This window comes from Trichomycterus rosablanca, chromosome 14 (genome assembly GCF_030014385.1).
Source record: "Trichomycterus rosablanca isolate fTriRos1 chromosome 14, fTriRos1.hap1, whole genome shotgun sequence".
NCBI classification, from domain to species: domain Eukaryota; kingdom Metazoa; phylum Chordata; class Actinopteri; order Siluriformes; family Trichomycteridae; genus Trichomycterus; species Trichomycterus rosablanca.
In genome coordinates, this window is record NC_086001.1 from 18982631 (window position 1) to 19044400 (window position 61770).

The window sequence follows — 61770 nt, forward strand, 5'->3', positions numbered from 1 at the left end:
AATACATTTATAACATTATAAATAATCAAATACATTTATAACATTATAAATAATAAATACATTTATAACATTATAAATAATCAAATACATTTATAACATTATAAATAATAACACACATTTATAACATTATAAATAATCAAATACATTTATAACATTATAAATAACCAAATACATTTATAACATTATAAATATTCAAATACATTTATAACATTATAAATAATCAAATACATTTATAACATTATAAATAATAAATACATTTAGAACATTATAAATAATCAAATACATTTATAACATTAAAAATAATCAAATACATTTATAACATTATAAATAATAAATACATTTATAACATTATAAATAATCAAATACATTTATAACATTATAAATAATCAAATACATTTATAACATTATAAATAATCAAATACATTTATAACATTATAAATAATCAAATACATTTATAACATTATAAATAATCAAATACATTTATAACATTATAAATAATCAAATACATTTATAACATTATAAATAATAAATACATTTAGAACATTATAAATAATCAAATACATTTAGAACATTATAAATAATAACACACATTTATAACATTATAAATAATCAAATACATTTATAACGTTATAAATAATCAAATACATTTATAACATTATAAATAATAAATACATTTATAACATTATAAATAACCAAATACATTTATAACATTATAAATAACCAAATACATTTATAACATTATAAATAATCAAATACATTTATAACATTATAAATAATCAAATACATTTATAACATTATAAATAATCAAATACATTTATAACATTACAAATAACCAAATACATTTATAACATTATAAATAATCAAATACATTTATAACATTATAAATAATCAAATACATTTATAACATTATAAATAATAAATACATTTATAACATTATAAATAATCAAATACATTTATAACATTATAAATAATAACACACATTTATAACATTATAAATAATCAAATACATTTATAACATTATAAATAACCAAATACATTTATAACATTATAAATATTCAAATACATTTATAACATTATAAATAATCAAATACATTTATAACATTATAAATAATAAATACATTTAGAACATTATAAATAATCAAATACATTTATAACATTATAAATAATAACACACATTTATAACATTATAAATAATCAAATACATTTATAACATTATAAATAATCAAATACATTTATAACATTATAAATAATAAATACATTTATAACATTATAAATAATCAAATACATTTATAACATAAATAATAAAATACATTTATAACAATATAAATAATCAAATACATTTATAACATAAATAATAAAATACATTTAGAACATTATAAATAACCAAATACATTTATAACATTATAAATAATCAAATACATTTATAACATTATAAATAATCAAATACATTTATAACATTATAAATAATAAATACATTTAGAACATTATAAATAATCAAATACATTTATAACATTATAAATAATAACACACATTTATAACATTATAAATAATCAAATACATTTATAACATTATAAATAATCAAATACATTTATAACATTATAAATAATAAATACATTTATAACATTATAAATAATCAAATACATTTATAACATAAATAATAAAATACATTTATAACAATATAAATAATCAAATACATTTATAACATAAATAATAAAATACATTTAGAACTTTATAAATAACCAAATACATTTATAACATTATAAATAATCAAATACATTTATAACATTATAAATAATCAAATACATTTATAACATAAATAATAAAATACATTTATAAGATTATAAATAATCAAATACATTTATAACATTATAAATAATCAAATACATTTATATCATTATAAATAATCAAATACATTTATAAAATTATAAATAATCATATACATTTATAATATTATAAATAATAAAATATATTTATAACATTATAAATAATCAAATACATTTATAACATTATAAATAATCAAATACATTCATAACATTATAAATAATAAATACATTTATAACATTATAAATAATAAATACATTTATAACATTATAAATAACCAAATACATTTATAACATTATAAATAACCAAATACATTTATAACATTATAAATAACCAAATACATTTATAACATTATAAATAATCAAATACATTTATAACATTATAAATAATCAAATACATTTATAACATTATAAATAATCAAATACATTTATAACATTATAAATAATCAAATACATTTATAACATTATAAATAACCAAATACATTTATAACATTATAAATAATCAAATACATTTATAACATTATAAATAATCAAATACATTTATAACATTATAAATAATAAATACATTTAGAACATTATAAATAATAAAATACATTTAGAACATTATAAATAATAACACACATTTATAACATTATAAATAATCAAATACATTTATAACATTATAAATAATAAATACATTTATAACATTATAAATAATCAAATACATTTATAACATAAATAATAAATACATTTATAACATTATAAATAATCAAATACATTTATAACATAAATAACCAAATATATTTATAACATTATAAATAATCAAATACATTTATAACATTATAAATAATCAAATACATTTATAACATAAATAATAAAATACATTTAGAACATTATAAATAACCAAATACATTTATAATAATATAAATAATAAAATACATTTATAACATTATAAATAATCATATACATTTATAATATTATAAATAATAAAATACATTTATAACATTATAAATAATCAAATACATTTATAATATTATAAATAATAAAATACATTTATAACATTATAAATAATCAAATACATTCATAACATTATAAATAATCATATACATTTATAATATTATAAATAATAAAATACATTCATAACATTATAAATAATCATATACATTTATAACATTATAAATAATCAAATATATTTATAACAATATAAATAATCAAATACATTTATAACATTATAAATAATCAAATACATTTATAACATTATAAATAATCAAATACATTTATAACATTATAAATAATAAATACATTTATAACATTATAAATAATCAAATACATTTATAACATTATAAATAATCAAAAACATTTATAACATTATAAATAATCAAATACATTTATAACATTATAAATAATCAAATACATTTATAACATTATAAATAATCAAATACATTTATAACATTATAAATAATCAAATACATTTATAACATTATAAATAATAAATACATTTAGAACATTATAAATAATCAAAAACATTTAGAACATTATAAATAATAACACACATTTATAACATTATAAATAATCAAATACATTTATAACGTTATAAATAATCAAATACATTTATAACATTATAAATAATAAATACATTTATAACATTATAAATAACCAAATACATTTATAACATTATAAAAACCCAAATACATTTATAACATTATAAATAATCAAATACATTTATAACATTATAAATAATCAAATACATTTATAACATTATAAATAATCAAATACATTTATAACATTATAAATAACCAAATACATTTATAACATTATAAATAATCAAATACATTTATAACATTATAAATAATCAAATACATTTATAACATTATAAATAATAAATACATTTATAACATTATAAATAATCAAATACATTTATAACATAAATAATAAAATACATTTATAACAATATAAATAATCAAATACATTTATAACATAAATAATAAAATACATTTAGAACATTATAAATAACCAAATACATTTATAACATTATAAATAATCAAATACATTTATAACATTATAAATAATCAAATACATTTATAACAAAAATAATAAAATACATTTATAACATTATAAATAATCAAATACATTTATAACATTATAAATAATCAAATACATTTATATCATTATAAATAATCAAATACATTTATAACATTATAAATAATCAAATACATTTATAACATAATAAATAATCAAATACATTTATATCATTATAAATAATCAAATACATTTATAACATTATAAATAATCAAATACATTTAGAACATTATAAATAACCAAATACATTTATATCATTATAAATAATCAAATACATTTATAACATTATAAATAATCAAATACATTTAGAACATTATAAATAACCAAATACATTTATATCATTATAAATAATCAAATACATTTATAACATAATAAATAATCAAATACATTTATATTATTATAAATAATCAAATACATTTATAACATTATAAATAATCAAATACATTTATAACATTATAAATAATCAAATACATTTATATCATTATAAATAATCAAATACATTTATAACATTATAAATAATCAAATACATTTATAACATTATAAATAATCAAATACATTTATAACATTATAAATAATCAAATACATTTATAACATTATAAATAACCAAATACATTTATAACATTATAAATAATCAAATACATTTATAACATTATAAATAATCAAATACATTTATAACATTATAAATAATAAATACATTTATAACATTATAAATAATCAAATACATTTATAACATTATAAATAATAACACACATTTATAACATTATAAATAATCAAATACATTTATAACATTATAAATAATCAAATACATTTATAACATTATAAATAATAAATACATTTATAACATTATAAATAATCAAATACATTTATAACATAAATAATAAAATACATTTATAACAATATAAATAATCAAATACATTTATAACATAAATAATAAAATACATTTAGAACATTATAAATAACCAAATACATTTATAACATTATAAATAATCAAATACATTTATAACATTATAAATAATCAAATACATTTATAACATAAATAATAAAATACATTTATAACATTATAAATAATCAAATACATTTATAACATTATAAATAATCAAATACATTTATATCATTATAAATAATCAAATACATTTATAACATTATAAATAATCATATACATTTATAATATTATAAATAATAAAATATATTTATAACATTATAAATAATCAAATACATTCATAACATTATAAATAATAAATACATTTATAACATTATAAATAATAAATACATTTATAACATTATAAATAACCAAATACATTTATAACATTATAAATAACCAAATACATTTATAACATTATAAATAACCAAATACATTTATAACATTATAAATAATCAAATACATTTATAACATTATAAATAATCAAATACATTTATAACATTATAAATAATAAATACATTTAGAACATTATAAATAATAAAATACATTTAGAACATTATAAATAATAACACACATTTATAACATTATAAATAATCAAATACATTTATAACATTATAAATAATCAAATACATTTATAACATTATAAATAATCAAATACATTTATAACATTATAAATAATAAATACATTTATAACATTATAAATAATCAAATACATTTATAACATAAATAATAAATACATTTATAACATTATAAATAATCAAATACATTTATAACATAAATAACCAAATATATTTATAACATTATAAATAATCAAATACATTTATAACATTATAAATAATCAAATACATTTATAACATAAATAATAAAATACATTTAGAACATTATAAATAACCAAATACATTTATAACATCATAAATAATCAAATACATTTATAACATTATAAATAATCAAATACATTTATAATAATATAAATAATAAAATACATTTATAACATTATAAATAATCATATACATTTATAATATTATAAATAATAAAATACATTTATAACATTATAAATAATCAAATACATTTATAATAATATAAATAATAAAATACATTTATAACATTATAAATAATCATATACATTTATAATATTATAAATAATAAAATACATTTATAACATTATAAATAATCAAATACATTTATAATATTATAAATAATAAAATACATTTATAACATTATAAATAATCAAATACATTCATAACATTATAAATAATCATATACATTTATAATATTATAAATAATAAAATACATTCATAATATTATAAATAATCATATACATTTATAACATTATAAATAATCAAATATATTTATAACATTATAAATAATCAAATACATTTATAACATTATAAATAATCAAATACATTTATAACATTATAAATAATCAAATACATTTATAACATTATAAATAATAAATACATTTATAACATTATAAATAATCAAATACATTTATAACATTATAAATAATCAAATACATTTATAACATTATAAATAATCAAATACATTTATAACATTATAAATAATCAAATACATTTATAACATTATAAATAATCAAATACATTTAGAACATTATAAATAATCAAATACATTTAGAACATTATAAATAATAACACACATTTATAACATTACAAATAATCAAATACATTTATAACGTTATAAATAATCAAATACATTTATAACATTATAAATAATAAATACATTTATAACATTATAAATAACCAAATACATTTATAACATTATAAAAACCCAAATACATTTATAACATTATAAATAATCAAATACATTTATAACATTATAAATAATCAAATACATTTATAACATTATAAATAATCAAATACATTTATAACATTATAAATAACCAAATACATTTATAACATTATAAATAATCAAATACATTTATAACATTATAAATAATCAAATACATTTATAACATTATAAATAATAAATACATTTAGAACATTATAAATAATCAAATACATTTATAACATTATAAATAATAACACACATTTATAACATTATAAATAATCAAATACATTTATAACATTATAAATAATCAAATACATTTATAACATTATAAATAATAAATACATTTATAACATTAAAAATAATCAAATACATTTATAACATAAATAATAAAATACATTTATAACAATATAAATAATCAAATACATTTATAACATAAATAATAAAATACATTTAGAACTTTATAAATAACCAAATACATTTATAACATTATAAATAATCAAATACATTTATAACATTATAAATAATAAAATACATTTATAACATAAATAATAAAATACATTTATAACATTATAAATAATCAAATACATTTATAACATTATAAATAATCAAATACATTTATATCATTATAAATAATCAAATACATTTATAACATTATAAATAACCAAATACATTTATAACATTATAAATAATCAAATACATTTATAACATTACAAATATTCAAATACATTTATAACATTATAAATAATCAAATACATTTATAACATTATAAATAATAAATACATTTATAACATTATAAATAACCAAATACATTTATAACATTATAAATAATCTTTCACTGTATGATGCTTCATCCCAGGTTCCTCTGATTCTATTCAATCCAAATCTTATTTTACTCAAGATAAAAAATATCTTACTGAGTTCATCTTTATCTTCAGGTTCTTCCTTCTTCACAGGCTTCATCTGGAAACCTCCACACTGTTGGTCCTCTGGGGTGAGGTGTTCCTCAGAGGTGACGTGTTCCACAGGGATTAAAGATCCTTCACCTGAAATTCATCAATATGTGAAGAAGAAACTCAACAACTGGAGGAAACTGAAGGTTGTGGGTTTAGTTCCCACAAATAAATACTACTTAGATTTAATCCAGACTGGAAGTATCAGCACTTCTACACAGGACAGTACGGTACAGTACAGGTTCTAATCCCACTATCCACATTATCTTATTATTTCTACTATACTAACCACACTGTACTGTACTAACATGGCAAATTGCTCCACATTTACTTACAGAAGTAACTTCCATCTTCTTCCTCCTCCTTTTTTATTAGTTTCTCTTGGAATCCTTCATTTTGTAGATCTATGGGGGTGACGTGTCCCTCTTCTGCTGACTGCATTATTAAAAGATCTGACAGGCAGACGGACAGATAGACAAATGTACTTTATTCCCTATTAAAGAGAAATCCAGGAATACTCTTTCAGACTCTTTAACTGTTTATTTTTAACGCTGTGAGGCTGTAAACAGAGTGAAGATTGTAGATGAATAAGCGCTCTATTAAATGGTCTCGGATAGCTCTCATAAGCGTCTCTGAGATGTAGATGTGCTATCAGGGTAGTTGGTTTGTAAAGTTATTTTTAAGCTTCTACTGGTGTGAATGTGTGATTTAACATCATTAAACAATTTTAATGCTTAATTATTTGTCCTTATGCTAGAGGAGCGACTCGGTTCTTTTAGTTCATTTCAAAGAGTCGTTCAATAGAATCGGTTCGTTCGGGAACGACTCATCAATCATCACAGTAACTGTAATGTCATTACATAACGCGTTACATTACTTCGTTACAGATAAAAAGTAATCACGTGACTGTACCGCGTTCCCCCCAACACTGTAGCTGAGAGATACAGGGCTAATGGAGATATTTTACTGCTAAGCTGCTGTTCAATTCCAGTCCAGCTGGTGGCGCTGGTGCGTCTTAAGTTGTTCTGCCAACCGCCATTAAACATCATAAGAAGAACAAGAAGCTGCTGTGTTTGTACTGTAGAGCCTCATCTGTAAGTAAAATATGTATTTAATTATAACCCTTATATTTAATTATAACCACATTCTAATTCATAATAAAACTAGAGTTCATAATAAAACATCACTGTGAGGATTTGAGGAGCTTTAACTCCAGCTTTATTTAAACAAACAAACTATTAGCTGCTCCGCTAACTGTTAGCATCACACATGATTCAGTACTGATGAACCGATTCATGAATTGGTCGATTGTAACGGATTCAGAGTTTATTCATTATTAAATCTAACATTTTGATATAAACGCGTCACATTTTCAGCTTTGTTTACAGTTTTTAATGTTTTATACAAACAGCGAGTTCTTGTAGCTTTGTTTACAGGTTGTTTTACAGGTTTATAGTAAAAGTTAAAAGTATTAGTACAGCACTGTTATTGGGAGTGGATGATAAACTAGATGTAAAGAACATCAGACTTAGACGTGAAGTGAATTTTATGTTTTTATTACTAAGTGAAGAGTTTAATATTATTGTGGTATTAATGTACTAAAAGTATTTCTAAATAATTTACTTATTTCTTTGTTTCTTATCAAAGCATAAACATGAAGAACTTTCATCACTGCTCGGAGTGTGGGAAGAGTTTAATTAAGCAGAGTCATCTCAAACAACACCAGCATATTCACACAGGAGAGAAGCCATATCACTGCTCAGAGTGTGGAAAGAGTTTTACTTACAGTAATGCTCTTAAAGTACACCAGCGAATTCACACAGGAGAGAAACCGTATTACTGCTCAGAGTGTGGAAACAGTTTTATTAAGCAGAGTCATCTCAAACAACACCAGCGTATTCACACAGGAGAGAAGCCATATCACTGCTTAGAGTGTGGAAAGAATTTTACTGTGCAGAGTAATCTCAAACAACACCAGCGTATTCACACAGGACAGAAACCATATTACTGCTCAGAGTGTGGAAAGAGTTTTGCTCAACAGGTTAACCTCCAACAACACCAGCGTATTCACACAGGAGAGAAGCCGTATCACTGCTTAAAGTGTGGAAAGAGTTTTGCTTACAGTTATGGTCTTAAAGTACATCAGCGTATTCACACAGGAGAGAAGCCATATTACTGCTCAGAGTGTGGAAAGGGTTTTATTCAAAGTAGTGACCTTAAAGTACATCAGCGTGTTCACACTGGAGAGAAGCCGTATCACTGCTCAGAGTGTGGAAAGAGTTTTGCTCAACAAGTTAACCTCCAAAAACACCAGCGTATTCACACAGGAGAGAAGCCATATCACTGCTCAGAGTGTAAAAAGTATTTTGCTAATGAAAGTAATCTTAAACAACATCAACAAACTCACATAGAAAGACTCCATCACTGTTAAAAGTGTGGAAAGTATTTTTTGTGCATTATTCTCTCTAACAACACCAGCACATTCACACAGGATGTAAAGCTGTATGGTTTTCTTTTTCTAGAACTGTTCTACTTCAATTATCAAATGTATGGTCTGAATATGATTATTAATCATCAAAAGTAATGGGGTGTAATGTACCAACCTCAGATCTGAATCTGTTTTTGTTCATTATTCAAGTTTAATCTACTTTAATAAACACAGAACAACTTTTACTTTCAAGTGGAAGAATTTTACCCTGGTCTTTATGGTGTTTGCTAAGTTTTCATAAATGAATAGTCTCTTACTTTAACACTTCTAGGTCTACACTAAATTCTAGTCTTTAGATGATTTCCACTTATCAAATAATGAACCGTCCTCAACCAGAATGTACATGAGAAGGTGTGAATGGAGGGCTGTGGACTGAACAGTGTTGCATTGTTCTATCATCATGAGTCTTTGTTCTTTGTGTTTATCTATAGACCAGATTAGTGGTAGCTAAACTCCTTTGTTAAAAGAAATACTCATATTTACGTTTAATTATCCCACCATCTTCTAGTGCAGTGGTTTTGTGAAGAATCAATAACAAGTGCGACACAATTGTGAAGTGGAACGAAATTTATTGGATATTTTAAACTTTTTTTAGAAATAAAAACCTGAAAAGTGGGGCGTGCAATATTATTCAGCCCCTTTACTTTCAGTGCAGCAAACTCACTCCAGAAGTTCAGTGAGGATCTCTGAATGATCCAATGTTGACCTAAATGACTGATGGTGATAAATAGAATCCACCTGTGTGTAATCAAGTCTCCGTATAAATGCACCTGCTCTGTGATAGTCTCAGAGTTCTGTTTAAAGCGCAGAGAGCATCATGAAGACCAAGGAACACACCAGGCAGGTCCGAGATACTGTTGTGGAGAAGTTTAAAGCCGAATTTGGATACAAAAAGATTTCACAAGCTTTAAACATCTCAAGGAGCACTGTGCAAGCGATCATATTGAAATGAAGGGAGTATCAGACCACTGCAAATCTACCAAGACCCGGCCATCCCTCTAAACTTTCAGCTCAAACAAGGAGAAGACTGATCAGAGATGCAGCCAAGAGGCCCATGATCACTCTGAATGAACTGCAGAGATCTACAGCTGAGGTGGGAGACTCTGTCCATAGGACAACAATCAGTCGTACACTGCACAAATCTAGCCTTTATGGAAGAGTGGCAAGAAGAAAGCCATTTCTCAAAGATATCTATAAAAAGTCACCTGGGAGACACACCAAGCATGTGGAAGAAGGTGCTCTGGTCAGATGAAACCAAAATCGAACTTTTTGGCCACAACGCAAAACGTTATGTTTGGCATAAAAGCAACACAGCTCATCACCCTGAACACACCATCCCCACTGTCAAACATGGTGGTGGCAGCATCATGGTTTGGGCCTGCTTTTCTTCAGCAGGGACAGGGAAGATGGTTAAAATTGATGGGAATATGAATGGAGCCAAATACAGGACCATTCTGGAAGAAAACCTGTTGCAGTCTGCAAAAGACCTGAGACTGGGACGGTGATTTATCTTCCAACAAGACAATGATCCAAAACATAAAGCAAAATCTACAATGCAATGGTTCACAAATAAACGTATCCAGGTGTTAGAATGGCCAAGTCAAAGTCCAGACCTGAATCCCATCGAGAATCTGTGGAAAGAGCTGAAAACTGCTGTTCACAAACGCTCTCCATCCAACCTCACTGAGCTCGAGCTGTTTTGCAAGGAAGAATGGGCAAAAATTTCAGTATCTCGATGTGCAAAACTGATAGAGACATACCCCAAGCGACTTGCAGCTGTAATCGCAGCAAAAGGTGGCACTACAAAGTATTAACGCAAGGGGGCTGAATAATATTGCACGCCCCACTTTTCAGTTTTTTATTTCTAAAAAAAGTTTAAAATATCCAATAAATTTCGTTCCACTTCACGATTGTGTCCCGCTTGTTGTTGATTCTTCACAAAAAATTACAATTTCATATCTTTATGTTTAAAGCCTGAAATGTGGCAAAAGGTTGAAAAGTTCAAGGGGGCTGAATACTTTTTCAAGGCACTGTATGTTTCTCATCACAGAACCACATATGGCACACATTAATTAGGTGTGTGTGTATATATATTAGTGATGGGAATTATGGCTTCTTGAAGGGAGTCGGATCTTTTGGCTCGGTTCCTTTTAAAGAGCCGTTCAAAAAATGGCTCTTCGTTCTCCGGGAGACGCTACTAGGTAAACTATAAGACACCCCCGATATTAAAATAAAATGTTGCTAGCTTGCCTTAAATGTATTCCTAATTCAAACAACACTTAAATGAGAAAAAAAGATTTATTTCAAAAGGAGAAAAAACCACAGGGAAGAGACATACTGTGGTTGCATTTCATTAAGTTTCAGAAAAATCCTCTTTTGTGCAGAGATGCGACTGTTTGTTTCTGCTTTAAAACATAAGCACAATGAAATAACCAGATTTAACACAATTAAACAAGTTTATAGTTTATTTCTCAATTATTTGTCATTATACTACTAGCTCTGTGTGTGTGTGTGTGTGTGTGTGTGTGTGTGTGTATGTATGAGTGTGTATGAGTATGCATGCGTGCGAGTGTGTGTTTATGTGTGTGGTGTTAGTGTATGTGAATGTATGTGTGTGTGTATGAGTATGCATGCGTGCGAGTGTGTGTTTATGTGTGTGGTGTTAGTGTATGTGAATGTAAGTGTGTGTGTGTGTCTCACTCGCTCTCCGTGATACTGAAAGTGCAGCTCTTATTACGAGTTATGATTGATTCCCTCTACTGATGCGAAGCTGAATGGGTGGATTACAGTCGATAAGAACCGGAATCGGATCGTTCATAAACGACTCATCACTAGTATATACAGTGTATCACAAAAGTGAGTACACCCCTCACATTTCTGCAGATATTTAAGTATATCTTTTCATGGGACAACACTGACAAAATGACACTTTGACACAATGAAAAGTAGTCTGTGTGCAGCTTATATAACAGTGTAAATTTATTCTTCCCTCAAAATAACTCAATATACAGCCATTAATGTCTAAACCACCGGCAACAAAAGTGAGTACACCCCATAGTGAAAGTTCCTGAAGTGTCAATATTTTGTGTGGCCACCATTATTTCCCAGAACTGCCTTAACTCTCCTGGGCATGGAGTTTACCAGAGCTTCACAGGTTGCCACTGGAATGCTTTTCCACTCCTCCATGACGACATCACGGAGCTGGCGGATATTCGAGACTTTGCGCTCCTCCACCTTCCGCTTGAGGATGCCCCAAAGATGTTCTATTGGGTTTAGGTCTGGAGACATGCTTGGCCAGTCCATCACCTTTACCCTCAGCCTCTTCAATAAAGCAGTGGTCGTCTTAGAGGTGTGTTTGGGGTCATTATCATGCTGGAACACTGCCCTGCGACCCAGTTTCCGGAGGGAGGGGATCATGCTCTGCTTCAGTATTTCACAGTACATATTGGAGTTCATGTGTCCCTCAATGAAATGTAACTCCCCAACACCTGCTGCACTCATGCAGCCCCAGACCATGGCATTCCCACCACCATGCTTGACTGTAGGCATGACACACTTATCTTTGTACTCCTCACCTGATTGCCGCCACACATGCTTGAGACCATCTGAACCAAACAAATTAATCTTGGTCTCATCAGACCATAGGACATGGTTCCAGTAATCCATGTCCTTTGTTGACATGTCTTCAGCAAACTGTTTGCGGGCTTTCTTGTGTAGAGACTTCAGAAGAGGCTTCCTTCTGGGGTGACAGCCATGCAGACCAATTTGATGTAGTGTGCGGCGTATGGTCTGAGCACTGACAGGCTGACCCCCCACCTTTTCAATCTCTGCAGCAATGCTGACAGCACTCCTGCGCCTATCTTTCAAAGACAGCAGTTGGATGTGACGCTGAGCACATGCACTCAGCTTCTTTGGACGACCAACGCGAGGTCTGTTCTGAGTGGACCCTGCTCTTTTAAAACGCTGGATGATCTTGGCCACTGTGCTGCAGCTCAGTTTCAGGGTGTTGGCAATCTTCTTGTAGCCTTGGCCATCTTCATGTAGCGCAACAATTCGTCTTTTAAGATCCTCAGAGAGTTCTTTGCCATGAGGTGCCATGTTGGAACTTTCAGTGACCAGTATGAGAGAGTGTGAGAGCTGTACTAATAAATTGAACACACCTGCTCCCTATGCACACCTGAGACCTAGTAACACTAACAAATCACATGACATTTTGGAGGGAAAATGACAAGCAGTGCTCAATTTGGACATTTAGGGGTGTAGTCTCTTAGGGGTGTACTCACTTTTGTTGCCGGTGGTTTAGACATTAATGGCTGTATATTGAGTTATTTTGAGGGAAGAATAAATTTACACTGTTATATAAGCTGCACACAGACTACTTTTCATTGTGTCAAAGTGTCATTTTGTCAGTGTTGTCCCATGAAAAGATATACTTAAATATCTGCAGAAATGTGAGGGGTGTACTCACTTTTGTGATACACTGTATATGCAGTTACCACTGACCGTTACAGTGAGTGCGCCTGTTTAGCGGAGCAGCCTTGTGATGTCAGGAACGAGATCAGTGAGATTCAAACGCAGATCTGCTCTGACAAAAGCGTTTCGGAAATTTTGAGATGGAAACCGCGAACTTGAAGTATAAACGTAATGAAGTACGGTGTCTGCGTAGCCCCGAATATTTTTAAAAACACATTCGTTTTAATTAAACTGATTTTATTAAAACAGAATTATAAGAACTTCGAAACAGACTTTATTAGTAATTTACACATTTTGTTTCATATTTTTTTATTTATAATTATTAAATGATTTATTTTTTCGGTGCATGTAATTACTTTTCCGAGATTATCTGGCGTACCACCTCATGCTGCTTCACGTACCACCAGTGGTACGCGTACCACAGTTTGAGAACCACTGTTCTAGTGCATAAAACCCAGTTCATATAAATCCTAATACAGACTGAACTGAAATTACATTTAAAAATAAATAAATACTATTGTGGTAGTTAAGGTGTTTTCTTATCATGGAGGCGACCAACTGACCAAGACCAACTGAGGGGTCGGGAGACAGCAGGAGTGTTTCTTTATTGATGAATAAAGATGGCGGGTAGGATGGCGCTGCAGATGGCTGCCTCGGTGAGAGCTCTCTATGTTTTGTGTGGTTTTTTGTTTGTTAATGTTATTTATTGTGCATCAAACTCGGTCAGTTGGAGCAAAGAACAGTTACTGACCTTCAGAGACAATGTTTCACCAACTTTTATTCTGGAGTTTTCTCAAAATCCTTCAGAGTTTTTGGAAATCCTCACAACAGGTGCGCTGGCTCTACTCAACCTGGCAAGAAAGCGGCGGAGAGGCAGACGAGCCGGAGCGCTCGTAAAGATGAGGCGAAGTGGAGTCCGAACACCTTTACCTTCTTTTTTCCTCTCCAATCTGCGATCTCTGCACAACAAACTGGAAGAACTACTCCTGCTCAACCAAACTAACAGGGACTTTTCAAATACATCTGCGCTCTGCTTTATGGAGACCTGGCTTTCGGAGCTGACCCCGGATAGCGCGCTGCATCTCCCCGGCTTTCAGCTGCACCGAGCGGACAGAGACGCGGAGCTTAGCGGCAAAACTAGAGGAGGAGGACTGTGCTTTTACATCAGTGAACGCTGGTGTAAAGATGCAACGGTACTGTTAAAATCATGCACTCCCCATCTAGAATCACTTTTCATTAACTGTAGACCGTACTACTCTCCCAGAGAGTTTTCTTCATTCATTCTGGTCGCTGTTTACATTCCGCCGGATGCGCGGACGAGAGATGCGCAGAAACTGCTGGCCGATCAGATAATGAAAGTAGAACGGGAGAACCCAGACTCACTGCTCATCATCCTGGGAGACTTTAACAGTGCAAATCTTACAAAAGAAATGCCGAAATACAAGCAACATGTCACCTGTGCTACAGGAGAAGGGAAAATTTTGGATCATTGCTACACCTCTGTTAAAAATGCCTATCGCTCCGTCGCGCGTGCGGCTCTCGGACATTCCGACCACAATCTCGTTCACCTCATTCCCACATACAGGCAGAGACTCAAAACTAACAAGCCTGTCATTACAACAGTGAAGAAGTGGACCAGCGAAGACATTGAAATGCTACAGGACTGCTTTGAATCCACAAACTGGTCTGTCTTTGAGGAGGCGACAGACAGCTTGGATGAATATACAGACACTGTAGCATCATACATCAGTTTCTGTGAGGACAGCTGTATTTCTACTACAACACGGGTTAAATACAGCAACAATAAAGCATGGTTCTCGGCTGAACTCAGACAGCTTCGGAGGGAAAAAGAGTCAGCATTCAGGAGTGGAGATAGAGTTCTCTACAAAGAGGCCAAATACAAGCTGGAGAAAGGTATCCCATCAGCAAAAAAGGAATATTCAGAAAAGCTAAAAAGCCAGATTGCTGCCAACTTCAGTCTGGAGAGGCCTCGAAGAGATCACTAACTACAAGGTGCGAAAGACCCCCCTTCTCCTGAATGACCGTCAACTCAGCAACGACCTGAACGAGTTCTACTGCAGATTCTAATACAATAAGGACAATTCTCAGCCTTTCTCAGCTAATTCTTCATCCTCCTCCTCCACCCTGGCTCTCTCACCTCTGTCCCCGGCTCCTTTAACCATCAACGAGCGGGACGTGAACAGACTGTTTAAGAAACAAAAGGTGAGAAAAGCTCCTGGGCCAGACGGAATCTCTCCATCCACCCTTAAGCACTGCAGCAATCAACTGGCACCCACCTTCACTCACATTTTTAACAGATCATTAGAACTTTGCTCTGTTCCTTCATGCTTCAAAACATCGACCATCATACCAGTCCCCAAAAAAACGAACATTTCTGGACTGAATGATTACAGACCTGTAGCCCTGACATCTGTAGTCATGAAGGTCTTCGAACGCTTGATCCTAGCCTACCTGAAGACCATCACAAATTCTTTACTGGATCCCCTGCAGTTTGCATACAGAGCAAATAGATCTGTCGATGATGCAGTCAACGTGGCCCTGCACTTCATGCTACAGCATCTCGACAGTCCTGGAACCTACGTTCGAGTTCTGTTTGTGGACTTCAGCTCGGCTTTTAACACCATAGTGCCAGAGCTGCTGCAGGTCAAACTGTCCCAGCTGTCAGTGCCGGATGCCATCTGCCGGTGGATCATGGACTTTCTGACAAATAGGACACAGCAGGTACGGCTAGGAAAACACACTTCAGACCAGCGGAACCTAAGTACTGGTGTACCACAAGGCTGTGTGCTTTCACCCCTTCTCTTCAGTCTTTATACCAATGACTGTGTTTCTAAGGAACCAGCTGTAAAGATCCTTAAGTTTGCTGATGACACCACTGTGGTGGGCCTCATAACCGATGGTGACGAGTCTGCCTACAGAAAGGAAGTCGAGCAGTTGGTCTCCTGGTGCAGTGACAACCACCTGCTGATCAACACACAAAAGACTGTAGAGATGGTGGTGGATTTCAGGCGCAACGCACCCTCCTTACACCCCCTCACAATTAATGGCTCTATGGCCTTAGTGGTGGAGTCACTTAAGTTCCTGGGCACCACCTTATCCAGGGACCTAAAGTGGGAAAAGAACACACTCTCCATCGCCAAGAGGGCTCAGCAGAGAATGTTCTTCCTGAGACAGCTGAAGAAATTCAACCTGCCCCAGAGTCTGCTGATCCAGTTCTACACAGCAATAATAGAGTCCATCCTTACATCATCCATCACCATCTGGTTTGGTTCCTCAACATCACATGAACGAGCCAAACTCCAGCATATAATCAGGACAGCGGAGAGGATCATTGGATGTAGTCTGCCAACGCTTCAGGACATTTACGACAGCAGAGTGCTTAAGCGTGCCGGCAAAATTACAGCAGACCCCTCTCATCCTGGACATCACCTTTTTCAAACTCTTCCATCTGGCAGAAGACTCAGGACAATAAAAACAAACACATCAAGACATGCTAACAGCTTTTTCCCCAGAGCTGTAACACTTTTTAACCAAAGTTGTTCTCTTGGGCAAATGTTGGTAAATACTGGTTAACAGTCCGTGTGCTGTCGGGTCTGTTAAATATGTTCTATGTTACATGTCATACATGTGTAATTGTCTGTACCATTATGTGTATTGTTTGTACTACTATGTGGACTGTTGTGTGTATCACTGAGTGTATCACCAAAGCAAATTCCTCGTATGTGTAACATACCTGGCGAAATAAAGTGATTCTGATTCTGATTCTGAAAAGTTGCCGAAAATGTTTATACTCCAGTAAAGTACAAATACTCAAAAAAAAAAACTTACTATACACCACTGAGTGTAGAATTATGTTCAAAGATCTAAAGGGGATAGATGAACTGGCCAGTTAGCTCAGTTGTTTAGAGCGTGGTGCTAATAACGCCAAGGTCGTGGGTTCGATCCCTGTACTGGCCACACCCACTTTAATGATTAAGGGTAGCATGGCTGAGAGAGAGTCAGGTGAGCATGTGCTGCATATCAGGACTTTCAAATCTGAGTAATTTAATCAATGAAAGTAAGAATATCACCCTGTTTTTCTGCCATCTTTAATTCTGGCTTCATTTCACCTAATGAACGTGGCATGACCTTTATAAATGCTTACAATCAATTTCATCAATGGCAAAATAAATAAATAAATAAAGAGAACTGCTGTGTAATTTAGTGAATTCTTGTACTGCACATGGCAGAAGACTAAAAGAAATTGAGACCGTGTAGAATAAAAGTATTAGGAAAGTATGAAGTTAAATGCATCAGCTTTTATTTATTCTTAAAAGAAAAATATATGAACCTCAGTCATCTTACATGAAGATCTGTTCTGCCCTACCCTTGACCACTGGCTGGTTAGCTCAGTTGGTTAGAGCGTGGTGCTAACGCCAAGGTCTCGAGTTTGATCCCTGCACGGCCACTCACACAAACAAGTGAACCTTCTCTAACTAGCAGGTCCTATTGTCCTGGACTTCAAACGTTGTCTTTGACAAGTGTGAGATCTTTTTATTGCCCCTCTCATTCAAGTCAGAAACATGCCATTATTTCAATTTGCCAAACTTAATTACCCTTCTGTAAACCCACGTATACTGTCTAATGAAAAAGCTGTGTGTGTGTCTCTGTGGCGCAATCGGTTAGCGCGTTCGGCCGTTAACCGAACGGTTGGTGGTTTGAGCCCACCCAGGGATGAGTGCCTTTTATTGCCCAATCATGTTGATCAAATGGATATGAGACACAACAACGTGTAGTCCCACAGAATAGTGGAAATAAGTAACTGAAAACATCCAATAAACAACAGTCCTACAAGCACAAATATCCACCTGATAAGTCACCAGAGACAGGCTGTCCAAAGTGGAAGAACGTCCTTTTGGTTTCCGTAGATGTTAAATGAAGATACCCGCCCGACGTGGGACTCAAACCCACGACCCTGAGACTAAGAGTCTCATGCTCTACCGACTGAGCCAGCCAGGCTTAAGCAGCACCTTGATTCACTAACATTACGACCAGATTAAGAACTAATTCACAGTTTACAAATGAAAAAAATTCAGAATAAGCAACAGAAACAGACACAGACTTGCTGTCGCTTTTAAACTACTACACAATTACTGAACCCGCTCCATTATGCTTTAAACCTCAGAATCAGCTTTCCCAAAAGATCATTAAATACAGTTAATGTTATTTGGAGAAACATCGCTCTGTGCTTCATGTCTGTCATCCATCATTTGTAATTCATCATTGTCTTGAATTTTCAGTCTCTCTCGGCTCCTGCTGGATCTGCAGAATCAGCCGCCATCACAATCAGTCCTTTCCTCTCATTTGATGATGTTACAAAGTCTGTATCTCAGCTGAGAGAGAAAGTAGAAGAATTCTGGAAAGAGCAGTGTGAGAAGATACCAGATGAAGGTGAGTTCAAGCCCTCAGTGTTCCATTGTCTCCAAAATGCTTCGGTACTCAAACATCAAACAAAACAATCAAATCCACCAACATGAACATTTTACATCTAACAACAAGGACACACACACACACACACACACACTCTCTCTCTCTTCTAAGTTAATTGGTTTATTTTGTGTTTCCTCTCCAGATGTTTGTTGGTTCACACTGGATCCAAACACAGTAAATAAAAACCTCCGTCTGTCTGAGGAGAACAAAGTGGTGACCTGCAGTAGAACATTACAGTCGTATCCTGATCATCCAGATAGATTTGATTATCACTCTCAGGTTCTGTGTAGAGAGAGTGTGAGTGGACGCTGTTACTGGGAGGTTGAGTTAAGTGGGAATTATGGGGTTTGTATTGCAGTGTCATATAAAAGCATCAGCAGGAAGGGACGTGGTGATGAGTGTTTGTTTGGATGGAATGATCTGTCCTGGAGTTTGTTTTGTTCTTCATCCAGCTTTTCATTCTGGCACAATAACAAAGAGACTAAAATTCCCATAATGCCGAGTTCCTCTAGAATAGGAGTGTATGTGGATTATGAAGCAGGAACTCTGTCCTTCTACAGCGTCTCTGATACAATGAAGCTCCTCCACAGAGTTCAGACCACGTTCACTCAGCTCCTCTACCCGGGGTTTTGGGTTGATTCAGGATAAAAAATTAAATTGTCAGATTTAAATATTGAATGTAAAATTTACATGAAAGTGTAACATTAAACTGTTTGAGTGATTTTAGAATCTGTGAGGCAGTGATACATTTATTAAGATTTTCTTTTTCAATGTATTAACCACCATTTATTCAGAGCTGTGAAAAAGTATTTGCCCCCTTTCCTGATTTCTTCTTTTCTTGAATATTTATCTAAATCTCGTCAGATCTCGGAAGCTAAGCAGGGTCGGGCCTGGTTAGTACTTGGATGGGAGACCGCCTGGGAACACCAGGTGCTGGAAGCTTTTATCCACACACACCCACCTTCACTCCAAACCTCCTGTTACACACTGACCCAGCGGCTTTTTCTTCATCAAAGCTACACAATGAGACAAAGATCAGCTCATACTTTCATTCTTACTACAGTAAAACACTTTCAACTGACTTTTAAAGTGAAGTTCAACATGTTGTACAGACATCGTCTCCATTTAGTGGTGCTAGAAATAAATTACAGCTTGTTGCTTGGGTACAGATTTGTGACATTATTATTATTTCATTTGTATAATATATAAAAATTAGAAAGTGTTTCTGTCCCAAGTGTTTTTGTAATCCTGCAATGGCGACTATTTTTGGTATACAGGAGAGAAAAGGCTAAATGCAGCTGAAAAAGTGTTATTTGGCAATCCAGCACTGTGTAAGTATTGGACAGAACACATGATGGGCTATTTTAACTTGTTGGGTTGTGCAGTTTAACCATTGTGCTGAGTTATTACAACAACCCAACTGTGAGGGAGGTTCTTTTTTTTTTTTTTTTACCATGGATCAACTATGTAACTTTACTGCAGCTTGTATTTAAATGAAAGGTTTACATTGCTGTCTTCAGGATTTCCACTTTAGTGATATTTAATGTTAATAGCTGTTCTGATCTAAAAGATGCTGCTGCCTTTGACCTTTAAAACTGAGAAGTGATTTGTGAGATAATTAAAATAAGTGAAATGTTTATTTTGTACTTTGGTTTTATATTATTTGTACAAACATTTGTTTTATGCAACTTTAAACCTGTAATAAAAGATGAACATTTTAACATGAACATGTGTCTTTATTTGCTTTAACTAAGCTAAAGTTTTTAACAGGGACAAAAATGACAGTTTGTGTAGCAGGGCTGGACACGCCTCACTATTGAAGTGGAAGGTAAACCCACACTCCTGCAAGAATGGAAATAGTAAGTAAGTACAATGTTTTTATAAAGCTATAAAACTACTTCCACTGACCAAAGTACACAGATCTCACACTTGTCAGAGACAACGTTTGAAGCCCAGGTCAACAGGACCTGCTAGTTAGAGAAGGATCACTTGTTTGTTAGATTAAGTCCAAAAGTGGGCGTGGCTCGTACGGGGATCGAACCTGCGACTTTGGCACCACACTCTAACCAACTGGGCTAACTGGTCAGTTCATCTAGTCTCTTTATAGATATTTGTACATAATTCTACACTAATCCCATTCAACCAGCTGCATGGCAGCACAAAAACCATTAGAGAGTCTGCACACTTACAGTGAAGTGCGTCTCAATTTGTTCATGCTTTGTGAAAGCCTTTATGCAATGTTGATGTGAGTTATTTCTCCTTCTAAATTATTTAAATTTAATTAAGGTGGTGAAGTTTTTACTCAGCAATAAAAAATTATATTTAACGTAACTGTTCAGTACAATGTTTATTTTAAGTAGTGCCCTAAGTAGGGAGGGGGCGTCATTTGAGACGAGGCCGATAGTCTCTACTCAAAGCGGCAGACTGAACAAACTGGCAAAGGTAGCTAAAGAAAGAAATGCTCTGAACAAACCTTTTTTGCATTGTGGACATGCTGTTTCTCTCATGTATTCCTCACTCGCTTTTTTTTCCTCACACGCCTTTTTATCCCCTCATTTGTGTTTTTTAAAGCTTTCTTCATTTTGCACGTAATGCTAAACTAATGTTTTTATTTTATCGGTGGTTGTAATTAGCATTTATTTTAAGATAAACTATACGGCACTAGGACCCAGCAGCACTGTTATTAACAGAGCGATGGTCCTTTATATTTCTGAGCGGTACCGCATGTAAATTCTAGATGTCGCTGTTGCACCACATTCTAAAATACTTGGCACGAACATACCTGTACTGTAAGTCTCATGACTCTCCCAGGTGTAGTGAATCAACGATTTAAACAAAGTGCAACAGTTTAGGGAAGGCCCTTTCCTGTTTTACATGTAGAAAAGTTGATTGAAAGGAACTCATATTCCCACATATACACTCCAGAATCTTAATAGTTGTAGCCAAGTGGAGCTTAATGATCCAGTGACACTGACACACTGATATGCAGCCCCGGTTCTGGCTGTGTTGCTTAGGCGGGCAGTGAGAAAATCCAGGGGGAGCAATGCCCACCCCAGTTGCTTTAGTTTCGCCCTAAGCTGGACTCGAATCTAGGGCAGAAAAATACACGCTCTGCCCACTGCGCTACTCAAACAGCGGAGTAATAAACAGGTTGTTATGCTGATAAACCTGCGCACACGGCGTCACCAAGATTAAAAGTGAACACTACTTCAAATAATAACTAAACACTTTCTAATTCCCACAGTAGCATTTCCTTCTGTTTCATACAACCCCTGGCAAAAATTATGGAGTCACCACTCTTGGAAGATGTTCTGTCAATTGTTTAATTTTGTAGAAAAAAAATAAATCACAGACATGCCACAAAACTATCATTTTTCAAAATGTCAACCTTCTGGCATTAAGAAACAATAAAAAAAAGAAACAAATATAATAGTTGTGGTCAGTCACAATTGCTTTTTTTAGATCAAGTAGAGGAAAAAAATATGGAATCACTCAAATCTGAGGAAAAAATTATGGAATCACTCTGTAATTTGCAGTTTAAAAACAAAACATCTGCAGCAGATTAGATTTGCTAATTATTCTTCAGTTTAAAAAGAGTGCTTACACCTCGGAGAGCTGTTGCACAAAGCAGATTGTCATGAATCATGGTTCCAACACAAGATATGTCAGTTGAAACAAATGAGAGGATTATAAAACTCCTTCAAGAAGATAAATCATTGTGGAATGTCGCAAAAGATGTTGGTTGTTCCCAGTAAGCTGTGTTTAAAATCTGGACCAAGTATAAACAAAATGGGAAGGTTGTAAAAGGGAAGCATACTGGTAGACCAAGTAAGACATCAAAGCATCAAGATAGAAAACTTAAAGCAATATGTCTTGAAAACAGAAAATGCACAACAAAACAAATGAGAAACAAGTGGCCGGAAAGTGGAGTCAATGTCTGTGACTGAACTGTAAGAAATCACCTAAAAGAAATGGGATTTACATACAGAAAAGCCAAACAAAAGCCTTCATTAACACCTAAAAAGAAAAGAACAAGGTTAAAGTAGGCTAAAGAAAAGCAATCGTGGACTGTGGGTGACTGGATAAAAGTGATCTTCAGTGATGAATCGCGAATCTGCATTGGGCAAGGTGATGATGCTGGAACTTTTGTTTGGTGTCTGTCCAATGAAATTTATGAAGATAACTGCCTAAAGAAAACATGTTAATTTCCACAGTTGTTGATGATATGGGCCTGCATGTCAGGTAAAGGCACAGGGGAGATGGTCTTCAATAAATGCCAAAGTCCACATTGAAATTTTGGACGCTTTTCTTATTCCATCAGTTGAAAGGATGTTTGGTGATGATGACTTCATTTTTCAAGATGATAATGCATCTTGCCATAGGGCAAAGGACGTGAAAACTTTCCTTCAAGAAAACATATAATGTCAATGGCATGGCCTGCAAATAGTCCGGATCTCAATCCATTTGAAAATCTCTGGTGAAAATTGAAGAAAATGGTCAATGACAAGGTTCCAACCTGCAAAGCTGATCTGGCAACAGCAAGAGACAGTTGAAGGCAGATTGATGAAGAATACTCTTTGTCATTAGTTAACTCCATGCCTCAGAGAGTTTAAACCATTATAAAAGCCAGAGGTGGTGCAACAAAGTAATAATGGTGCAGTGTTTTCTAATGATTCCATAATTTTTTCCTCAGATTTGAGTGATTCCATATTTTTTTCCTCTACTTGATCTAAAAAAAAAGCAATTGTGACTGACCACAACTATTATATTTGTTTCTTTTTTTATTGTTTCTTAATGCCAGAGGGTTGACAGTTTGAGAAATGATAGTTTTGTGGCATGTCTGTGATTTCTTTTTTTTCTACAAAATTAAACATTTGAAAGAACATCTTCCAAGAGTGGTGATTCCATAATTTTTGCCAGGGGTTGTACACATCACCCTGTCTCAGTCTAATCTGCAGCATTTCTCTCTCACTGATAAAAATACGGAACAAAACATGTCCTGTAACAGTTAAATTGCGACTACGACTGCAACGTGGGTTTGATGTCGACTTTTTTATTTTATTGTATTTTTTAACTCAGTAATGAAAGTTATTTAAAATTTAGCGAATTACAATTCTTTACAATACAAAACATACTTAAATAAAAGTAAAATTACAGGTTATAAAATCTACTTTAAAAAGTACAAGTACACAAAAAACTACTCAATTACAGTAACACGACTAAATGTAATTCGTTATTTTCCACCTCTGTATAAGCCAAACTATGAAAATGTGTGAAAAACAAGTATAAGTAACATCTGTGCCAACATATAAAAAAAATAATACATTTTATTTATGGGCGCCATTCAAAACACTCAAGGACACCTTACAATACAAAACATCAGTACGTAATAAATTACACAGATTAAGGGTAGGCGAGGTTAAATAAATACGTCTTAAGACATGTTTTGAAACTAGGGAATGAATCAATGGTGCGAATGTCAGGAGAGAGAGAGTTCCAGAGATGTGGGGCAGAGTAGCTAAAAGCTCTAGCTCCCATATGAGGTAGACCAAAAAGGAGAGAGTTACAATAATCAATTCGAGATGTGACCAGGGCATGAACAAGAACATCAGCACTTCTAGGAGAAAAGAATGGACGTAGACGATTTATGTTACGTAAATGTAAATAAGCGGATCGTGTGATATTGTTAATATGTGCATGAAATGAAAGATTGTGAGTGGAAGGAGAGACGACTGAGTTCTTCATCATCACTGAGAATTTGTTAGATTTTGAGAGAGGAGATTTTCTACCTTTAAGAAGAATTTCAGTTTTATCAGCATTTAATGTGAGAAAATTGTAAGAGAACCATGTTCTTAATTCTATTAGACAATCAGAGAGAGATGGAGAAAGAACAGTAGTCGTGAGCACAGTGGACAGGTATAGCTCGGTGTCGTCTGCATAACAATAAAATTTAATGTTGTATTTCCTAAAGATACGTCCAATGGGAAGCAGGTAAATTATAAATAGTAGAGGCCCCAAGAGAGAGCCCTGAGGGACACCACTAGTAACAGGAGTTACTGTGAACATACTGTACACGTCTAGAAATGTATGAAGAAAACCAATCAAGCACAGTATCACTAAGACCAATACATGCTAGCCAATCCAATACATTTTATTTTCAATTCACTTCCACTATTAACTGATAGCATTCACTTACATCAGGCTCTAAACCTCTTGGTTCTACCCACCATTCACTCCACTATAGATAATCCCATTATTTCCCAGTAATAGTTTAACCTAAAGATTTATACTTTTATTATTACTATTTACTTATTATGACCTATTAATTACACAGTATAATTCATTCATTGCTAAACATTTCTCCCCAACACTGTGAGCATCATTTCTGTAAAATGTGAATGCGCTGGTGTTTTTTGAGATTACTCTGTATATTAAAACTCTTTCCACACTGTGAGCACTGATATGGTTTCTCTCCAGTGTGAATGCGCTGGTGTATTTTCAGATCACTCAGTCCATTAAAACTCTTTCCACACTGTGAGCACTGATATGGTTTCTCTCCAGTGTGAATGCGCTGGTGTATTTTGAGAGCACTCTGTCCATTAAAACTCTTCCCACACTGTGAGCACTGATATGGTTTTTCTCCAGTGTGAATGCGCTGGTGTTTTTTGAGATTACTCTGCCCATTAAAACTCTTTCCACACTGTGAGCACTGATACGGTTTCTCTCCAGTGTGAATGCGCTGGTGTATTTTGAGATCACTCTGTCCATTAAAACTCTTTCCACACTGTGAGCACTGATATGGTTTTTCTCCAGTGTGAATGCGCTGGTGATTTTTGAGATTACTCTGTCCATTAAAACTCTTTCCACACTGTGAGCACTGATACGGTTTCTCTCCAGTGTGAATGCGCTGGTGTATTTTGAGAGCACTCTGTTGATTAAAACTCTTTCCACAGTGTGAGCACTGATACGGTTTCTCTCCAGTGTGAATGCGCTGGTGTTTTTTGAGATTACTCTGTACATTAAAACTCTTTCCACACTGTGAGCACTGATACGGTTTCTCCCCAGTGTGAATGCGCTGGTGTATTTTGAGATCACTCTGTCCATTAAAACTCTTTCCACACTGTGAGCACTGATACGGTTTCTCTCCAGTGTGAATGTGCTGGTGTATTTTGAGATGGCTCTGTCCATTAAAACTCTTTCCACACTGTGAGCACTGATATGGTTTCTCTCCAGTGTGAATGCGCTGGTGTATTTTGAGAGCACTCTGGTACCTGAAGCTCTTCACACACTGTGAGCAGACGTTTCCTTCTTCCTGTGTGGGACTGAGAGAGGTGTTAATGCTGACAGTACCAGAGGACGTTTGCTGATTACTGGAGCTTCTGGTGGGCGTCAGATCCTCATGTTCAGTCTTAATCTTCACCAGAGTCTCATATTTATCATGGTTGCAGCTCTTGATGTGATTGTGGAGCTGATTTTGGGTTGTAGAGGAACGTGGACACGAGGAGCAGCAGAAATCCTTGTTCAGTTCTGAAGCAGAAAATAATCAAATACATTTATAACATTATAAATAATAAATACATTTATAACATTATAAATAATCAAATACATTTATAACATTATAAATAATCACATACATTTATAACATTATAAATAATAAATACATTTATAACATTATAAATAATCAAATACATTTATAACATTATAAATAATAAATACATTTATAACATTATAAATAATCAAATACATTTATAACATTATAAATAATCACATACATTTATAACATTATAAATAATAAATACATTTATAACATTATAAATAATCAAATACATTTATAACATTATAAATAATCACATACATTTATAACATTATAAATAATCAAATACATTGATAACATAAATAATAAATACATTTATAACATTATAAATAATCACATACATTTATAACATTATAAATAATAAATACATTTATAACATTATAAATAATCACATACATTTATAACATTATAAATAATAAATACATTTATAACATTATAAATAATCAAATACATTTATAACAATATAATCAAATACATTTATAATATTATAAATAATCAAATACATTTATAACATAAATAATAAATACATTTATAACATTATAAATAATCACATACATTTATAACATTATAAATAATAAATACATTTATAACATTATAAATAATCAAATACATTTATAACATTATAAATAATCAAATACATTTATAACATTATAAATAATCAAATACATTTATAACATTATAAATAATAAAGATTGTTAGTAAATGTTAAACTGAGATCTGATGATAAAGTCCTGTACCATGATGCATCATGAATGATTAATTTCTTTAGGTTGTCCACTATGGGAGGCACTCTAGAACTCTCTGCTCGACTCTTTGCTGGATCTCTTCTCTCTGTGAATTTCTCTATACACAATACTTTCATTTTTCTTCTTGAATTCTATGTGTAATCGATCCCTTCTGTTATGTTTGTTTTGTCATTGTACATCGACCTTGAGTTTGCTGAAAGACGCTATATAAGTTAAACTTATTGCTATTATTATTATTGTAGTTTGTGTGGTTCTTAACACCAGATCAGCTGCTGTCTCTATTTATCATGGCTGAACAGATTCTCACAAGTTGGGCTCGACGGTTTTCTTTATTTGTGTAAATAGAGATTAGAGTCGTTTGTGTGACTGTGAGGGTTTAGTGGTGCTGTTAGTGTTAGCAGGGCTCTAGACTAACGTTTTGCACTGGTTGCACTGGTGCACCTAACTTTTTTTCTTAGGTGCACCAGCACAAAAGTTAGGTGCACCCAAATTTTCGACCGCATCGCATTTAACACCGCAGTTTTACAGGTTCACTTTTTTTTTTTTTTTTTAAATCACTGTCCATACAGGCAATATTGACTTGGAAATAACTAACAATCTGGTCAACATGGCCTCGTCTGATGATCTGTTTTCTGCTGCCTGACAATGAAGGGCAGTGGGGAGAGGGGACACTTGAGCAGTGCATTTATCGCGGCATGTAATGTGTTTTATAGATGCATTGGGCTTTTTCAGCCTTTCAATTCGAAATGTATTAGAACCAGTCACAAATACACTATTGCCGGCCACTGTCTTCTTTACAGTTAATTATAGTATTACAGACTAATTATAGCACACTTTTAAAAATTATAAAAATAATAGAGTAAATGTGTATGTATGTGTGTATATCTATTTATATGTGTGTGTATATTTAAAATGATATGTATATGTTTGTGTGTGTGTTAGAGTGTAATCTTAAATGCAGTGCATTATATCATCGGCTTTACTGAATCTTTTACACAGATTCCCAAAATCGCTTGCGGTGCACTCACTGTGTATTTTGACTACATGTATTGTAATATATTTTGGTCTTTTAGTTATTTTTATATTTTACTTAACGAAAATATTGTCGTGTTTTTACTTTCACTATCGCGGCACTTTACCGCTAGCATTAGCCCCTTACTACCGTAGAGGGTCGGCTCACCTAGCCGCTGTCCGGTGGGGATGCTGCGGGTCTTTTGCTGTGCGGTGGTGGAGGTGTGGGAATAAAGGCACACGACAGGGTAGAGTCACTTTAACTGTTTAGTCAGGACTTAAGTGAGCGTTACAACACTTTACACCGCCGAGCTCCAGAACCCGAACTTCCATTCTGGGGACATCCGGCGAGTCCAAACGCACGTGTATAAACCTGGTGCTGCATTCTGATTGGCTGAGCTGAATGTCGCTCACATATCACCGCTACAATATTGTCCCGCCCTTCACTATCTCTGATTGGTTTAGACCATGATATTGGCCTAATGTGTGTCTGTTGTTTTTTTTTTCCCTCGGACGCCTGGTCGCACCGGTGCGACCTGAGATTTTTTTTAGTCGCACCATTGAGAAATTAGGTCGCATGTGCGACCAAATTGGTCGCACTCTAGAGCCCTGGTTAGTATTAGTGATAGACACAAATAAATTCAATAATAAATGTTATTTTTACTTACTGAGTTCATCTTTATCTTCAGGTTCTTCCTTCTTCACAGGCTTCATCTGGAAACCTCCACACTGTTGGTCCTCTGGGGTGAGGTGTTCCTCAGAGGTGACGTGTTCCACAGGGATTAAAGATCCTTCACCTGAAATTCATCAATATGTGAAGAAGAAACTCTACTGTACCATACTGTACTGTACCATACTCTACTGTACCACACTGTACTGTACCATACTGTACTGTACCACACTGTACTGTACCATACTGTACTGTACCACACTGTACTGTACCATACTGTACTGTACCATACTGTACTGTACCATACTGTACTGTACCATACTCTACTGTACCATACTGTACCGTACCACACTGTACTGTACCACACTGTACTGTACCACACTCTACTGTACCATACTGAACTGTACCATACTGTACTGTACCACACTGTACTGTACCATACTGTACTGTACCATACTGTACTGTACCATACTGTGTTGTACCACACTGTACTGTACCACACTGTACTGTACCATACTGTACTGTACTACACTCTACTGTACCACACTGTACTGTACCATACTCTACTGTACCACACTGTACCGTACCACACTGTACCGTACCACACTGTACTGTACCATACTGTACCACACTGTACTGTACCCTACTGTACTGTACCACACTGTACCGTACCACACTGTACCGTACCACACTGTACCATACCCTACTGTACTGTACCACACTGTACTGTACCACACTGTACTGTACCCTACTGTACTGTACCACACTGTACTGTACCACACTGTACCGTACCACACTGTACTGTACCACACTGTACTGTACCACACTCTACTGTACCATACTGTACTGTACCACACTGTACTGTACCACACTGTACTGTACCACACTGTACTGTACCATACTGTACTGTACCATACTGTACTGTACCTCACTGTACTGTACCATACTGTACTGTACCTCATTGTACTGTACCACACTGAACTGTACCATACTGTACTGTACCACACTGTACTGTACCACACTGTACTGTACCATACTGTACTGTACCACACTGTCTGGTGGAAACATCGCAAATTGCTCCACATTTACTTACAGAAGTAACTTCCATCTTCTTCCTCCTCCTTTTTTATTAGTTTCTCTTGGAATCCTTCATTTTGTAGATCTATGGGGGTGACGTGTCCCTCCTCTGCTGACTGCATTATTAAAAGATCTGACAGACAGACGGACAGATAGACAAATGTACTTTATTCCCTATTAAAGAGAAATCCAGGAATACTCTTTCAGACTGTTTTAACTGTTTATTTTTTAATGCTGTGAGGCTGTAAACAGAGTGAAAATGTTGAAACTACTGTGGGACAGCAGCATCAGACAGAAAAGACTTCTAATAGAACTTTTTGGGTTGGTTTCACAGACAGTGATTAAGCCTAGTCCTAGACTACACAGCATTTTGAATGGAGATTCTCTATTTAAAGCTAAATGTAGTCCTGGACTATAAGCCTTAATCCCTGTCTGGGAAACAACCCTTTGAGTTTGGTGGAAGTGGTTTTGTGGCCCAAAGTGAAATGATTAAGTCTGATGTTCTTTACATCTAGTTTCTCATCCACTCCCAATAACAGTGCTGTACTAATACTTTTAGTAAACAAAGCTACAAGAACTCGCTGTTTCTATCAAACATTACAAACTGTAAACAAAGCTGAACATGTGACGCGTTTATATCAAAATGTTAGATTTAATAATGAATAAACTCTGAATCCGTTACAATCCACTGATTCATCGGTTCAATGAATCGGTTCATCAGTACTGAATCATGTGTGATGCTAACAGTTAGCGGAGCAGCTAATAGTTTGTTTGTTTAAATAAAACTGGAGTTAAAGCTCCTCAAATCCTCACAGTGATGTTTTATTATAAACTCTAGTTTTATTATTAATTAGAATGTGGTTATAATTAAATATAAGGGTTATAATTAACTACATATTTTACTTACAGATGAGGCTCTACAGTACAAACACAGCAGCTTCTTGTTCTTCTTATGATGTTTAATGGCGGTTGGCAGAACAACTTAAGACGCACCAGCGTCACCAACTGGACTGGAGTTGAACAGCAGCTTAGCAGTAAAACATCTCCATTAGCCCTGTATCTCTCAGCTACAGTGTTGGGGGGAACGCGGTACAGTCACGTGATTACTTTTTATCTGTAACGAAGTCATGTAACGCGTTACAGTTACATATTTGTAATGACATTACAGTTACTGTGATGAGGGATGAGTCGTTCGCGAACGAACCGATTCTATTGAACGACTCTTTGAAATGAACTAAAGGAACCGAGTCGCTCCTCTAGTATAAGGACAAATAATTAAGGAATAAACTCGTTTAATGATGTTAAATCTGATTGGTTCATGGCGTGTATGTTTTAAAGCAGAAACAAACACAGGCACATCTCTGCACAAGAGAGGATTTTTCTGAAACTAAATAAATAAAGTAAATAAATGGAATTTGTTTGTAGATGTGATTCCAGTATGTGAGTCATTCTAGAATTTGGGGTACATTCCATGTCCAATGATAATAATTATATTTATTCTAACTATTTTCTTTAAAAATGTCATATTTTACCTATTAATGGAAAACATGTTGTAATATCACAAAAACATTATGTGCATCCTATGCTTCATTTAGCTTGAAATTTGTCATGATGTTCCTAAATGAACAGTTTTTGCTGTGTCCGTTTTTTAAGTTGAGGGTGCCTTGGTTTCAAAATAATGAATAAAATCATTAAGGGCAACAACATCTATTTTTTTATTTATTTAAAAAGTTTAAATACTAAAGAAAAATTATATTTTTTAAATTGAGTTTCTCTTTTAAATAATTTAAATATCTTTATTTATTATTGTCCGCAAAAGTTCTGTCAACTATGTTACTAACAGAACTCCACTCAGCAACTCAAAAATGGTTTGTTCTAAAACTATGTGACCAGCATTACATGATATCATTTTTCTCTGTGGAGGGTATATTGAACAAACTGTGGTGAATGTCCTCTTATTTTTTAAAATATTTTATCTATAATAGAACATTGTCAATGAGTATATTAATTGACCGTCAACTATGTTACATACATTGTCATGGTTACAATTTTTTTATAATTTTAATTAAAATGTATGTTCAAATTAGACATTATTCTGTTCAAGAAATGACATGTGGTCAGCCAGGCAAGGTCTACCACTGAAGTTATGGGTCAAAATAGGGAAATTGTCAACTATGTTACCTGTCAACTAAGTTACCTAGTAGTCTACATCTACTGTCCCTTTAAAAAAAAAAAAAATAATAATAATGTTTAAGCTTTGCAAATAGTGGCTGTTACACTAAAGGAATATATTAACTTGAATCACTGATTGTTCTATTGAGAAAGAACATTGTTTTTGTACTTTTTTGGTGATGTGAAATGTACCCCAAATTATAGAATGACCCATACAGTATTTGTTTGGGTTTAGAATGTAACGTGAAAGTAAAGTAATGAGGAACGAGATTACATTTTCCAGGATGTAATGAGTAAAGTAATCCCATTACAATTTTAGTTAAGTAATGAGTAATGAGTAATGGATTACTTTTTTGAGTAACTACCCCAACACTGCTCAGGTAGCTTTAGAGAGGACTACAGTCAGTCCTAGACGTTCTTCCAAGCAGTTTCTCTAATGTCATGTTTTGTTTTCCAACTCACACATTCACACCAGTAGAAGCTTAGAAATAACACTACAAACCAACTAGTCTATAAGCACAAGAGGATCCACAAGAGGATCCACGTACAGAGGACTGATTCAGGACTTCGTGGACTGGTGTCTGCAGAACCACCTCCAGTTAAACGTGGGCAAGACCAAAGAGCTGGTGGTGGATTTCCGCAGGTGCAGACCCACTTTACCATCAGTGAACATCCAGGGAATGGACATTGAGAGAGTGGACTCTTATAAGTACCTGGGTGTTCATCTAAATAACAAACTGGACTGGTCAGTTAACACTACTGCCCTTTATAAAAAAGGTCAGAGCAGACTGTACCTACTCAGGCGACTGAGTTCATTTGGAGTGCGGGGGGGACTCCTGAGGACTTTCTTTGATACAGTGGTGGCATCAGCCATCTTTTATGGAGTGGTATGCTGGGGCAGCAGCATCTCTACAGCGGACAGGAAGAGACTAGACAAACTCATTAAGAGGGCCGGCTCTGTCCTGGGGAGCCCCTTAGACCCAGTGCAGGTGGTGGGAGACAGGAGGATGCTAGCCAAGCTCCAACGACTCCCACCCCATGCATGAGACTCTGGCAGCACTGGGCAGCTCCTTCTGTGACCGGCTGCTTCACCCCAAATGTGGGAAGTGGTCCTTCCTTCCAGCTGCTGTTAGACTGTATAACCAGCACTGCTCCAAGCAGATCACACACACACACACTTTAAATTATTCATAACAATGTTTGACTTTTTTCCCCATGTGAAATTATTACAATGTGCAATATTTCTCCCAGGTGCAATTATTTGTCATTATTGTAAATATTTTTCAGAGTTTTTTTCCTGACTTATTATTATTAATTTATTATTATTATTATCATACATTGTTCCTCTTATTGTCTATCTTTTTATGCTGAGTGCTGTACTATCCCTTTGCTGCTGCAACGATGGGAATTTCCCCACTGTGGGACTAATAAAGGATTATCTCATCTTATCTTATCTTTATAGACGGTGCTGTTTATGCTTTTAAACTTGAAAACATGAAGAGTTTTTTTATTACAACAAACACAACATCAATTAATAATGATAAAAATAAAATAATAATAATAAAGTCACAAATCTGTACCCAAGTAATAAGCTGTAATTTATTTCTAGCAGCACTAGATGGTGACGATGTCTGTACAACATTTTGAACTTCACTTTAAAAGTCAGTTGAAGGTGTTTTACTGTAGTAAGAATGAAAGTATGAGCTGATCTTTGTCTCATTGTGTAGCTTTGATGAAGAAAAAGCCGCTGGGTCAGTGTGTAACAGGAGGTTTGGAGTGAAGGTGGGTGTGTGTGGATAAAAGCTTCCAGCACCTGGTATTCCCAGGCGGTCTCCCATCCAAGTACTAACCAGGCCTGACCCTGCTTAGCTTCCAAAATCAGGTGTTCTCATGGTGGTGTGGCCGTAAGCGAGAGATGCTATAATCAAGCTGCATCTTATAGACGTCTGTCGTTCAGCCTTTCACTCCGCTGTGTGTCGTCTTTTACTTTCTCTGTTCTACACGGAGCTTTTCAAATAAAAGATCCTGAAACAGTGACAAAACACACAGAGAACATCAGCTGCTGCTGCTGATCCTCTTTCACCTGCATTTAGTACAAAAACACCACAACAAATCATCTGGATTCAACCTTTTCTTCACTAGGATTTATATGAACTGGGTTTTATGCACTAGAAGATGGTGGGATAATTAAACGTAAATATGAGTATTTCTTTTAACAAAGGAGTTTAGCTACCACTAATTTGGTCTATAGATAAACACAAAGAACAAAGACTCATGATGATAGAACAATGCAACACTGTTCAGTCCACAGCCCTCCATTCACACCTTCTCATGTACATTCTGGTTGAGGACGGTTCATTATTTGCTAAGTGGAAATCATCTAAACACTAGAATTTTGGAGTGTAGACCTAGAAGTGTTAAAGTAAGAGGCCATTCATTTATGAAAACTTTGCAAACACCATAAAGACCAGGGTAAAATTCTTCCACTTGAAAGTAAAAGTTGTTTTGTGTTTATTAAAGTAGATTAAACTTGAATAATAAACAAAAACAGATTCAGATCTGAGGTTGGTACATTACACCACATTACATTTGATGATTAATGATCATATTCATACCATCATGTACATTTGATAATTGAAGTAGAACAGTTCTAGTGGATATTAGTAGAAAATGAAACACGACTTCAGTCACAAAAACGTAACTTCTATGTGACCGTACTGGTGTCTATTAAAAATGCTGCTTCCAGTAAAACTTCATCTGCACTATAAGCAGCAATATGGGTCATCCTCTTATGTGAATGCGCTGGTGTGGTGTACTTAAAGGATATTCCTTTCACTAAAATTCTTTTCAGACAGTGAATGGTGATACGACCTCTCTCCTGTGTGAATGCGCTGGTGTTGTTGAAGAATATAATGTGCAATAAAATACTTCCCACACTCTTAACAGTGATGTAGTTTCTCTATGTGAATACGCTGATGCCGTTTGAGATTATTTTCATGAGCAAAAATCTTTCCACACACTGAGCAGTAATACGGCTTCTCTCCTGTGTGAATACGGTGTTTTTGAAGGGTACTATGTTCAGCAAAACACTTTCCACACTCTAAGCAGTGATACAGTTTCTCTCCTGTGTGAATACGCTGGTGGTTTTGGAGGTTACTCTGTTGAGCAAAACTTTTTCCACACTCTGAGCAGTGATACGACTTTTCTCCAGTGTGAACACGCTGGTGTACTTTAAGAGCATTACTGTAAGCAAAACTCTTTCCACACTCTGAGCAGTGATACTGTTTCTCTCCTGTGTGAATACGCTGGTGTAATTTAAGAGCATTACTGTAAGCAAAACTCTTTCCACACTCTAAGCAGTGATACTGTTTCTCTCCTGTGTGAATACGCTGGTGTAATTTAAGGTTACTGCTTTGAGTAAAACTCTTTACACACTCTGAGCAGTGATATGGTTTCTCTCCTGTGTGAATGTGCTGGTGTCTTTGGAGCGTACCCTGTTGAGCAAAACTCTTTCCACACTCTGAGCAGTGATGAAAGTTCTTCATGTTTATGCTTTGATAAGACTGTAGAAACTGTTTCCTTGGAAAGCAACAGAAACAAAGAAACAAGTCGATTCATTAGAATTACTTTTACTACATTAATACCACAATAATATTAAACTCATCACCTAGTAATAAAAACATTAAATTCACTTCACGTCTAAGTGAGAATCTGAATTCAAAGAACATCAGGATAAAATACTTATAAATACTGCAGAGATTAATAATTAAATAACTATAAATAACTTGATATAAATAAAGATATAAGAGATCTGACTTTCTCAACATCAGTCCTGCACCAAGCAAATCTAATCCAGTTCATGACAGGACTAATAATTAGCTCACAAGTGTAAATCTTTGGTGTGCTGGGAGTAAAAAAGGCTTTAAAACACCACAATTATGAGCATAAAGCTATTTTAAACAGTCTGAATACATTAACCTAATGATATTAAATAACATAAAATATAAAGAACAACAAATGCAACATAAATGTAAAAGAAACAAACAAGAAAACCCTTTACCTTCCTGTTAGAATCCTGGCAGTCACTTTAACAAAGCTGGTGTCTCCAGCAGGTCGTTTCTAATGAAGAACGTGCAGAAGAACCTTCTTACCAAGTGACTCAGCTACAAGTCTAGAGTTTAGTCCTTAAATAGAGCTGAGGACAAAGACCCAAGACCAGTTAAAAACTCTGCATTGGTCAATCATCAGCCAACCATTCACACCTTCTTGTGTGAAGTACTAGCTCATTATCTATGGAACGTGTGCAAATGAAGTAGATGGAGCCACAAAGCATGATGGGTGAAGTAAATCTACACCTATTTATCTCAGCAGAGAAGTTATTTACATTTAATCCTAAACACAAACAAGGAATTGAAAGGCTTTTCTGTAAAGTGAAATGACATGAACTTAGATAAAGCTTTTATGATAAGAATCTAAGTCATGTAAAATGCTGTATGTATATTTGTGTGAATTAGTTTCTACTGTATATGAGGAACAATAAGAAAACTATAAGAGGAAACACCCACCTATAGATTTATCTGTATTTATGGTGTAGAAATATGTGAACTGTTGGACTTACTGAAGCACTTTCTACATTCTGAGCAGTGATACGAGCTCACTGAGGAAACATAAAGATTAATAAAGGGAAGGAAACAAAACCTGAAAATAAGAGCTTTACCTTCCGTTTGAATCCTGTTCAAACTGCCGAGAATGAGAGCAGTTCATAACTACAGGAACACAGACTGTACTTGTACTCGGTCTGTTTACCTCCAGCAGCAACTGGAACCAACGCCAAACAATTTAACTCTACACAGGGATGCCAAGTCTAGCACAAATATTCACCTCTAAGTCTGTCTAAACCCGTCCTTCACATTCTAAAACTAGTAGACCTTGTTCATAGATATGTGAGCACAAATCCTCATTAAAAACATTTTGTACAGTTTGCAATGAAAGCTTTTAGACAGCCATGACACATTTTGAAAGAAGCCCAATTTGGCGGGAAAATCACGAGAGTTGCCAGGTTCAGCCTAATGTCTGGTCTAAAATCAACCCTGAAGCTGAAACTAGCCCAGAATCAAGGGTGTCACAGATATTGGTGAAATGGCAAATGATCGATCAGTACTACTAGAGAATCTTTTATTATTAATAATAATATACTTTCATTTTACATACTGATTGATACTTTTTTGTGATGTATTTTGTTTACATTGGTATTACAGCTAGTAATATTTTATCATTAAACTATTAGTCATTTTATAATCGTCATTTTACATCCGGCCCGCGAGACATCCCCAACCGGCCCGCATGAGGTTTGTGGCAATTAAAAATTAGATGTAAATAAACGTACATCAAACATGCATTACAACAGGATTGATTTTGACGGGAACGCTATATCTTTAAATTACCGTAAGTTTTGATTTACGTGTGTGCGAGTGTTTCCAGCTTCACCATAATGAGAAGCCATATAACTGCACAGAGTGTGGAAAGAGTTTTACTCAAAGTAGTGACCTTAAAGTACACCAGCGTATTCACACAGGAGAGAAACCGTATAACTGCACTGAGTGTGGAAAGAGTTTTACTCAAAGTAGTGACCTTAAAGTACACCAGCGTATTCACACAGGAGAGAAATCGTATAACTGCACTGTGTGTGGAAAGAGTTTTACTCAAAGTAGTGTCCTTAAAGTACACCAGCGTATTCACACAGGAGAGAAGCCATATAACTGCACAGAGTGTGGAAAGAGTTTTACTCAAAATAGTGACCTTAAAGTACACCAGCGTATTCACACAGGAGAGAAACCGTATAACTGCAGAGTGTGGAAAGAGTTTTACTCAAAGTAGTGTCCTTAAAGTACACCAGCGTATTCACACAGGAGAGAAACTGTATCACTGTTAAGAGTGTGGGAAGTATTTTATTGCACATTATGTTCTACAACAACACCAGCGCATTCACACAGGAGAGAGGTCGTATCACAGTTCACTGAAAATAACTTTAGTGAAAGGAATATCTTTTAAGTATACCACACCAGCGCATTCACATAAGAGGATGACCCATGCTGCTGCTTATAGTGCAGATGAAGTTTTACTGGAAGCAGCATTTTTAATAGACACCAGTACGGCCACACAGAAGTTACGTTTTTGTGACTGATGTCGTGTTTCATTTTCAAATATCAACTAGAACTGTTCTACTTCAATTATCAAATGTATGAATATGATCATTAATCATCAAATGTAATGTACCAACCTCAGATTCACACAGGACAGAAACCATATTACTGCTCAGAGTGTGGAAAGAGTTTTATTCAAAGTAGTGACCTTAAAATACACCAGCGTGTTCACACAGGAGAGAAGCCGTATCTCTGCTCAGAGTGTGGAAAGTTTTTTACTCATGAAAATAATCTTAAACGACATCAACAAACTCACATGGAAAAACGACATCACTGTTAAAAGTGTAGAAAGTATTCTTGTGCATTATTCTTTCTAACAACACCAGCGCATTCACACAGGAGGTAAAGCTGTATGGTTTTCTTTTTCTAGAACTGTTCTACTTCAATTATCAAATGTACATGATGGTATGAATATGATCATTAATCATCAAATTTAATGTGGTGTAATGTACCAACCTCAGATCTGAATCTGTTTTTATTCTTTATTTAAGTTTAATCTACTTTAATAAACACAGAACAACTTTTACTTTCAAGTGGAAGAATTTTACCCTGGTCTTTATGGTGTTTGCTAAGTTTTCATAAATGAATAGCCTCTTACTTTAACATTTCTAGGTCTACACTCCAAAATTCTAGTCTTTAGATGATTTCCACTTAGCAAATAATGAACCGTCCTCAACCAGAATGTACATGAGAAGGTGTGAATGGAGGGCTGTGGACTGAACAGTGTTGCATTGTTCTATCATCATGAGTCTTTGTTCTTTGTGTTTATCTATAGACCAAATTAGTGGTAGCTAAACTCCTTTGTTAAAAGAAATACTCATATTTACGTTTAATTATTCCACCATCTTCTAGTGCATAAAACCCAGTTCATATAAATCCTAATACAGACTGCACTGACATGTTTTAAAATTACATTTAAAAATAAATAAATACTATTGTGGTAATTCAGGTGTTTTCTTATCATGGAGGTGACCAAGTGTTTCTTTATTGATGAATAAATGTATTTGTTAAACTGTAAATTCCATCCGAGTCCTCTGTGTGATGAGAGTTTGGTTTTGAATCTGATGTCCATGGTTGTTAAATGGGTCTAAACTCACGGTCCATGTATTTGTATGTAGGCTTGAGCTGGAGTGACAATAGAAAGTGGATGTAAAGGACTGGGTGGGTAATAATTCAAAATAGTTCTTCATCTAACCTGAAATTCTATTCATAAATCATAAGAGAATAAAAATAATAAATCATAAATAAAGAAGATTGGAGAGGAGAAGAAAACAGGAGAGGAAAAAACAGAAAAGAGTAAAAGTGAAATTCAGAGCTTTTAGTATTTAAAGTGTTACTATTAAATGTAATAAGAGCGACCAATACTGCTACTAGATCCCACCGTCACTCTGTTAATCACTCTGTTAATGTGCTGCTGGTGAAGAAAAGGTTGAATCCAGATGATTTGTTGTTGGTGTTTTGTACTAAATGCAGGTGAAAGAGGATCATCAGCAGCAGCTGAGTGGTGTGTGTGGTTCTCTGTGTGTTTTGTCTCTGTTTCAGGATCTTTTATTTGAAAAGCTGCGTGTAGAACAGAGAAAGTAAAAGACGACACACAGCGGAGTGAAAGGCTGAACGACGGACGTCTATAAGCAGCTTGTTTACAGCGTCTCTCGCCTACAGCCACACCACCCTGAGAACACCTGATCTCGGAAGCTAAGCAGGGTCAGGCCTGGTTAGTACTTGGATGGGAGACCGCCTCGGAATACCAGGTGCTGGAAGCTTTTATCCACACACACCCACCTTCACTCCAAACCTCCTGTTACTCACTGACCCAGCGGCTTTTTCTTCATCAAGCAACACAATGAGACAAAGAGTCCCAAGTGTTTTTGTAAACCTGCAATGACAACTGTTTTTGGTATGCAGGAAAGAAAAGGCAGAATGCGGGTGAAAAAGTGTTATTTGGCAACCCAGCACTGTGTAAATATTAGACAGAACACATGATGGGTTATTTTAACTTGTTGGGTTGTGCAGTTTAACCATTGTGCTGAGCTGTGAGGTTCTTTTTAACCATGGATCAACTATGTAACTTTACTGCAGCTTGTATTTAAATGAAAGGTTTACATTGCTGTCTTCAGGATTTCCTCTTTAGTGATATTTAATGTTAATAGCTGTTCTGATCTAAAAGATGCTGCTGCCTTTAACCTTTAAAACTGAGAAGTGATTTGTAAGATAATTAAAATAAGTGAAATGTTTATTTTGTACTTTGGTTTTATATTATTTGTACAAACATTTCTTTTATACAACTTTAAACCTGTAATAAAAGATGAACATTTTAAATGTGTCTTTATTTGCTTTAACTAAGCTAAAGTTTTTAACAGGGACAAAAATGACAGTTGGTGTAGCAGGGCTGAACACGTAAGTAAAATGTTTTTATAAAGCTATAAAACTACTTCCACTGACCAAAGTACACAGATCTCACACAGCCCAGGTCAATAGGACCTGCTAGTTAGAGAAGGCTCACTTGTTTGCAGTGGCGGCTGGTGCTAAAACATTTGAGGGGGGCGCAAACAAAACAACAAATTAAAAACAAAACAATAAAAAAACAAGCCTTTAAAAGTAGCACTATTTGAACATGAATTTTGCCCTCCTTTCCTTCTGTCTTGCAAATTTCTCAATGACATTATGGTTAAAGTCAGTAATCTCAGTCACTAGTCTCTTCTCCATTGACAACATGGCCGATGCATTCAGCCTGTCCTGGGTCATAGAGTTTCTCAGAAAGGTTTTAATTCTTTTCAAGGTTGAGAAGCACCTTTCAGCTTCTGCTGTGGTCATGGGTGTGGTGATGAGGATCTTCAGGAGAGTGACAGTCTCTGAAAATACTTCTTCAAGATTATTTTCCATAAACATCTGGAATAGACCCACAGCACCACAACAGGCTTTGAACTCTTCCTTGCTGTAGATAAGACTAAGCTCTGTCTTCAGCTTACCTTGATTGAGCACTGGATAGGCTTTTAAGGTGTTGCTCAGTGCATCTTCAGGAAATGCTGTCTTGTATTGTTTAAACCTGTCCCCCTGCAAGAGTGTGGCACTAACAAGGTGGTTTGTGAAGGAAAAGCGCTCACTGGTGTGTCCCAGTATGATATCACAGACCTAGAGAAGGATAAACATGAAAATTATGAAGTGATCATAATTTATTTATTTCACATCTAAATAGTTATTTTTCTATCACTGTTGAAATTTAGTCATAGATCAAGTCATAGAAATGAGTTTGCTGCCATTTTCAAGCATTTTTGGAACAGAATTTTTGTGGAACAGGTTTATAGAAAATTCAGGAACCAAATGTTATGAGAATTTGTTTTATTCCATATTACCCATATATTGCAGTACAGCAAGAATAATAACATATATTGCTGACAAGCATTACACCAACATACACTGATCATTCATGCATAGCATAGAAACAGCTCTAAACAAATCTAATTGGACTGTGACTTCCACAACTCACCTCTGCAGCAATCATTTCATGGTCTTCTACACTCAGTGTCCGACGCTTCTTTACTGGCTGACCGCTACCTTCACTGCTTTGTTTAACCATGGAATGGAGAGAATTTCTGCAAAGGAAAAAAATTACAATAACAATAATAATAACAATAATACTAATAAACAAAAGAGGAAAATGCACAACTATTACCTGATCTTTTGAATGTCCTGCTGGAACTGCTGAATGCTCTCCTTGATATAAACTGAATCTATGACCTTCTTCTGGAGTTTGGAATAGAGGAGGTCCACATGAGGCATGACATGGTGGAAAAGCTGCAGAAAGAACTTAAAATCCTGATCCTCCAGTAGCATGGCAAACGCACCTGCCTCTCTGACAGTAATGGGGTCAAAGTCACCAGAGTCTCGTATGCTTTCAAAACAGCGAATGAGGTCCTCTCTGTGTTCAAACACAGTATTGATGGTACGGCTGTGAAAGTTCCATCTGATGTTGCTGGATGCTGGTAGTCTGTGCGCCACAACTCTATCAAGAATACTTGTGCGCTTGGGTGATCTGGAAAAAAAGCTGGCAAATACACCAAGGTTAGAAAAAAAAATTCTCACTTTGGTTATGTGAGAAGTAGCCTGCTGCATTATCAGATTGAGCTGATGTGCGTAGCAGTGGATGTAGTGTGCATTTGGGTACATGTCTTGTATCTTCTTCTGAACACCTGCAGTGGCACCCCTCATCACGCTGGCTCCATCATATGCCTGGCAGATGAGCTTACCCTTTTGATCCTCAGGAAGGATAGTTGCAAGACGTTCTTTTAGGGCTGTAGCAATGGAATCAGCAGTGGCCGACTGCAAAGGGACGAACTCAAAAAATCTTTCCTGCACATTGTTTTTAGCATCAATATAGCGTAGTACAAGAACAAGCTGGCACTGCGTGGCAATATCCATTGTCTCATCTGCCTGGATTGAAAGAAAATCGCTTCCCTGGTCTTCTTTGATTATATGTTCCTTCAGAACAGACAACATACAGTCCAGTAGCTCATTCTGCACAGTTTATGAAGTTCCCTTAAACACAGTGGCATTCTCAATGTGCTCTTTTAGCACTCCATCAAGAGAAGCAACAAAATCCACCAACCCTCGAAAAATTCCGGGATTATCTGAGCTCTTACTTTCATCATGGCCACGCAAGGCCAGCTCAAAGGCTCCACAAAATTTCACACAGTCTATTAATCTAGACAGGATGTGCTGATTTTTTGTCACCTCTTCATTGTGCCTTCTAACAGCAATCCTGTAACCTCCTGTAATCCTGTAACCTTCATCTTACAACTAACTTCATCTGCAACTAACTGTTTAACGTGAACCAAGCTGATGAACCGCAGCTGATTGATCAGTTAATGAGTGGACTCGGGGATTGTCCAATCACACGGCGTTTAAAAAAAATAAGCCAATAGTGACACACTTCTAATAAGAGTGGGTGTATACGGGGCGCAGAGAGCTGCGCCCTGTGGAAAATTGAAAACAACCATTTAAAGAGCAGCCTCAGACCACGTGCTTGCCAAAAGTTTATGCACGTACATAGACACTCGTTAGACCGGCGCCCCGCGCATGGGACGTGTGCACGATGTAAACAATTAAATACAAATATTTATTTATTTAAAAATGCTATCATGACCATTAGATAAACAGTTAATTAGACAATTAGACAAACAGACTAATTAATTTCATAATTATTTTGCAGTATGTAATTTACTTATTTTAACATCTTAATAATTTGAAGGGGGGCGGTGCCCCTGCACCCCGTATTGGCCAGCCGCCACTGCATTTAGGGATGTGTAATGTGTCATTTTAGGACAGCCTATCTTATAAAACTTTTTTAAACTGTATAACCACTGAAGTTGGCATTAATTGTAAATTCTATAGACCAGCCTTCTATTCATCACTAACAAACACCAAACAACATCATACTGCAAATCTCATAACTCAACACAAGTCAAGGTAGTAGTTTAAAAGTGACAGTAAGTCTGTGTCTGTTTCTGTTGTTTATTCTGAATTGTGTTTGTTTGTAAACTGTGAATTAGTTCTTAATCTGGTCGTGATGTTAGTGAATTAAACCTACATCTCTCTGATGGTCTGACCGATGAGCTGTCTGTTCTAACATGCTGCTTAAGCCTGGCTAGCTCAGTCGGTAGAGCATGAGACTCTTAATCTCAGGGTCGTGGGTTCGAGCCCCACGTTGGGCGAGTATCTTCATTTAACATCTACGGAAACCAAAAGGACGTTCTTCCACTTTGGACAACCGGTCTCCAGTGACTTATCAGGTGGATATTTGTGCTTGTAGGACTGTTGTTTACTGGATGTTTTCAGTTACTTATTTCCACTATTCTGTGGAGCTACACATTGTTGTTGTGTCTCATATCCGTTTCATCAACAGGCAGGTTGTGCAATAAAAGGCACTCGTCCCTGGGTGGGCTCGAACCACCAACCTTTTGGTTAACAGCCAAACGTGCTAACCGATTGCGCCACAGAGACACACGCAAAGATGTTTCATTGGACAGTACACATGAGTCACATGACTTGCTAACTTTTACAGAAGGGCAATTAAGTTTGGTAAATTGAAATAATGGCATGTTTCTGACCTGAATGAGAGGTACAGGACCTTATGGAGGAGGATGGCGCTACACCCTGCGTTAAAAGGATCAAATCATTTCTTGGCATGGTGTTTTATTACCAGCATTTCATACCCAACTGTTCCTCTATCGCAAAACCCCTGTTTGCACTTACTGCTGGGCAGAAAAGAAGAGGGAAAGTGGCTAAAGACAGGAAGTCTCAGGGCGTGTACAGAAAACTTACCCCTACAGATTGGACAGACGAATGTCAGCTCGCTTTTAACCAGCTGAAGACTACGTATGCTGCTGGAATGTGTTGTGCTTGCACATCCTGATTTTGATGAACCATTTATCTTGTCAGTTGATGCATCCTTGGATGGTCTTGGGGCTGTGCTTTCTCAAGTGCCCAAGGGAGAATCCAAAGCAAGACCTGTAGCTTTTGCAAGCAAGACTCTCAGTGCATCACAGCGAAAGTACCCAGCTCACAGACTTGAGTTTATGGCCTTGAAATGGAGCGTCTGTGAGAAGTTCAGCCACTGGTTGAAGGGCCATAGTTTTACAGTCTGGACAGATAATAATCCACGTACTTACCTCATGACAAAGCCAAAGCTTGATGCATGTGAGTTGCGCTGGGTTTCGAAGCTTGCATCTTTCTCCTTTGATCTTAAACATCTACCTGGGAAAGTGAATCGTGAAGCGTGGAAAGCGAGCCGGGGTCCGTGCTAGGCTAAAAGCTAACCCAAGCCGGCCGGCTCTACCATCGTTATTCCTCGCAAATGCATGCTCTCTGGAGAATAAACTGGACTGTATCAGACTTCAGCGAACGACCCAATGTGAGTACAGAGACTGTTGTGTTTTAATTTTCACTGAAACATGGCTTAGCGACAACATTCCAGACAGTGCCATTCAGCTAGACGGGCTAGCATCGTATCGCGCCGATAGAAATGCAGCTCAGTCCGGTAAAACACGAGGAGGAGGCATTTGTGTTTACATTAACACCGAATGGTGCAAGGACTCTGTGCTTGTTGTGGCGTACTGTTCTCCGATGGTGGAATTTGCTATTGTTAGATGCAGACCTTTTTATTTACCACGGGAATTCACCAGCGTGCTTATTGTCGCGGTGTATCTCCCACCCAGCGCGAACGCGAAGTTAGCACTAAGCGAACTCTACAGAGCCATCAGCGAACTGCAGAACATTCATCCAGACGGACTGTTTATTATCGCTGGGGATTTTAATCATGCAAATCTCAAGTCTGTTCTCCCTAAATTCCATCGGCATGTGGACTTTGCTACGAGAGGAGCGAACACGCTGGATAATGTTTACACTAACATTGCCGGTGCGTACCGGGCGGAGCCCCGCCCCCACCTCGGATACTCAGACCACATCTCTGTAATGCTAATTCCAGCATACAGAGCACTCGTCAGGCGCTCCAGACCTGTACAGAAACAGGTGAAAACCTGGCCAGAAGGATCCATCTCTGCTCTTCAGGACTGTTTTGAGTGCACTGACTGGGACATGTTTAGGGAGGCTGCAACATACGGCGATTACACTGATCTAGAGGAGTACACGACTTCAGTGACCTGCTACATCAGCAAATGCATTGAGGACGTCACTACCACTAGAACCATCACTTCCAGACCCAACCAGAAGCCGTGGATGACTCCAGAGGTGCGTGCACTGCTGAGGGCCCGAGACTCCGCTTTTAAAGCAGGTGACCAGCCGCCTCTGAGAACAGCGAGAGCCAGACTGTCCCGGGCGATCCGAGAAGCAAAGCGCGCACACGGCCAGAACATCCACAGCCACTTCCAGAACAGCGGTGACACACGGCGCTTGTGGCAGGGCATCCAGGCCATCACCAACTACAGGACGACTCCACCCGTCTGTGACAGTGATGCCTCCCTTCCAGATGCGCTGAACGACTTCTACGCTCGGTTCGAGGCGCAGAACAACATGTTGGCGAGGAAGATGATCCCACCTTGTGACGACCAGGTGCTTCGTCTCTCCACAGCGGACGTGAGGAGAACTCTGCACAGAGTCAACCCACGGAAGGCTTCTGGACCAGACAACATTCCTGGCCGAGTGCTCAAGGGATGTGCAGACCAGCTGGCAGATGTATTCACTGACATCTTCAACATCTCCCTGAGCAGCGCCATCGTTCCAACGTGCCTCAAGACGACCACCATCGTACCCGTGCCAAAGAAGTCATCTGTGTCATGCTTTAACGACTATCGTCCTGTAGCACTCACGCCTATCATCATGAAGTGCTTCGAGAAACTAGTCATGAGGCATATTAAGACCCTACTGCCTCCCACCATGGACCCACTGCAGTTTGCGTACCGTCCTAACCGCTCAACGGACGACGCCATATCCACCACACTTCACCTGGCTTCTACACACCTGGACAGAAAGAATACTTACGTCAGGATGCTGTTCATAGACTTTAGCTCAGCATTCAACACCATCATTCCTCAGCATCTAATTGGAAAGCTGAGCACGCTGGGCCTGAACACCTCTCTCTGCAACTGGATCCTGGACTTCTTGACTGAGAGACCTCAGTCCGTCCGGATCGGTAAGAACACCTCCAGCACCACCACACTGAGCACCGGCGCTCCCCAAGGCTGTGTGCTCAGTCCACTGCTGTTTACTCTGCTTACGCACGACTGTACAGCAATGCACAGCTCGAATTCCATCGTTAAGTTTGCAGACGACACAACTGTGGTGGGACTCATCAGCAACAACGATGAGTCAGCGTACAGAGAGGAGATACAACATCTAACGGACTGGTGCCAAGTCAACAACCTGTCTCTGAATGTGGATAAAACCAAAGAGATGGTCATTGACTTTAGAAAGACACTAAGGGACCACTCCCCACTGCACATCGACGGCTCATCTGTTGAGATCGTCAAGAGCACCAAATTTCTCGGTGTTCATCTGGAAGAGAATCTCACCTGGACCCTTAACACCAGTTCCATCACCAAGAAAGCCCAGCAGCGTCTCTACTTTTTGAGAAGACTGAGGAAAGCTCATCTGCCACCCCCCATTCTCACCACGTTCTACAGAGGAACAATCGAGAGCATCCTGAGCGGCTGCATCACTGTCTGGTTCGGAAATTGTACTGCGTCGGACCGCAGGACTCTCCAGCGAATAGTGAGGACAGCTGAAAAGATCATCGGGGTCGCTCTTCCATCTCTCACGGACATTTTTAACACCCGCTGCATCCGCAAAGCTCTCAGCATTGTGGACGATCCAACCCATCCATCACATGGACTTTTTACTCTGCTCCCGTCTGGGAGACGATACCGCAGCATCCGGACTAACACAACCAGACTGTGTAACAGTTTTATCCCTCAAGCAATCAGACTCCTCAACTCAGTACTATAACAATTTCCTCCGGAAATTTTCTGCTGCCACACACTGATCTGTATTGACTGTTACTTGCATTTTTGACTATGTTACTTGTATTTTTGCACACCTCCTGGAAATGCACAATAATTTCTGCACCTTACTTGTATTTTGCACCATATCTACTTTTTAGGCACCTTATCTGCATTGCCAATTTTACGCTGCTAATGTACAACATGTCACTACCTCAGGAACCATTGTACCATCTATTCACCATCATGTACTAACACTTGTCTTTAGTCCTGTGTTCTAATTACTTGTTTAGATTAGGGATAATTAGGAATATCTTTTGTAGTTATTTATTATAGGATTTTTTGTATTATTGTTGTATTTGCACTGTTTTGTCTTGCACTTTTTGTACCGTGTTACACCGTGATCCTAGAGGAACGCTGTTTCGTTTTAATATGTACTTGTATGTAGCTGAAATGACAATAAAACCTCTCTGACTCTCTCTCTCTCTCTCTCTGACTCTGAATGTCGTGGCTGATGCTTTGAGTCGCGATCCCTTTGCTAAACCCATTGGGCAGAGGTTACTTGAAGAACCATACCCTACACCCATTCAGCAGTCCAATGGGGTAGAGGAGGATTCTGTGCAGGATGTTTTTAGAGCCAGCTGCCAGTCTCAAATGTTCAGATCAGCAAACCATACACCACCCAGAACTCAGTATAATGCAGCTGAGATCAGAGCTCTCTGCCAGACCCATTGTGATTGGGCTGATGCGGTGGAGGTCAGAGCAGTTAACTTAGCCCAGCATGTTCAACAACTGTCATGCAGCCAAGAAACAGTACCCATAATTTCTATGGAGGAGCTTAAATTAAGTCAAGAGCAGGATCCAGTCATCTCCAAAGTATTGCCATTTGTCATTGCTAAGAGGCGACCATCTAGACGAGACAGACAAGGTGCTGATTCTAAGGTCCTCAGGCTGTTCAAGCAATGGGACAAGCTGCATGTTAGTGATGGTGTTTTGTATACAGTGACAAAAGATTTTTCAACCAAGCAGAAACGATTCCAGTATGTGCTACCAAAGAGTCTTAAGGACAGAGCGGTGTCCGGCATCCATGATCTGGCAGGCCATCAGGGTCAAGACCGTACACTATCACTTGCAAGACAGCGCTTTTATTGGCCTGATATGGAGAAGGATATCAGAGAACATGTCAAGTGTTGTCAAAGGTGTGTATTTGGAAAGTCGCCTGAACCAGCTGCACGTGCGCCTTTGGAGAGTATCAAAACTTCTGCCCCAATGGAGTTAGTATGTATAGACTTTTGGTCAGCAGAAGATAGCAAACAGCGAACAGTGGATGTTCTTGTGGTTACTGACCACTTTACAAAACTAGCTCATGCATTCCCTTGTGCCAAAGGCAGGTCGCCAAGAAACTTTGGGATAACATATTCTGCATATATGGGTTTCCAGAGCAGATACATTCTTCTACATTTAGCTGCCGTTGAAAAATCCCACACAACAGCTTACCATCCTATGGGCAACGGGTGCACAGAGCGATTCAATCGCACATTAGGCAACATGCTTCATACTCTGCCCCTCAAGGCAAAAGATAAATGGCCACAACAAATTCAGACCCTCACCGTTGCCTATAACGCTACAGTTCATGAGACCACGGGATACGCACCCTTCTTCCTTATGTTTGGGCGTGTCCCTAGGCTGCCAGTGGACCTCATGTTCAAGCAAGTTTTGAATAGTCCTGAAGTTGCTGATTACAATTCGTATGCCAGGTCACTGGTTTCTGGTCTTAAGAGTGCTATGGAGATTGCTCAGAAGCATTCATCTGCTGAACAGCTACGTCAGGCCCAGCATTACAACAGGTGCATCAAGGGCACCTTTCTGTCTGTGGGGGATCGTGTGCTGGTAGCAAACAAGGGAGAACGAGGCAAGAGAAAGTTGGCAGACAAATGGGAGGATGGACTTTACACTGTTGTTAGTGCAGACCCTAAAATTCATGTCTACAAAATACAGAATGTAACAGGACGTACAAGAGTTGTTCACCGGAACCTGTTGATGGAGGTTAACTTCTTACCAGTTCCTGAGCTGTATGAGTATGAAGATGTTGATGAGTCTGACCAATCACTGCTTAGTACAGAATCTGGTCTAGAGGACTATGACAGTGAAGAAAAGATGGCTTCAGGTTCTGGAGTAGTAGCTCAGGACAATGTGTAGAGCCTGTCAGAATCTAGTGATGGAGAGGAGTCAGCACCTTCTTCACCTGAAGGTTCACTCAAGTCTAATATGACTGATTCAGAAAAGCCTGACCCTTGTTCTGAAAACACTGAATCTAGCTTAGCTTTACCAGATTCAGACATGCCGCACACACTACAGGATACTCCGTCTTTCACTGGCTCGCACACACCTGCTGAGGTTGATAGTCGTGTTAGAACACGTGCAGGGAGATTAGTCAAAACAGTGAATAGATTAATAGAATCAATGGTTCAGAGACAACTTCTGAGAGGTCCAAATACTCCATTTAGGAATAGTTCTTAAATATTTCTCGTTTTAAGATTTAACTCGTGAAGTTTTATTTTGTTTGCACTACGATGGTGTCTGTTTGACAAGTCTATGAGGACCAAGTATTGTGTGGCGTAATAAGGCGTCACATTGCTCTAAGAGAAATTAGAGGCCTGATCAACCTCTTTCTTTTCTAAACCTTGAATCTGAGGTAGCTTTTAAGTTGACTAGGTAAACTAGGTATTACCGTTCACTTGTTCCAGAATGTGTCAGTATAGCACACTAAGCCTCTTTATAACCATAGAAGTTCATCCGATCAGGATGTTGGTGAATTTTAGGAGGGGTGAATGTAACAGGGTTAAAAAATACTTTTGTTTTATTTAAAATTCCACCAAGTCCTGTAAGGTGTTTAGAATGTTATTTTTGTGTTCGGTATGTATATATGTTAAATGTTTGCATTGGGGAACCATTTATTTGATGTTTATGTTAATTGTGTACTGTCTCTTTAAGAGATACAGGTTTTTTGTTGTGACACTGCTGCAGCGCTCTCAGTCTGTGGGATGCAAACTGAGAGGAGGTATGCGTTCTAGCGGTTTTTCGTTAAAACTTTTAAATAACTACATAAAACAATTGATATAAAGTTATAAACAGTATAAATAGGGTAAAATTAGGTTATGAACATGTAGATATGTTGGGGTTTATACGTGAACCTTGTAAAAGACACTTTTTAAAGTTTTATTTAAAAATGTGTGTTTTTCTGCTCCACGGGGTTTCCCCATGTGCGTTTCTGTTAGGAGGGGCTGATGTCCTGATTGTGTACATGGGAGAGTTTTGTTTGTACTTGAACTACACATTTCTGCAAGGTGTCCAGCGCCTTACTGATCATATTTATCTGTTTATACAGAGCACCGGCCAAATAAAAGACATTAGCCAGCAGTGGTCGTGGTCGTGGTCCTTCTTTAAGCACCGCAGAACTCAACGAACACAACGCAGAGTAGACTTATAGTGGTGGATGTGCAGCAAAGAACAGTGTTAAGAACATTGAACTTGAGACACCCGCTACATGTGCTGCAATTAGTCCAAGTCTAATGTACACTACTATATTTAGTAGATTAAATATTCAAATGTCTGTAAACTTTTCTTAGCAGAGGTAAGATCCACGAATGTTATACTTTCCATTAACTTTAAAGAAACCTTTATTTTTCTTACATGTACTTGATCCTTTATTTAGCTGTTTAGACAAGTATGAGGTTTCCTAGTTGCACTAATGGAGAATAAATGCATATGGTCATATGTACAATTCAGCTTGGCCACTGCAGAAACTGCTGCATGTGTGTTTCTCAATCAACAACGTATGAATGGTGTGGGGTGTGGGGTGTGGGGTGTGGGGTGTGGGGTGTCCCCCCCCCCCCTTTTTCCCTCCCCACTTTTTCCCTCCCCACTTTTATTTCATCCTTCTCCAAAGGTAGGTCACGTCTGCCTGTCTGTATGAACTGGTGAGCCCTGCGACTCGCCCAGTGTAGTTATGTCCTAAGTGCGAGTTAATAAAGAGGTTAAAAAAACCAGTAATAATTCTACCTTCCAGCGTACTGGATATAATACTAACTACTTTTTTCATGTTGTGAGCATTTGGTGTGAAAGTTCGACGAGGTCAGAATCCGAACTGGGAAATTGCAGCTCGGGTGAAAATCGCTGCTTAATGCAGATGTCAAAAAGACGTGTATGCGTATGTGTTCAATATGTAGAACGCGGTGATGATGATGAGACCAATGTAAGATCAAGTTAAATGGAACGCGATGCATTTAAGATGTTCCGACCTTTTCCAGACGTCTCTGAGACGTATATGTGCTATCAGGGATTACACCATGGAACCACACAGTGAGGGCTTAAAGATGAATCCTCTTGTGCTTATAGACTAGTTGGTTTGTAGTGTTATTTTTAAGCTTCTACTGGTGTGAATATGTGAGTTGGAAAACAAAACATGACATTAGAGAAACTGCTTAGAAGAACGTCTAGGACTGACTGTAGTCCTCTCTAAAGCTACCTGAGCAGTGTTGGGGTAGTTACTCAAAAAAGTAATCCATTACTCATTACTTATTACTTAACTAAAATTGTAATGGGATTACTTTACTCATTACATCCTGGAAAATGTAATCTCGTTCCTCATTACTTTACTTTCACCTTACATTCTAAACCCAAACAAATACTGTATACTGGAATCACATCTACAAACAAATTCCATTTATTTACTTTATTTATTTAGTTTCAGAAAAATCCTCTCTTGTGCAGAGATGTGCCTGTGTTTGTTTCTGCTTTAAAACATACACGCCATGAACCAATCAGATTTAACATCATTAAACAAGTTTATTCCTTAATTATTTGTCCTTATACTAGAGGAGCGACTCGGTTCCTTTAGTTCGTTTCAAAAAGTCGTTCAATAGAATCGGTTCGTTCAGGAACGACTCATCCCTCATCACAGTAACTGTAATGTCATTACAAATATGTAACTGTAACGCGTTACATGACTTCGTTACAGATAAAAAGTAATCACGTGACTGTACCGCGTTCCCCCCAACACTGTAGCTGAGAGATACAGGGCTAATGGAGATGTTTTACTGCTAAGCTGCTGTTCAACTCCAGTCCAGTTGGTGACGCTGGTGCGTCTTAAGTTGTTCTGCCAACCGCCATTAAACATCATAAGAAGAACAAGAAGCTGCTGTGTTTGTACTGTAGAGCCTCATCTGTAAGTAAAATATGTATTTAATTATAACCCTTATATTTAATTATAACCACATTCTAATTAATAATAAAACTAGAGTTCATAATAAAACATCACTGTGAGGATTTGAGGAGCTTTAACTCCAGTTTTATTTAAACACACAAACTATTAGCTGCTCCGCTAACTGTTAGCATCACACATGATTCAGAAATGATGAACCGATTCATTGAACCGATGAATCAGTGGATTGTAACGGATTCAGAGTTTATTCATTATTAAATCTAACATTTTGATATAAACGCGTCACATTTTCAGCTTTGTTTACAGTTTGTAATGTTTGATAGAAACAGCGAGTTCTTGTAGCTTTGTTTACAGGTTGTTTTACAGGTTTATAGTAAAAGTTAAAAGTATTAGTACAGCACTGTTATTGGGAGTGGATGAGAAACTAGATGTAAAGAACATCAGACTTAATCATTTCACTTTGGGCCACAAAACCACTTCCACCAAACTCAAAGGGTTGTTTCCCAGACAGGGATTAAGGCTTATAGTCCAGGACTACATTTAGCTTTAAATAGAGAATCTCCATTCAAAATTATGTGTAGTCTAGGACTAGGCTTAATCCCTGTCTGTGAAACCAACCCAAAAAGTTCTATTAGAAGTCTTTTCTGTCTGATGCTGCTCAGTCCCACAATAGTTTCAACATTTTCACTCTGTTTACAGCCTCACAGCATTAAAAATAAACTGTTAAAGAGTCTGAAAGAATTTTCCTGAATTTCTCTTTAATAGGGAATAAAGTACATTTGTCTATCTGTCCGTCTGCCTGTCAGATCTTTTAATAATGCAGTCAGCAGAAGAGGGACACGTCACCCCCATAGATCTACAAAATGAAGGATTCCAAGAGAAACTAATAAAAAAGGAGGAGGAAGAAGATGGAAGTTACTTCTGTAAGTAAATGTGGAGCAATTTGCCATGTTAGTACAGTACAGTGTGGTTAGTATAGTAGAAATAATAAGAAAATGTGGATAGTGGGAATAGAACCTGTACTGTACCGTACTGTCCTGTGTAGAAGTGCTGATACTTCCAGTCTGGATTAAATCTAAGTAGTATTTATTTGTGGTAACTAAACCCACAACCTTCAGTTTCCTCCAGTTGTTGAGTTTCTTCTTCACATGTTGATGAATTTCAGGTGAAGGATCTTTAATCCCTGTGGAACACGTCACCTCTGAGGAACACCTCACCCCAGAGGACCAACAGTGTGGAGGTTTCCAGATGAAGCCTGTGAAGAAGGAAGAACCTGAAGATAAAGATGAACTCAGTAAGATATTTTTTATCTTGAGTAAAATAAGATTTGGATTGAATAGAATCAGAGGAACCTGGGATGAAGCATCATACAGTGAAAGCTTGTATTGTGCTCATGCAGATCAGTGTGAGCAGGAAATGATGAATGCAGGATGAATCACGTTACAGGACTTTAGCATCAGATCTCAGTTTAACAATTACTAACAGTATTTATTATTTATAATGTTATAAATGTATTTTATTATTTATAATGTTAATAATAATAAATGTATTTGATTATTTATACTGTTATAAATGTGTTTTATTATTTATAATGTTATAAATGTATTTGATTATAATGCTATAAATGTATTTGATCATTTATAATGTTATAAATGTATTTGATTATTTATAATGTTATAAATGTATTTGATTATTTATAATGTTATAAATGTATTTATTATTTTTAATGTTATAAATGTATTTGATTATTTATAATGTTATAAATGTATTTATTATTTTTAATGTTATAAATGTATTTGATTATTTATAATGTTATAAATGTATTTGATTAATTATAATGTTATAAATGTATTTGATTATTTATAATGTTATAAATGTATTTGATTATTTATAATGTTATAAATGTATTTGATTATTTATAATGTTATAAATGTATTTAATATTTTTAATGTTATAAATGTATTTGATTATTTATAATGTTATAAATGTATTTGATTATTTATAATGTTATAAATGTGTTTGATTATTTATAATGTTATAAATGTATTTGATTATTTTTAATGTTATAAATGTATTTGATTATTTATAATGTTATAAATGTATTTGATTATTTATAATGTTATAAATGTATTTGATTATTTATAATGTTATAAATGTATTTATTATTTATAATGGTATAAATGTAATTGATTATTTATAATGTTATAAATGTATTTAATATTTATAATGGTATAAATGTATTTATTATTTATAATGTTATAAATGTATTGATTATTTATAATGTTATAAATGTATTTGATTATTTATAATGTTATAAATGTATTTATTATTTTTAATGTTATAAATGTATTTGATTATTTATAATGTTTTAAATGTATTTATTATTTTTAATGTTATAAATGTATTTGATTATTTATAATGTTATAAATATATTTGATTATTTATAATGTTATAAATGTATTTGATTATTTATAATGTTATAAATGTATTTATTATTTATAATGTTATAAATGTATTTATTATTTATAATGTTATAAATGTATTTGATTATTTATAATGTTTTAAATGTATTTATTATTTTTAATGTTATAAATGTATTTGATTATTTATAATGTTTTAAATGTATTTATTATTTATAATGTTATAAATGTATTTGATTATTTATAATGTTATAAATGTATTTGATTATTTATAATGTTATAAATGTATTTGATTATTTATAATGTTATAAATGTATTTATTATTTATAATGTTATAAATGTTTGATTATTTATAATGTTATAAATGTATTTGGTTATTTATAATGTTATAAATGTATTTGATTATTTATAATGTTATAAATGTATTTGATTATTTATAATGTTATAAATGTGTTTGATTATTTATAATGTTATAAATGTATTTGATTATTTATAATGTTATAAATGTATTTATTATTTATAATGGTATAAATGTAATTGATTATTTATAATGTTATAAATGTATTTGATTATTTATAATGTTATAAATGTATTTATTATTTATAATGGTATAAATGTAATTGATTATTTATAATGTTATAAATGTATTTGATTATTTATAATGTTATAAATGTATTTATTATTTATAATGTTATAAATGTATTTGATTATTTATAATGTTATAAATGTATTAGATTATTCATAATGTTATAAATGTATTTGATTATTTATACTGTTATAAATGTATTTTATTATTTATGTTATAAATGTATGTGATTATTTATAATGTTATAAATGTATTTGATTATTTATAATGTTATAAATGTATTTGATTATTTTCTGCTTCAGAACTGAACAAGGATTTCTGCTGCTCCTCGTGTCCACGTTCCTCTACAACCCAAAATCAGCTCCACAATCACATCAAGAGCTGCAACCATGATAAATATGAGACTCTGGTGAAGATTAAGACTGAACATGAGGATCTGACGCCCACCAGAAGCTCCAGTATTCAGCAAACGTCCTCTGGTACTGTCAGCATTAACACCTCTCTCAGTCCCACACAGGAAGAAGGAAACGTCTGCTCACAGTGTGGGAAGAGCTTCAGGTACCAGTGTCATCTCAAAATACACCAGCGCATTCACACTGGAGAGAAACCGTATCAGTGCTCACAGTGTGGGAAGAGCTTCAGTACCCGGGGTGCTCTAAAAATACACCAGCGCATTCACACTGGAGAGAAATTGTATCAGTGCTCACAGTGTGGCAAGAGCTTTAAGTTTCAGAGTGCTTTCAAAAGACACCAGCACATTCACACTGGAGAGAAACCATATCAGTGCTCACAGTGTGGGAAGAGTTTTAATCAACAGAGTGCTCTCAAAACACACCAGCGCATTCACACTGGAGTGAAACCATATCAGTGCTCACAGTGTGGGAAGAGCTTTAGGTGTCTGGGTGCTCTTAAAAAACACCAGCGCATTCACACTGGAGAGAAACCATATCAGTGCTCACAGTGTGGAAAAAGTTTTAATCAACAGACTTATCTCAAAATACACCAGCGCATTCACACTGGAGAGAAACCGTATCAGTGTTCACAGTGTGGAAAAAGTTTTAATCAACAGAGTCATCTCAAAAAACACCAGCGCATTCACACTGGAGAGAAACCGTATCAGTGCTCACAGTGTGAGAAGAGTTTTAACAGACAGGAATCTCTTAAAAAACACCAGCGCATTCACACTGGAGAGAAACCGTATCAGTGCTCACAGTGTGAGAAGAGTTTTAAGCAACCGGGTAATCTCAAAACACACCAGCGCATTCACAGAGGAGAGAAACCGTATCAGTGTTCACAGTGTGGAAAAAGTTTTAATGAACAGAGTTATCTCAAAAAACACCAGCACAGTCACATTTTACAGAAATGATGCTCACAGTGTTGAAGCTGCTTTGCTCATTTATCAGCACTTAGACACAAGTGTGACTCATCAGATTGTACCATACAAGCTAAAATATCAAAATATAAAATTGAGTGAGTTAGTGAGGGTTTGGGGGTAGCAATGATTGAATTATACTGTGTAATTAATAGCTAATAATTAATTACAGGCACCACTGACAGTTTTTATGGAATTTACCAGGAAATCCAGATTGATAACAGATCAGTTTGTTAGGTCGATTATTTCTCTCACTCAGGGAATCAAACTCACAGCATTATATTCTGAATCATTTAAATATTTATTAAACTCTAAAACAACACATAAAATTACATAATTATTAAGTTATTAACTTATTACATTAATAAGTAAATAGTAATAATAAAAGTATAAATCTTTAGGTTATTAAACTATTACTGGGAAATAATGTGATTATCTATAGTGGAGTGAATGGTGGGTAGAACCAGGAGGTTTAGAGCCTGATGTAAGTGAATGCTATCAGTTAATAGTGGAAGTGAATTGAAAATAAAAGGTATTGGATCGGCTAGCATATATCCTAGAAGTGCTGATGTTCTTGTTCATGCCCTTGTCGCATCTCGAATTGATTGTTGTAACTCTCTCCTTTTTGGTCTACCTCATATGGGAGCTAGAGCTTTTAGCTACTCTGCCCCACATCTCTGGAACTCTCTCCCTCCTGACATTCACACCATTGATTCATTCCCTAGTTTCAAAACATGCCTTAAAACATATTTCTTTAAACTTGCCTACCCTTAATCTGTGTAATTAATTATGTACTGATGTTTCGTATTGTAAGGTGTCAATAATAATAATTATTATTATTATTATATGTTGGCACAGATGTTACTTGTTTTTCACACATTATAGAGGTGGAAAGTAACAAATTACATTTAGTCGTGTTACTGTTATTGAGTAGTTTTTTTGTGTACTTGTACTTTTTAAAGTAGATTTTACAACGTGTAATTTTACTTTTACTTAAGTATGTTTTGTATTAAGATTTGTAATTCGCTACATTTTAAATAAAAAATGAATTGTGGGAATTAGAAAGTGTTTGGTTATTATTTTAAGTAGTGTTCACTTTTAATCTTGGTGATGCTGTGTGTGCGCAGGTTTAAAGGCATAACAACCTGTTTATTACTCCGCTGTTTGAGTAGCGCAGTGGGCAGAGCGTGTATTTTTATGCCCTAGATTTGAGTCCAGCTTAGGGCAAAACTAAAGCAACTGGGGTGGGCATTGCTCCCCCTGGATTTTCTCACTGCCCGCCTAAGCAACATAGCCAGAACCGCGGCTGCATATCAGTGTGTCAGTGTCACTAATCATTAAGCTCCACTTGGCTACAACTATTAAGATTCTGGAGTGTATATGTGGGAATTTGTGCACGTCCGGATGTGACAAATATGCCCAGGTTTTATCCCAAGCTAATTGAGGTCAGGGCTCTGTGACACTGCAGTTTCTTTCAATCAACCTTTCTTCATGTAAAACAGGAAAGGGCCTTCCCTAAACTGTTGCGCTTTATTTAAATCGTTGATTTACTACACCTGGGAGAGTCCTGATACTTACAGTACAGGTACTGTATGTTCGTGTGGTGTATTTTAAAAAGTGGTGCAACAGCGACATCTAGAGTTTACATGCGGTACCGCTTAGATATATACAGGACCACAACTCTGTTAATAACAGTGCTGCTGGGTCCTAGTGCCCTATAGGTCACCTAATCACAACCACCGATAAAATAAAAACATTAGTTTAGCATTACGTGCAAAATGGAGAAAACTTTTAAAAACACAAATGAGGGGATAAAAAAGCGTGTGAGGAATACATGTGAGAAACAGCATGTCCACAATTTGCCAGTTCGTTCAGTCTGCCGCTTTGAGTACAGATCAGCGACTCGGTTACTTTAGTTCATTTTAAAGAGTCGTTCAATAGAATCGGTTCGTTCGGGAACGACGCATCCCTCATCACAGTAACTGTAATGTCATTACAAATATGTAACTGTAACGCGTTACATTACTTCGTTACAGATAAAAAGTAATCACGTGACTGTACCGCGTTCCCCCCAACACTGGAGCTGAGAGATACAGGGCTAATGGAGATGTTTTACTGCTAAGCTGCTGTTCAACTTCAGTCCAGTTGGTGGCGCTGGTGCGTCTTAAGTTGTTCTGCCAACCGCCATTAAACATCATAAGAAGAACAAGAAGCTGCTGTGTTTGTACTGTAGAGCCTCATCTGTAAGTAAAATATGTATTTAATTATAACCCTTATATTTAATTATAATCACATTCTAATTAATAATAAAACTAGAGTTCATAATAAAACATCACTGTGAGGATTTGAGGAGCTTTAACTCCAGTTTTATTTAAACACACAAACTATTAGCTGCTCCGCTAACTGTTAGCATCACACATGATTCAGTACTGATGAACCAATTCATTGAACCGATGAATCAGTCGATTGTAACGGATTCAGAGTTTATTCATTATTAAATCTCACATTTTCAAATAAACGCGTGACATTTTCAGCTTTGTTTACAGTTTTTAATGTTTGATAGAAACAGCGAGTTCTTGTAGCTTTGTTTACAGGTTGTTTTACAGGTTTATAGTAAAAGTTAAAAGTATTAGTACAGCACTGTTATTGGGAGTGGATGAGAAACTAGATGTAAAGAACATCAGACTTAATCATTTCACTTTGGGCCACAAAACCACTTCCACCAAACTCAAAGGGTTGTTTCCCAGACAGGGATTAAGGCTTATAGTCCAGGACTACATGTTGCTTTAAATAGAGAATCTCCATTCAAAATTCTGTGTAGTCTAGGACTAGGCTTAATCCCTGTCTGTGAAACCAACCCAAAAAGTTCTATTAGAAGTATTTTCTGTCTGATGCTGCTCAGTCCCACAATAGTTTCAATATTTTCACTCTGTTTACAGCCTCACAGCATTAAAAATAAACAGTTAAAACAGTCTGAAAGAGTATTCCTGGATTTCTCTTTAATAGGGAATAAAGTACATTTGTTTATCTGTCTGTCTGCCTGTCAGATCTTTTAATAATGCAGTCAGCAGAAGAGGGACACGTCACCCCCATAGATCTACAAAATGAAGGATTCCAAGAGAAACTAATAAAAAAGGAGGAGGAAGAAGATGGAAGTTACTTCTGTAAGTAAATGTGGAGCAATTTGCCATGTTAGTACAGTACAGTGTGGTTAGTATAGTAGAAATAATAAGAGAATGTGGATAGTGGGATTAGAACCT

At 35.3% G+C, this 61770-nt stretch overlaps 2 protein-coding genes, 2 non-coding genes and 2 pseudogenes across 4 annotated transcripts; 3 read left to right on the plus strand and 3 right to left on the minus strand.

Annotated features, from left to right (window-relative positions):
• Window positions 1–25707: 25707 nt before the first annotated feature.
• On the minus strand, window positions 25708–27223 carry LOC134326553 (zinc finger protein 180-like; the record flags this gene model as incomplete). Its single annotated transcript, XM_063008727.1, has 1 exon — window positions 25708–27223. A coding segment is annotated over one exon (861 nt), but the record flags the coding sequence as incomplete, so codon positions are not given.
• A 7831-nt stretch (window positions 27224–35054) lies between these two features.
• LOC134327239 (5S ribosomal RNA) lies at window positions 35055–35163 on the minus strand (annotated as a pseudogene).
• A 5947-nt stretch (window positions 35164–41110) lies between these two features.
• LOC134327229 (5S ribosomal RNA) lies at window positions 41111–41219 on the plus strand (annotated as a pseudogene).
• A 3875-nt stretch (window positions 41220–45094) lies between these two features.
• trnak-cuu (transfer RNA lysine (anticodon CUU)) lies at window positions 45095–45167 on the plus strand. The gene has a single exon. It is a non-coding gene; the product is annotated as a tRNA-Lys (tRNA).
• Window positions 45168–45382: 215 nt separating this feature from the next.
• Window positions 45383–45456, minus strand: trnan-guu (transfer RNA asparagine (anticodon GUU)). Its single transcript has one exon. It is a non-coding gene; the product is annotated as a tRNA-Asn (tRNA).
• A 12217-nt stretch (window positions 45457–57673) lies between these two features.
• Window positions 57674–58453, plus strand: LOC134326554 (zinc finger protein 180-like; the record flags this gene model as incomplete). Its single annotated transcript, XM_063008728.1, has 1 exon — window positions 57674–58453. A coding segment is annotated over one exon (780 nt), but the record flags the coding sequence as incomplete, so codon positions are not given.
• Between the last annotated feature and the right edge of the window lie 3317 nt (window positions 58454–61770).